The sequence below is a fragment of the Telopea speciosissima genome, chromosome 8 (genome assembly GCF_018873765.1).
Source record: "Telopea speciosissima isolate NSW1024214 ecotype Mountain lineage chromosome 8, Tspe_v1, whole genome shotgun sequence".
Classification (NCBI taxonomy): Eukaryota; Viridiplantae; Streptophyta; class Magnoliopsida; order Proteales; family Proteaceae; genus Telopea; species Telopea speciosissima.
Genome location: NC_057923.1, coordinates 3,779,070 through 3,841,357, shown reverse-complemented (window position 1 = coordinate 3,841,357; position 62,288 = coordinate 3,779,070). Strand labels below are relative to the sequence as shown.

The 62,288-nt window shown below is 38.5% G+C and overlaps 5 protein-coding genes and 1 long non-coding RNA gene across 7 annotated transcripts; 4 read left to right on the top strand and 2 right to left on the bottom strand.

Moving 5' to 3' along the window:
• The first annotated feature begins 11,919 nt into the window (after positions 1 to 11,919).
• Positions 11,920 to 18,076, top strand: LOC122672001 (agamous-like MADS-box protein MADS1). 2 transcript variants are annotated; one of them, XM_043869507.1, is made up of 7 exons: positions 11,920 to 12,137; positions 12,253 to 12,334; positions 12,581 to 12,642; positions 12,721 to 12,820; positions 13,227 to 13,268; positions 15,078 to 15,119; positions 17,958 to 18,076. In XM_043869507.1, exons 1-7 carry the CDS (start codon positions 11,956 to 11,958, stop codon positions 18,015 to 18,017), a joined length of 570 nt encoding a protein of 189 aa, XP_043725442.1. In that variant the 5' UTR covers positions 11,920 to 11,955; the 3' UTR covers positions 18,018 to 18,076. The 2 variants fall into 2 exon arrangements, with proteins under 2 accessions (XP_043725442.1, XP_043725444.1); XM_043869509.1 differs by lacking the exon at positions 13,227 to 13,268.
• Positions 18,077 to 27,857: 9,781 nt separating this feature from the next.
• Positions 27,858 to 39,746, top strand: LOC122672884 (gamma carbonic anhydrase-like 1, mitochondrial). The gene is made up of 2 exons (XM_043870389.1): positions 27,858 to 28,330; positions 39,264 to 39,746. The coding sequence occupies exons 1-2, from the start codon at positions 27,955 to 27,957 to the stop codon at positions 39,638 to 39,640; spliced, it is 753 nt and encodes a 250-aa protein (XP_043726324.1). The 5' UTR covers positions 27,858 to 27,954; the 3' UTR covers positions 39,641 to 39,746.
• LOC122672885 lies at positions 39,657 to 40,101 on the bottom strand. Its single transcript, XR_006334502.1, has 2 exons — positions 39,959 to 40,101; positions 39,657 to 39,819 (listed from the first exon to the last, which is right to left on the bottom strand). It is a non-coding gene; the product is annotated as an uncharacterized LOC122672885 (long non-coding RNA).
• A 2,515-nt stretch (positions 40,102 to 42,616) lies between these two features.
• Positions 42,617 to 43,807, top strand: LOC122671146 (fasciclin-like arabinogalactan protein 17). Its single transcript, XM_043868252.1, has 4 exons — positions 42,617 to 42,881; positions 42,975 to 43,328; positions 43,379 to 43,464; positions 43,667 to 43,807. Exons 1-4 carry the CDS (start codon positions 42,617 to 42,619, stop codon positions 43,805 to 43,807), a joined length of 846 nt encoding a protein of 281 aa, XP_043724187.1.
• A 1,397-nt stretch (positions 43,808 to 45,204) lies between these two features.
• On the top strand, positions 45,205 to 50,237 carry LOC122671812. The gene is made up of 3 exons (XM_043869259.1): positions 45,205 to 45,427; positions 49,801 to 49,888; positions 50,056 to 50,237. Exons 1-2 carry the CDS (start codon positions 45,276 to 45,278, stop codon positions 49,877 to 49,879), a joined length of 231 nt encoding a protein of 76 aa, XP_043725194.1. The 5' UTR covers positions 45,205 to 45,275; the 3' UTR covers positions 49,880 to 49,888; positions 50,056 to 50,237.
• Positions 50,238 to 51,914: 1,677 nt separating this feature from the next.
• On the bottom strand, positions 51,915 to 56,482 carry LOC122672785 (squamosa promoter-binding-like protein 16). Its single transcript, XM_043870276.1, has 3 exons — positions 55,932 to 56,482; positions 53,585 to 53,721; positions 51,915 to 52,692 (listed from the first exon to the last, which is right to left on the bottom strand). Exons 1-3 carry the CDS (start codon positions 56,345 to 56,347, stop codon positions 52,040 to 52,042), a joined length of 1,206 nt encoding a protein of 401 aa, XP_043726211.1. The 5' UTR covers positions 56,348 to 56,482; the 3' UTR covers positions 51,915 to 52,039.
• Between the last annotated feature and the right edge of the window lie 5,806 nt (positions 56,483 to 62,288).

The following is a 62,288-nucleotide window of genomic DNA, read 5'->3' as shown; positions in this document are numbered from 1 at the left end:
AGTTACACTGTACCAACTGAGCTATTTCGTACGAGCCAAGTGGAGCATGCATGAAGGAGGTCAGATGCTTCATCTATTCTTTTCCTTGGTATAGTTGGGCCCACGGTTTGTCATCTTGGTATCGGGATCGATGAATCGGATCGGCCAAATAAGACGCATTTACCTTTATTCTTTTGTTAAAAAAATGTTTTATTACCATTTTACCCTTGTCCGTGCAGGAGGATGGAATCGGTATTAGGATCAGTCTCAGCCGATACTGATCCAATCCAGGCGGTTTTTTGGATCCAAGACCGATATTACGAGCCTTGGTTGGGCCATCCTAGACTTGAGCAGTTGAACCAAAGAATTGTATTTATCATCTGATAACCGCGATTACAATTAATTGCATTTTGTTTTACTAATCTTTTCCCCCTCACATTCTTAATTTTCGATTATGAAGTGTTCGCTACATCCACTGCAGGCCGGAAAGGTTTTCAATGCAGAAGATCCGAAGAAATGCACCTCAATGTACGGTTAGCAGTCCGGTCCATTGCAAGTATGAAGAGCCACTGTGGAGAGAACCGTACCTATGAATAGACTTAAGAGTTTCTTTTAGTTTTTGTGAACCTTGATTTTTTTTATTTCAGTAAACCTTTGCACTAGAACCTCTAGTTTTCATCTGTAGATCAAATGTCAATCTCTCTTGACCCTCCGCCATTGAACCTTAACACCATTCTACTTAAACCTTCAGTTTTCAAAAGCCCTTTAGGGTAATTAACTCTAGGGGGTCTGCATCAATGTGCATTAGACTTATGTAACGATAACCTCGAAAAGATATATTTCAAGAATTCAATACAATTTTTTTTTCAACAAAGAAATATCCATAGTTGTGCAAAAAAACCAAGAGCCCTCCAACAACAACAACAAACTTAGCCTTATCCCAAAACTTAATGGGGTCAACTACATGGATCCAAACAAAACAAAGTAGAGATCATAGAGATCAACACAAAAAGGGGATGAAAAAGAGATGACAAATGACAAATGAAATATGAAATATTAAAAAAAAAAGATTAAGAGATGAAAGATGTAACGATGAAAAAAGAGGCACAGTCCAATAAGTCAGGAGAATCTTAGCTAAATGGGGTCTGCTATGTGGATCGTTGCCCTCCAATAGGCTATATCCAAGGTCATACTTGGTACAAGACTTAGACTGTTACGCCCGTATTCCAGACAAGGAATATAATATAATATAAAAGGTGACTAGGACGACGCGTGTCATCCTACTAAACCGCCCGGATCACTGACACAGTGTCCCAACGCACAGTCATAACCAATATTAAAATAAGATAATATTAGAATGCGGAAAAGGAGTATTTCATTCCAAGGATCAGTAGTATTGCGGAAGCGTATAGAATCAAATAGTTACAAGATGTTCAAAGGCTAGATGATAAATACAATAGTTAATTACATTCCCAATGACCATCTAATAACTATCAAAAGGTATAACGGTAAAGGTTTATACATGGGCCTAAGCCCCAAAAGTAAATCAAAAGGGACCAAGTCTCGAATATCCTTACGGCCCGTAGGCGCAATCATCACAAGGACACCCGTCGCCATGTTCCTCTAACACAGCTTCCGGCTCCTTCGTACCAATGTCATCATAACCCGACGACTGGACCTCGAGTCCCGCGAGATACCCGTCATCTGCATTATAATCTAAAAAGTGTGCGCACGAGGGGGTTAGCTCCACCAAGTTAGCGAGGGGATGGGGATGCACAAACACGCAATTCACATAGTCCAATGATGCATGCACATGTTAATTCCATTTTTATTCCACCTATCACACAACTAAGTCAGAGGTATATGCTACTGTGACAACTCGGAAGACATTGTGGGTCACTTATCTTATCACCACAATGAATTCTCAATTGTCACCAGGGAGCCTATGCCGATCGAAGCCTCCAAGATCGCTCAGTGGCAGACCCCGATAACCAATACTGCCATGACTGGCCTCTCTCCCCTCCATAGAATCCGGTGTACTGATTACCCATCACCTAAACCCCTGTTGGTAAGGGTCGTAGCATAAGGGTGCAAAAATCCTAGCCGCAGATATACTACATGCAAGTCCTATCGTCCCGAGAGGTAATCCGAGCGCATCAACTTTTCATCTGGTTTAGTGCCCGGTTACCAACACGGCACGACGCATACAGTTCAATATGACATTCAACAAAATTACTTCATAAATATATAATATTCAGGGTTTTGGCACCGGCACTCACTGGCACCGTGACCCATTAAAATGTAATAACAACCACAATCATAATCATGTTCATCATTTAATAAAATATGCAAATGCACAAATCATGCCAAATTAATTATACTAATAGCATGGTAAAATTATGCAAGTAATAGTAGCAAGCCCAAACAAACCAAACCCACTCACCCTAGGTGTTATATCCCGAAGCTAGAAGATGTCGCCACGATTAAGTAGCACGTTGCAAAAATGGGAGATTTAACCTAGTGAAAGAGTGAGAATATGATTAATTATGTCAAAGGGGAGGATCCCCAAAAAGGTCCCCCACAAATTACCTAAGTTGTAGACTTTAAAGGTAGGATGGTTTTATGGGTGGTTTCATGCCCAAACTTAAAACCACATGTAAATCCAACCTTAACAATGGCTTAGGAAGGGTTCTGCTAGGTGCGATTTTACGTGTGATTTCTCAGGGTATATGAAACTGCAGGTAAAACCGACTTTAACAGAGAGCATCTTAAGAGGATGGCCTTAGGGTGGTTGCAGGGGCGGTTTCTCGTAGGTCTTGAAACCTCAGGTAAAATCGTGTGTCTCCAAACCCCAAAATTAAAGGGTTATTAACCAAGGCTTCCATTCCCAAGTGGATTGAAGGAAAGGGAACACCAAGGGAGCTTCCTCTTTGGTCCATTAAGATCCAAAGACCTCATTAGGTCTATGTATTCCAAGGATTCAAGAGGGGGAAAGCAAGAGAACTTCATTTAAAGCATAATAGGATAGAAACCCTATGTCTATCGATCGAGATGGGATTGGAAGCTTTGAGGTTAGCCAATGGAGTCAAATAGCTCCACAAAATCAAGGCCATGAGTTCCCATCGATTTTTTTTGGGTTTCAAAGTAAACCCTAGATCAATTCTCTCCCATCTCCCAACCCCAAAACCCAAAATAAAAGAAGGGAGAGGGCCATAATGGCTTACCTACCTCAAGGAAGTGATACTCCATGTTGAGGCTCCAAGAAACAAGATCCTCAAGCCCTCTTTCAAACTCCTCCACACCTCTTCTCCTTTCTCTCATCCACGTTTTAGGTTAGGTGAGAATAGTAATGAGAAATAAATATCTTTAGTCTATTTAAGGTAAGTGATGCTTTAGGGTCCATTTGGTTGGGTACTAATAGAATAAAACCCATTTTTGATCCAACAAGTCAAATGAGTCAAATAGGTTGAATGGGTCAATCCAAGTTAAATGGGTCATTAAGCCAAATGGGTACTTTAAGTTTAATGGGTCACCCAAGTTAAATAAGTACTTTAACTTAAATGGGTCACCCAAGCTAAATGAATACTTTAAGTTAAATGGGTCACCCATTAGTTCTAAATAGGAAAGAAGTCTATCAAAGGGGTCTATTAAAGGGTGGGATCCACGTAATAATGGAACACAAGTCCCTCCAACGTTTCTCGAGGTAAGTGGGACCCACAAATAAAATATTTTCAACTCAATTAAAATAATCCGGGCGGTCCAAATCTCGACTTGCACTTCGAGGGCACCAAAGAAAAGGATAAATAAATAAGTCAAGGCTAGAACTTACTTCTCCATTGCCATGGTGCGTCACCTATGACCCCGAATAGTTTCCTCCACAGGCAAATCCGTATCATGATCAAGAACAGGTCACCAGCATACATGGCAGCGGTATCTACACGTCATGAGGGAGAAATAATAATTAATTATGATCCGGGGTGCGGGTATGACATAGACTATGCATACCCTTCATTACAACTTCTCCTATAGTCATTTTAGGCCTGCCTCTAACTCTTTTACCTCATTCAATCGAGATCATATCACTCCTCCTTACTGGGGCATCATTAGGCCTCCGTTGAACATGACCAAGAACCCTCCCTAACCCCCCCCCCCAAAAAAAAAAAAAGAAAAGAAAAGAAGAGAATCTTATATCAAGAATAAGATCTTTAACTTAATTCATTCCAGGTAATTCGAATGATGTTCTGCTCCATCTTTGTTCATGTAAACTTGGGATTAGTCATGATGCATGCATGTGTGTGTGTGGGTGTGTGTGTGTGTGTTTTTGGAACAAGGTTCTAGCATAAAATTCAATTCAAGGATAGAAAAAACTGAGTTAGTGTTTATTTTTTTGGGTAAATTACACGTCATCCCCTGGTTTTCAAACAAAACTTAGATCACCCCCTGGTTTAGACCCAATATGATAAATTAGTCCCTACCGTTAGTTTTATGTTGTTAAGTGATGATGTCAGCTAGTTAAATAAATTTAAATCCCTAAACTACCCTTGACATCCAAACATAGATTGTGAAGGGCAGTATTGTAAATTTAATTCTAATGTTTTAGTACAAGGGTAAAATAATCATGCACAATAATAACTAACAGCAGACTAACACTGTTACTGTAGAGGGGATGATTTGAGCTTTTTTCAAAAACCAAAAGGTGATCTGAGTTTCGTTTAAAAATCAGGGGGGGTGATGTGTAATTTACCCCTTCTTTTTTTTTTTGTTGAAGCAGAACATTTTTTGATGTTGAAGAAATGCTTGGAGGGTTTTTTATTCAACTTATGCAAAGGATGTGTTCACTTTGAACATATGAGTAACTTGTAACGTGGATTATCGAATGGGCCAGTGAATCCTGTTAAATGTAATTCAACTCAAGACAGACTTATCTTTATCTACTTGGATCCGCAGTGAATCCTGTTTCACAACTCCCCTCAATCTCGGGCCATATCTTCCATAAAATCAGAAGTTATGTCGAATTGTCCTCATTTTTGTCACTTATTATTTCTATTGATTGGAATCTTTTTGTTTCCTTTTTTTTTTTTTTTTTTTGTGGTGGGGGGGGTTGGAGGTGGGGGTTTAAGGCGGCCATTTATCGCCTTATTATGTCTTGGCAGTAGGGTCCTACCAGACAGCTCGGCAGTAGAAGATTCAAATTAAGCTAAACTTAACTAAGTTTTTTCTTAATTAAATGGTGTTTGCTACATGGGCCTATTTCACCATTCGGATCTATTTAAAGTCATGTTTGTCCAATGTCATCTTGTTCTACCATGTCATATTATATAATGCTCATAAGCACACTTCAATCTTCCCACGTATAAACTTTAGTAGGGCTGATTACTTTTGTGTTTATGTTAGGGTCTTCATTTGTCTATTGCTATCAGTTTGTTTGTTGGACTATGTATCAGAGATTAGGGTTTCTAGGGTTAGTTTGGGTTTCTGATCTGCAATTGCAAGAAAGGCACTCTCTGTCTACTACTAGTCTCGGAAAGATTTTTGTCTAGAGCTCATTTCTTTTTCGGGATCCAGGTCGATCGATGTGTGTTGAATCAGTCGATTTTACCAATTCTGATCAGATTTTTAAACTTTGGCAATGATTTAGAAAGAATATTAGAATGTGCCATGGACGTCTACATGGGTTAGATTGGGGTCATGACGATATTCATGTTAAATAAATGAGAGAGAAATAGGCAAGCTGCCAGTGTGGAGTAAACTAGCCGGTGACATCAATGGGGGGCATGGGATGGGGTATCAATGAATCATACAAGAGGGGTAGAGCCATTTCAAAGGAGGATGAGAGCGATAGACACAGTAGGTGCTAACTTATCATACACTAGCGATGCGCCCAACCTTTTCCCTTAATATATTTGGAAAAAGAAATTGACATAAATGCTCCTGTTACATGTGCGATTGCCAATGGGTAGAGTAGGGTTGGGTAATGGATTTAGCTTTACCCTTTGAGGGATGTAGAGGGGTTTTACTCTAACCCTATAGATTACAAGTAATAATTCCCATCATTCTAGGGGAATGGTGGGTAGTCAAAAGGGGGGAGGCGGAGGACCGGAAATTGAGTAAAGCATCAAATGGTATGATTAAGTTTTCCTGTGGATAAGAGAGAATTCCTCTCCACAGGTGTTGGGAGCAGTGATTGGACTCTTATATTATCATTAATTCTCACCTCCCATTGTACAGCTCGAAAATACCATTCGCAATGCTAATCAAAGGTTTGAGTCTTCATGGTGAGGGGATTCTCTCTTCACCATGGGTGATCATTTTTTTTAGTGGATGAAAAATATATTAAAAGAAGAAAAACAATGCAGGTAAACAGCCAAACAGGCTAATTAACCAAGTTAATTCTGATTCAGCCATCGGCCTAAACCTTAGAAATCTCGTATGGATTAGCTAATCGGGATCAATAGGATTCAAGATCAAACTCGACCGATTTCGATTCGAATTGGCCCATTCAATGGATCTGATTCCAATTTTTAAAACTTGATAAATATGGCATACTGATCCTGAGTCATACGCACTAATACTCGCCAGACAATTCATGCATGTACAGTTCACATCTTTCTGGTTGTTCAAAAGAATAACTATGGTGGTTTTTCATCAGTTGAATCCCAACCCAATGATGTTAATGTAATTGATAAATAAGTGGGTCCATGATCTTAAGATTCTTCCCATGAGTACCAAAATTACAACTCTTTTCTAACTCCTCAGGATTGCCAAAGGTTATTAGATGGGGTTTTTTTGTATCTTCATTTATGATGGTAGTTATGAGTCAAGTATGGGTTATCACATGATATGCTTCTTGTCCAAGTCCCAGTTTGTGGTGGTCTTTATGAATCATAGTTTTGTAGGGAGTCTTCAAGAATCAGAAGTACTGGTACTATATTAACTAAGGCTTACAAGAAGCGAAAAAGCAAGGTGGACATGGATAGCGGTATAAATGGATTGTCACGGATCGAGTGAAGGATGGTTGTGAAAATATTTCACTTTACTATATGATATTTCTCATTTCATGAAAACTTTTATCTCATTCATTATAACGAAGAAGAATACATAATTGGTATCTATTGCCCAAGTATCTATTGTAAAGGCCGATGTTCAAAACTTTTTATTTTGTTAATATATAGTTTTCTATTTCATAAAAAACCTCCCACTATAATTACTTTTTAAGGGTTAATCGTGGTGTAACTATTTCTAGAAAAGGAAAAATAGTATCATAGAAAAGACAAAACGATATTATGATGCTAATAGGAGACTAACATAAGCCAGACATCATGATTACCCAAAATACCCCGTTCCTTATTGAATGGAGGTTGAGCCGAAAGTTTTGCCTAAATGGCAAAATCATCATGGTTATTGTTTTTGGATAAAACCGTCATGTTGATTTTTCGGTGACAATTCTATGTAACCAACTACATGCAATCAGTGCTTGATTATACTGTGCATGGTCCAAAAGTTAAAAAAGAAAACTCCTTTCAATTTTTTTTTTAAGTAAAAAATAAAATTATTCATTCATGCGTACCTAACACCAAACGAAGGAAAAAGCGAGACTAGATTGAGTTGAGCCCAATAGAATTGAGTCTAGGCTATGATATTCTAGCCCAACCTTAGGCTGAGCTAGACCTAGGTTGAGCTAAGAGGATATAAGGTTGTGTTGGGGTTCTAGAAAAACCTGGCCCACCCCTATTGTCAGTATATTCCTCTTTCTCGACATGGTGTTTGGTTGTTTGCCATTACTATATCAATACTCTTCCATTACATGAGATTCCAAAATGATGGGTCTTCAGAAAGGTCTATGGTATTGGCTGTGGACCCATCATTTATACATAATTCGGATATTCCCAATCCTTCCCAAGCCAAGTAAAGCTGAAAAACACTGGCTTCACTTAGGATATTTTCAGCATAGCATGTTCAATGGAAATGAAAGGAGAGATTGACACCTGTCCCCAATGTCCCCAAAGAATGAAATAGAAGTGAAAGGAGAGGTTGACACCTGTCCTAAACACAGTCACCCCAGACCCCATGAGTCATTTCTGAGGTGAAATAAAGATTCGGAAGTTGACTTTACTTTCAACTAGATTATGATGATTGATAGACAATGGTGGTGTCTGCTATACAGATACAGACTACCTGAATTCACTTCATCTTCTTAAAACATGTAATTTCAATTTCAGAAAACAGCCATGAAAATTGATAAAGAAAAAGAAGGTAAAGAAAAGCTAAGGTTGCATCAATCAGATTAAAGAACACAATAACCAGCAGTAACTCAAACACACTAGACACGTTTCAATCACCTAATGGTCTTATTTCCATGAGAATATGCTGCTCATATCAGTAAGTCTTGCGCGTGCTCTGTCTTGCCCTTTTTTCTCCACTCTTCATAATAATCAGTATTCTTAAGTATTGGTATTGTATCAAACCACAGATATGTATAAAAATCATCGAAGCCCAATACCGATACAAAACTGCATGTGTCAGCTGATACGGCCTGATATAGTTGATCCGTACTGATATTAATATTGGTATTATTGATTAAGGGTGTCAGTCGATTGGATTGAATAGGTTTCGATTTGTTATTTTGGCCAACCCGAAGGGTTCGGTTTGGTCTAAATTGACCATTTAGGTTGGTCAGGCCGGTTTTGGAATATACATGATACATGATACATGAAATCTTTGAAAACACGATCCATGGATTCTCCATAAAAGGGAATTATATTGAAAAGTAGGGAAGAAAAATATCTGATATTTATAAAAGAGGCAAAGTTTCCCCACATGATCCGAAAAAGAGAGTTTATAATTCTTTTTGGGTCAAACAAAGTTTATTGTGTCAAATGACTGTTTCTTTATGGATCGTTATCCTTTGCTGTCCGAAGCCCGAACAACACCTACTGTCCCCTCACATGGGGGCAAAATGACGATTTAATCTTTCTGTCAGAATACACTACCCGAGGGAGGTTAATTCATCATTTCGCGCCCCATGTGAGAGGATAGCACTATGCTATTCGGGCAGCTAACAATAGAGGATAAAAATCCCTAGAAAAGTAGCTTTACATGTAATAGTTTTCTCTTGTGCTCATTTTGGAAAACAATTTGTAATTTGGGAAGAAGTTTTCTATTCGGGAGTGTGACCTACGTCAGCACTCCCATGTGTCTATATCTCTCATCTTCAAAACAAGGGGGCAGAGGTGTCTTTTCATATGGGGAGGAGAGCAATAGACTCATGGGAGTGCTAGCGTAGGCCACACTCCCAGACAAAGTTCTTTTTCCTTTGTAATTTGGGCTAATTTTATTCTTGCTCATTTGCAATACAACTTGCAGGGTTTATGCTAGACATAGTTGTCCTGCATCTAGTAGAAACCTCGTAAACATTTCTCAGTGTGCTGCAGGGTGAGTATAGGAAAGACTTTAAAAAAATGTATTATGATTAGGTAGGTTTTATTGCATTACTTCATGTCAAACCCATCTCAACTACATAGTCCATACCTTACATTAGATGCCAAAATATTTTCTACCACTGAGTGGGAGTGTGGCTTATGTCAATACTTACTCTCTCTCTCTCTCTCTCTCTCTCTCTCTCTCTCCAAGTGAAATACATTTCAACCCCTTGTTTAGGGAGGAGAGAGATAGACACAGGGAGTGGTAGCATAGGTCATGCTCCTAGACATTAAACCACTTCTATACTTTTGACAAATAGCTAGGCCTCGTTTATTTTATTGTAAAAAAATTTCTTTGTAAATGATGTTTTACTTAGGCAAAAGTTTTCATGCATGCATGTGCACGACCAGCATTAAATGCGGTCATATTGACCTAAATGTCCATATGGAATGATATAAACACCTTTGCCCTCCTGTTTGACGTAATCGATGGGAATCTCCCATGTATGAATAACTCACCCCCCCCCCTCTTTATTTCAAAATTTTCTCATATTTTACATCAAAACAAATGGAGTTGAAATTAACTTTTGATTACAATAGAGTGGACAATAGTTCCTCTAATTTTGGTGTCAACAAACAATAAAACATGGCATAAAAAGTAGGGATGTAAACGGATTGGATTCGGCTCGGCTACGGATCGGATCCAGATATACCCTACCCAAATACAGATACCTCTAAATGGATTCGGGTGGATCGAATACGGATTTTTGACTATCCGTGTACATCTTTGCCTTGTGTAACCTGGACCTTCCCCCCCCCCCCATAGAGGATACCATTCGCTCTCAATCCATATCTCTTAGATCATGATTCTCTTTTCCTCATATTCTAGAACCCGTTGAATCTTCAAAAACCCTCAAGATCATTATTTGTTTAATTTTTTATTATTAAGTATTCGGATATTTTTTTTAACGAATTTTTATTGGACTATTTGGATTTTTTTTTTCCGGATATCTCTAAACGAATATGAATGTCCCAAAACAAATTCGGATCGAATTCAAATTTTCGATTATCCATTTGCAGCGCTAATAAAAGCCCCTTAAAATTGAAGTATATAAGTTCTATATTGTAGCCTGGATTGTTTCTATTTTATTTTTTTTTGGTAAAAAATAAATTTATTGGTCATAGGCCCTGGATTGTTTCTATTAGAAGTATTGTCCAACTACAAGAAAGAGTTAGTATTTTTATTAAGATCAGTAACGGCATTCTCTTCATGTCACAAAAGATAGCCACATAAATTTTCATTTTTTTTTATTTTTTTTTGAGAATATTAAATTTTTTTATGAACCCTAGACTTGTTCATAACTTGGAGCATAGTTTTAAAGACTGGACTTTATTGGTGCTGGAGCCAGAAAAAACTGGAACTGCGCCCTTTGCGGTCCAATTCCCACTCAAGACCACCATGTTGAATAATTGGGTAACAATTGGTGGTGCCATTACATTGAAAACCGTTGGATTTGTCAGGTTTTAATCTATTATTATTAATTTTATTAACGTTTAATTTTTATTTATTATTTTCAAATTTGATCAAAATTAAGGGTTGTTCAATTAAAATCAGATTAAACCAAACCAAATTGGAATCAAGCAGCTTTACTTTTTGATTTCTTATTAGGTTTTGAAAATTATGGCATATAATGAAGAGAAAGATCAATAAATTGTTAACACGAAGGCAAATGGTTCAGCGGATGAACCCACCAAGAGACTTGATGGACATACACAATTTTTATTATTTTCTTTAAACTGTGCAGAAGTTCAATGATGTGACAAATTTGACAATTGGATATCAAAAAATAATCTAAATTGACCACGTATCAAATTTTAATTATAAAATCAATCATTTTCTATTCATGTAATGGCAGTAATGGCATACCCTTCTATTTATGTCCATGCATTCTCATGGAAGATGGTGATTATAGATTTCCAGTTGCTTTATTTTTTTCACTTTAACTTTTGATGTTTTTGTATTTTTGTCACCCAGAGTCAGTGAATGACGTAATTATTGTTGGTCTGTTAAATTCTAAATAATTTATCTTAGAATTTATGTGTCACACCTTAATTAAAATTTTTTTATATGTTTTTGGGATTAAGAGCTTGAATAGTAGGGAGGGGGGGATTAGGGGATGGGGATTGGCCTCTTATTGTTTTCTTTCTAATCACGGTGAAGGAATAGAGACGACTCAGAAAAAGTGATTTTCTCTCAAAAAGAAAGTAAATTTACTGGAATGAGAGAAGCTTTTTTAAGGTTTCAAATGTAGATACTCTATATAAAATGTTGAGCATAGAGGTATCTTTTCACATGGGAGAGAAGAGAGAATGAGAGATAGATTCATGGGAGTGCTAGCGTAGACAACATTCTAAGATAGAGATTTTTTTTCCTATATTATAATCATCAGTGGTTCATTTTAATCTGTTCCGACTTCCGATCCCTCTACTTTTCTTGTGGAGATCGAGTGCTTTGGTTGTTACAGATGAGAAAAGGGGAATATTAATTAATTGGAAGATGGGAAGAGGGAAAGTTGAACTGAAGAGGATCGAGAATACGACGAGTCGGCAAGTCACCTTCTCCAAACGTCGAAATGGGCTTCTAAAGAAAGCTTTCGAGTTATCCATTCTTTGCGATGCCGAAGTTGCTGTCATCACCTTCTCACCTTCTGGTAAAGCTTACCAGTTCGCTAGTCACGAGTAAGTAATTAGAAGAAATTAAGCTTAATCGATCCTTATAATTTGCTCTGCTACTTCTTCTTCGATCTTCTTCTATACGTTTTTTTAAATATTATGTAATCTGTTCTTCTCTCAGCATGGACAGGACAATCGAGCGGTATCGAAAAGAAGTTGGTCTCCCCAGCTCTACTAATAATCATCGTTCAAAAACAACCCAGGTGTTGTTATTTCTGATCTTATATCGTTCAAGTATTTTGATAAATTTCTTGTATAGGATTTCACTATATAGTTGTAGCAAGGATGCTTTCTCTATATGCAATTTAAGATAAGAGTGAAGATAGTGCTTGTAACCCTATTATTCATTGATAGTGAAGCATATCTCATCTCACCGTGAACCTCATTAATTATAGGTTTCGTTTTCTACAAGAGACAGATAATGATGGAGTTTATTTTGGTATTCACAGTTTTGGAAGACTGAAATTAACGATCTGAGGAAATTGGTGGAGTCCTTGGAGACAAGACTGAAGTAATTATTAATCTCTAATCTCTTCTACTTAGTTAATGGGTTATCGATCTCTAATCAATTTTGGTACATGGGAAGAAGGCATCTGGCCGGAGAGGAACTGTTATCGTTGGGCATGAAAGATTTGAAGCAACTGGAGCGACAGATTAAAACAGGAGTGGAACGCATTCGATCAAGAAAGGCAATTCTGTTTCTGATTCTTAATTTCTTTATTGGCACACGCACATGGCATACTTATCCTTTGGTTTTTAGGCTTTTAGCTCACTGTGCATGTTGTGAGATATTGATACAAATTAAACGCATAAGCAGCCATAGATTACGGGGAGAGGGAGATTAATGACAGACGCCATAAGGGTACGTTCAACTTGGGCCGGATCAGGCCAGGCCAGTCTGAAGCCATCTCTCCCTTGAATAGCTTGATTCGGACCTGATATGGCCCAATCCGTATCCGTATCCTATATGATACCACAGACTAAAACCCTAGTATCACCATCATTTACAAAGATTAATTTATATATCGCTTTATTGTAACCAAACCCATTCCCTTCTGAATAGCTAGCTAATTTTTGACTTTCTTTGTTGAACAGAGGCGTCTGATCTCAGAGCATATCAACTTGTTGAAGATGAGGGTATGTTCCACCAAGTGTTGCGGTCTGTTTTGAACATTTCACTGTTGAATCATTTTCTTTTCTCCACAAATATTACAACTGAATTATCTTATGGAGTGTCAGAAAAACAAAAATTTTATTTTTGGGGGAAAGGGAAGGTCCTTAAGCAAAAGGTATAGAGGAGCACACCAATGAACTGCAACAGAATAGGTTTGTATATAGGAGGGCAGTGATGTTATTTCATGTGAGAAAGAGAGAAGGCTGAGGGTAGTGAGATCATTTCATGTGAAAAGAGAGAGAAGAGACTCCAGGGTAACCTGAGCCTATTAAATTACATGCAAGATTATATAGAAATGGAAAAGGTATACCCCTGAGCACTCAAGGGAGAACGAAATTTTGCTGCTACTTGGGTAGCAGGAATGTTCCTGCTACCCCTGCTGGCAGCCAAGAAAATGGGATCTTAAAGGGTATTTGGGCAAATACCAAAACCTAGTAGAGTATTTATGAACCCAACAGAAAAATGAATTATTCTATTTCTTAAAGGGTATTTGGGTAAATACCAAAACCTAGTTGGGTATTTATGAACCTAAAGGGAATGTGAATTATTCTATTTCTTTGGCTGCCAGCAGGGGTAGCAGGAATGTGGTAGCACCAAAAAAATTTCCCTCAAGAGAATGTACCCTTGCAATCTCTCGAGTAGGGATGTAAACGGACCGGACTCAGCTCGGATATTGCTATATCCACATCCGCATCCGATTAGCTTTCAGAAGGATTCGGATAGTGCTAAACGGATATGGACACGGATACAGATTGGATATTTTATCCATTTACATGTAAATATAGCTTTTCAGATAGCTATAGCCTATCCGTATCCGTATAACTTTCGGATGGATTCAGATTGTGCTAAACAGATACGGAAACGGATTTCCACTATTCATTTACATCCCTACTCTCGAGAAAATATCCTCTTCAATGACATTTAACCACAATATCTATCTCTCTCTCTCTCTCATATGAAATGTCCTCCTTGTCCACTTATGTATAAAACAGTTCTGTCGCACCTCTTTGGTGCACTTTTCTATACAACTTGCTCAGGAAAACCCACTCCCTATAAGAGTATATATCAATTGCTATATTGATTGAATATAAAAAATATATTCATATTTTTCCATCTAACTTTTTTTACACCCAGAATAGATTATTTTCCTGGTGCTAGCATTGACAATCTCATACTATAATTAGACTCAATCCTCTTCTACTTGATGGCTGTGATTGTGACAAACACATAATTTATGAATTAGTAGAGCCTTTAGTTGTTTGATTTATTTCATTTGTATTATTCATATCATTTTTCTAGCTTTGAATTTTAATTTGCCAAAATAGTTAATTAGGATGTAAATTAACTTAGACATTAATCTTTATGGTAAATTAATGATTTCTTCTTCCCCTGGTGGACTGCAGGTTACAAATATAGGAAGGAGGGAAAAATTTTATTCACAATACTAGAAGCATTACTCAATTTCTTAAAACTTAAAATACCTTTGATCATCCTTGAGGATTCAGAAATCATAAGAGTGTTTTTAGAAATTAGATCCACTTTTTTGGGTTGTGAGTATCCAGTGGTGTCTATATAAATTTCTGTTTCTTAAAAAAAAAAAAATAGAAAGAAGGGTGTCAAGTACAAGTATCTAAACTTGATTAATTTCAGTTTCTACAATTGTTTGAGTCATGAAAGACTTTTTAATTTTAGTGGTTTCTTATTAATGGATTTGTTAGTAAGGGTTTTTATCTGTTTGAGTTTCACTAACTTGCACTTTCATGTTAATGCAGCAAAAAGCTTTGCAAGATGAAAACGCTCATCTCCAAAAAATGGTGAGATTGTAATAATTATAAAATATATACTACTTATTAACTAGTTAGCTTAGATGGTATGAAAAATGTTCCTTGTCTAAGGTTATTAAAATTTAATCTAAAATCTTGTCTGTGATTAAAGCTTTCAAATAGGTTCTCATATTTCTATATTCAATTCCAAGTAATGTTGTTGAAAAAAACAAAGAAATTTTACTCACTATGTTTTGTAAGCTTAATTTGCATTACACAATCGTTGTTAGTAAATGAACAGAAGAGTTTTCATTTTTCTCCTTTTCTTTTAATTTATAAGAATGTTTTTGGTATGCATTCTTGATATAGATTCTTGGTCTAGAATGTATTTTGAAGTGAAAAAAAAAACCGCAACACATCAGTTGGAGAGCAATGGAGGTGGTAACTTCTTGTTCATATTAATTAGTAGGTTGAATGAGAATACAAACCATTGGTTAGCGTATATAATGATAGGTCTAGATTATGGGTGTCAATGGGCCAGGTTGTGCCAGGTATTTTAAAACCCTAGCCCAACCCTAAGTTTTCTTAACGAACTTAACCCAGCCCTGGTTGGGCAAAGATATCTCAGCCAAAGCTCAGTCCAATCCAGCCCAGCCCTGATTGACCTTAATTGGACTAGGTTGGGTCAGGCTGGCTCTAATTGACCCTGTCAGCCTCTAATTTTTGCCAGGGCCGGGCTGTGCTTGATTGACCCTAGTTCTTTGGGGTTTAGGGTGGCTTGGCTTCTTCTTTCTTAAGAAGAATTAAAAAGGGAAAAATGAGTTAGTAAATGAGAGAGGTGGGTCGAAAAATAAACAGTGTGTGTGGTGTGGATTGATTAAAAATAAGGAGTGTGGATGGTGTGTATACATCTATAACTTATTTATGGAAAAAGAATGATATTTAGTCGTGTGGCTTCTATGACATAGAAGCACGTGAAAGTATTTCCTGACCCCATGAAATCAAAGTTTGCATATATGTTGATGTCCTTACATGCGCTTTCATTAGCCCCCGTGCTGGTGCAAGCACTACTGGACCAAATAGCAATCTCTTGCCCTTTACTTATACACAATAAACATAGGGTCGAGTTGGGCGGGCCGGATTGGAATGTGCTCAGCCTGGCCCGGCCTTGAGCCTGAAAACCCCAGGCCCTTGCTGCTGGCTGAAAAGCTCAACGCAAGCCTGTCCAGGCTAAGGGTAGGATCGGGAACTGGGAGTGGTTCAGGTTTGCCGGGCCAAATTGACACCCCTTGACTCTAGATTTTACCACGTACATACCTCCCAAAAAGAAGAGAAGATAGATCAAGGATATACCAAATAAAACCTTAATGTGGCTGTCAAGCCCATGGGAGGCCCATCTTGGAAAGGGAGTAATCGGCCCATGAAATCTTTCATTAGAAGGACCCAAGTGCCCAACCAAGTGAAAGAACTCCCCGCGGGTGACCCAAACCCAATCACCAGTCTTACCCCAAGTGCCCAACCAAGTGAAAGGACTCCCGGCGGCCCACGGGTCACTCAAACCCAATCACAAGTCTTAATAAATTAATTTTTGGCGGCCATCTGTTTACATGTAAAGTGTATTAGGAAACTGCATAACTTGTTTAATCAATTTGCTGAATGAAGGAGAATTAGATGGTCAGCTTCTCCATCTCAGGTTTGGATTAGCCACGTGTCTTCAGCCTTGACTTGGATCCAATACCGGTCAATGTATGTCTATGCATCTCCCTATGTATGTTTTACTATGGTCTAGATTATACAAATTTTCGTGTTCCTCTTGGTAAACTCTATATGGACTAAAATTTGACATGTTAATAAGAAACCTTAAAATTTGGGCACCATCTGATTTGTCATGTGGAGAAATTTTAAGACCATTTAAAAAAGACTTTCATATACGGATTATATAAGAAATGAAAAAGTGTTCTCTGTCCAGGAGAATCCCCCTTCACCCAGACATCTGGGCATACAAACGACCACGGCACCCCTCTTGGTTGCCATGCGTCGGGACATGACTTATGTCCTCCTATAGCCCATACTTCTCTAACCCTCTTTTAAAATGGGTTTGTGAATATTGATGTTAGGGTGCGTAGAGCCTACGTCCAGACACAGAAAGGACAAAATGATCACCCCTGCCCCCATAAAATGAAAAATCTCGCATATATTGTATCCCCCTCTACGCATTCTCATTGATCTCCTTGCTGTTGCAAGGTCCACACTCCTTAATTAAAATGGTAGAAGTACCATAACTCTAGAGTGGGAAAATGAGAGGGTGTGAGATAGATTAGTCCAATAAAGGACTAACATTTTATCCAAGGAGAGAAATTGTCAGTATGGATCAATCTCATGGCTCATTAAGTGAGGGGACGTCGAAAGGGATCCCCCCTACAATGTCGTTGGCATTTTTTTCCCTAATTAAAATACGAAAAAAAAAAAAAATTTGTTGAGCCCTTTTCATTGGCCAACTAAACTGCCAAGTGTGTAAGATTTCAAGCTAATCTATGTTTCTTTCCCACATGGCACAACTACCAAATAGGTTATAAAAGTCGTCCATGTCAGCCCTATTTAGCATTTGGGAAAAGGTTCTCTGTTCCGCCAGGGTAGGGCACTCTACCGTCTCTATGTCTATCTCTCTCTTTCTTACATGAAATGACTTTGCTGTTCTACTATGTACAATGCCATTTTATTGCCCAGCCTCATTGATGCACTCCACTATACGGTCTCTCTAAACATTTACTACTCTCTTGCCTTCTTGTTGGTGAACTTGTTACTTTAGTCCATCATCAGTTAATCAAAACAACTTTTATATTTGAGATTGAAATATATTTTGTTTGTCATCCTTGCGAGGTTATAAAGCTGGAAGATGCTAGCGCAAGTTGCAGAGTTTGGGGAGACGTCACAAGCAATGCAGTTTAAAACTTAGGCTCCTCTTCACTGGTTGAGCTGATTCAACTCTCAAGTCATATATAGTGTTACTCCCACTTACTTGTTGAACGTTTTGGCTGCATTTCTAACACAAAAGGTTTATATTTTCAGAGTTTAAAGCTTTTTCTAGCTTGTATTAGTTATGGATGTAAAATTCATATATTGGAGGAATGAATTGGCTATTTTGATATTGATAGTTGGTTAATATTGAAATTAAAAGGAGATCGTGACAAATTATAATAAAAGCGAACAAATATTCTCTTGTGAATTTTTTTTTTTTTTTAGTAGATCTTCAAGTGTCATTATTCTTTATTGAAATGCATTTGACACTGTTCCAGGAGTCTCATTCATAAGATACCATACAAATGTCCGAATTATCTTTTTCATTATTTCAAGAGTTTCATCCAACCGCCAAAACACATGAGTGAAGAAGTTCTCTTTTCATTGTGGATAACAGAAAAGAAAGAAAAAGAACTACAAAGCCAACTTGGGTCTCACTTTTATTCAACTTTAAGATGAAATATTGCAAATAGATCCTTTTTCTTGGGGTGGAGGGATATCCATTGCGTGAATGGCCTAGGACTTAAAAGGAAAGGTGGTAGTCTAATATTACTAGGGGTTTAGCACGATATTTAAGGGTATAGGCTATCACATGGCAATTAATGAAGCACCTAAGTTGTAATTTACTAGTAGACCCCACTCTAATCTGTCCATATTTAAAGCTTTACCATTTGATAGAAACGAAGCTTGAGAAAGAAAGTCCAAAAATCAAAAGTATCGAAAAAAGGCCTAAAAAGAAGAACTTGAAAGTGAGGTGGATAAAAGGTAATATATACAAGGGCATCCTATGTAAATAAGTATTCATTCCAAAAGTTTGAATTATTGAGTGGAAAGGATTCACAGATTTTAGATGGAAGCTATTCTATGAGAATATTTCATTTGAACAATTCACCCCCCCCCCTCTAAATGAGAGGATGAAAGGTCTAGCGTAGCCAATGTAAGATTATTCTTCCAACACTTTCCCTTATGTGTAGACGTGATGGAACTCTTTACATGTGTACAAATGAACAAAGGTAGGTCAGGAGATACCTGTTGGAGTACTAGAGAAAACTTGTTTTGATACCAAGAAAATATCTATCTCAAAAGCTCAAACTATTGAGGGGGAGGGGGGAAGAAAGGCCTAAAGAGTATTTGATCTGAAACTATTCTCCCAACACCCTATGTATCCTATGATTTAGATCAACCACATCATCGCTCCAGGTGATTAGATGACCACGTGTAGGAAAGCAGTGCACTAGAGAACCGGCCTAAGTCCAGAGAGAGGTCACATGTTCGATTCTTCCCTTTCCCCTATTGGATGTGTACATCCTTTATTCCCCTGCCGTCTCCTCCCTCCAATAGCCCCCCTTAACCGCCCCTTCTTGAATTGGGATGCCAACCTCTAATGGCCTATGGGCCCTCGATAGGAGAAGCCCAAAACAAAACAAAAAAAAGGGTGAGACCGTGAGACCAGATTAGCTCCCCATACATGAAGGGTAACGACTCTTCATGTACAGTTTCGTTACAACATAAGTGTATTTTTCTTTGTCGCACTCTGCCCTTAATTATAAAGATCGTTAGTTTGCTAACTCTTTCTTTTAGTCATCATAAACATCTTAACTGAGTTTAATTAATTGGCAAATTAAGATCTAATTAATTACTTGAAATATCAATATATATATACATAGAGAGGTTGCAAAAACAGAACCTAAAACATAGAGTGGACCCAAGTCCCACGATACCACTAATTACTCTACACAAATTAAAACAATAATAGATTCAGTTTTATGAACTCAGGAAAGAAAAAGAAGAGAGAAAGTGATCTGCACGCTAAAACTATATAAGCTAGCTTGGGTGATATGATCATGAAGAGTACTGAGTCTCTTGACACTTCCTCCAATCTTTATCAGCATGTTCATGCCGAAAACGTTCTTGAACACAAGTGATGTAGCTTGTAGCCTTCATGTCAACATTTTCATCACCTCCACCGCTGCCGCTGCCGCTGCCGCCGCCGTAAAGGTTGTTTATGCGGCCATTAATGGAGTACTCACGAACACTTTCTGGGTGGTTAGTAAATGATGACTTCTGCTTCGGTGCAGGAATGGAGAAGTCTTGATCCACAAGGAAACCTACCGACGCAGAAGATGGGGTAGGTTTAACCTTGCTACTATATTGAACAGCATTGGAAGAAGGCTTGGCTGCTCTATACAAAGACACAACCATCTTACCTTTCATGAAACCTTTGCGCTTACGGTTTGCCTCCATTTTCTTCCAAACTATTTTGAAACACCTTCGATTGATCAGATTTACTGGGTTCTTCAAACTGGAGAGGTCTATATATAGCAGTTCACTTGTTGGTGTGGTCAAGGACTCAAGTGTGTAGATATATTATAAAATTATATAATGGGTTTTGAGATAGACTGGACAACTATGCAGGGTACGTGAGTGGTCCCTTAATATCTGGAGCATGGATCTTTCCAAATCCTAGATAAAATATCTAACATAAATATAGATGTATATCCTTTGAGCGCACGTTCTCTGTCGGGCAGTGCATCTGAGCATAGGCTGCTCCGAGACACATGGGAAGGGATAGGGGTGGGGTTTGGGTCATTAGGGGGGCGGGTCGATCATTTCTTTCATCCCCATGTGTTTGGGCGCACTCTGCACCCCCAGTGCAGAGACCTTTATCGCATATTTTTAAAAAAAATTCTAAACAAAGGCTATCTGGTAGCACAGTTAAATTTAGATATAGTCCCCCTCCCCCCCCTTATTTCTGTTTTAATTATTTTTATTTTAAATTTTTTTATGAAAGTCCCACCTAAGTGCCAGTAGCTTTAGACGATTTGGAAGATATGGAGAACCTGATGTGGATGCTTTCATGGCCAAAAGATGTCTACTTGCACTATACAAGCAAAGTATATGAGCTTTTTCCTTTTTGTGATGGATCATCATGTTGCTTAATGTACATACCATTAGATAAGAAATGGAACCATCTTACTAATGAAATGAGTGTAGCTCATGTCAGTCGAGTAGTGCGTAATTGTTCAATTTGGATCCTCTACTGCCGAGCTGCCCGGCAGGACCCTACTGACAAGATACAGTAAGGCGGTAACCCCCACTCGAGCAAGGCGCTTGGATAGGGGTAAGACGGTAATTTACCACCTTACTGTGTCTTGGTAGAAGAGTCCTGCCAGACAGCTCGGCAGTAGAGGATCAGGGTCCACAATTGTTGATCGTGATCCTCTACTGCCGAGCTATCCGGTAGGACCGTGCAGCCTAGACACAGTGAGGCACGCAATGACCACCTTACCCCCACTCGGACAAGGCGTTTGGGTAAGGGTAAGGCAATCACTGCATGCCTCACTGCCGGGCAGCTCGGCAGTAGAGGATCTGGATTGCCACAATTGTTGGGCTTTTTAACCTAAAAGGACCTCTCCGTCTTGACGGTCAGGTTTTTGAGTTAGAATTTGTTAAATGATATTAAAGCCGGTTGTCTTTGCACTGATCATGTAAGAGCTCATGACCTAAAACTAAGGGGATTGATACATTGAGTGTAGCTCCATAGCCAAGAATGAAGGACTTTAGTCCTAATGATGACCTAAGGAAGGGTCTCTCCACCCTAAGCTCCGGGCTTTTGAGTTTGACGCCGTCACTTCTTTGTTATCTGATCAGGATAGGATCAAGACCAGACACCCGGCCTGCATGTTTTGGCAACGATCATCGGTCAATGATTCAACGCATCAAAGATCGTTGTTAAAGGATTCAAAGATGGTCAATCATAATCTGGACCTTCTGATTTGAGGACCAAATGGATAGTAGAGGTGTAGAAGTGATCAATAATTAAGCAAGAAAATATAAGCTTGAATAATTTAAACTTCTATTACACGCAAGAAGAATTAGTTTGAAAACCTGCCGTTCAAAAAATTCCAATACCTTTTTAGTGGTACGAAAGCGAAAACTCAAGAACATGTACTAAAGTCTAAAGGGAGGCCGGGGGGGGGGTATCAAAGGGAACGAGAAGATAAGAATAGTGTCTCTTTCAGAACCAAACACTGTAGACCCTAGCTGAAAGTGATTACTGTCTTCCACCATAGTTGTTGCTGTATCCACCAAATGAGCCATTTGAAGTTCTCTTCACTTATTGGTTTTAAGGTTTTTTTGGTAAAACCCTCCAACACTGGCGAATTGTCCATCCTTTTTCATACTAGAACTACACAATTCTGAGCTAAATCCTTGCATATATCCAAACACAAACCCTTTTTTTATGCTCCAGCTGATCTGTCAAGCACTTGATCTACTTTTGTTTGATGGAGCATATTACGGTCAAGGATACTGCACTGGTCGTCCTTGTTCAAGTTGCAACTTGGGTTGGTGTTGCTTTACTCAGACATATTATATCTATGTACAATTACTAGTAGAGGACTCCAACAAGAATTTCCATTATTTCAGGGAGTTCTGTATAACATATTATACGTAGATAAGAGATTCTATCTGGTCACAAGGTAAGACTCACAATTGAATTGATCGCCGAAAAGCAAGTGGGCTCTGTGCTTGGATTCCTTTTTCAATTTTTCTCATGGGTCCTTATCATAGTTTGTAATGCAAATATTATAGAATCACGGAACCACGGAATAGTATCACATCACTGAGGATGCATCATGAAATGCGTATATTTGTTGTGGTTTTCTTATTTGAAATGATCCGTTTAAGACTGTATGGGCTTTGGCCCAAAGCGGATAATATCGTGTTATATGTGGGGTCGGATACTCATTGGTCTCAGAGCCAGGGATGGGCCGTAGTGGAAGCGTGAACCACTGAATAATCCCACATTATGCGGGCCTCAGCCCAAAACGGACAATATCGTGCCATATGTGGGGCTGAATACGTGGTAAGGAGTTGTAGCGTGATAAACTCGTTGTATGGACGGTAACAATCATAGCGCTTCTCTTCACTTGCTTTCTGAACCCGACAGGAGTGTACCGTATTTTTTCTTTTCAGTCGAGTGGGCCTTCAAATATATGAATATCTACAATGATATGAAAACTATATGAATAGCAAGATCAGTAGTGAATAAGCCATCTTGGGTCCCTCTTGTTTTCCTGCATTTCTAAATGTAAAGTGAGAAATCTCATCCATGGTGTGGTCTTATGAGTTGTCTTCACTTTGCTTCCTGATATACATAAAAATATATCCATACAGGTGGTAGTACGATGGAAAGGTCTTTGATGACCGTGTGGGTCCCCCATCATTAATACACCCTAAATATCATGTCTTATAAGTTCTCCCTGGATGATTCAACACGATCGACTTAATCCAGTCAGTCGTAACAGCTCACCATCCACTCAGTCGGATCGTAATACAAACCGACTCGAACTATATAAGGATCACGATACAGAGGTAGGCAGACACATGATTACTCTTATCATCTCTCTCTCTCTCTCTCTCTCTCTCTCTCTCTCTCTCTCTCTCTCTCATATTTACAGTTGCCCGGTTCTAACTTAATCATCGGAGTTACCCGATCATTCTCCATCTTTCTTACAGGTCGTCCACCTCAGCCCGGTCAGAATATAGCGGCAACATTTCCTATATGGTGGGGCTAACTTTTGGGTTAGTGATCACTTTGTTTGTTTAGGGTCATGGCTTAATTAGTTTATTTGGCTCATTCTCTTTCTAATAACAGATGAGAGGGAACCTTCCTTACAAGGGTTTGCTAGCTAGCTAGTAATCTTAAGGGAATCACATACCCATCACTTTATGTTTTTTTTTCTGTTTCTTTATCCAAACTCTTTCATTAATTTCATGGGGCCAAAGCGTATCCATTTTGCTTCCTAAATCTTGGGTTTAGGGTTAGGGCATCCAGACTGCAGTGCTTAATACCTGTTTGTTTATGATTGATTAAGAGATTCTAACCTATGAGGTTTGGATCAAGCTTTTTAGGATTTGATATTATTCTTCAGGGAATTGATCCCATATCTTGGGGTGTCTTTCTCTCTTGAATTTAGTTATTTATGATCTAACCTAACCTTTAGGAACCCAGTTTTAGGGATCTCTCTCTCCTCCTCTCCCCTAAGCTTGGTACTAATAGCTAGGGAATCATGGTGGCATCAATACCATGAGTCTCTCTCTCACTCTAATAACTTGGGGTGCAATGGTCATTTCGTATGCCCCTGTGTCAGATACAGGGGTGGCATGTTTGGCGTGACCAGGTGGCATTCTTTCTTTTAAAAATAAAATAATATACTTAATAAAAAGATAGAAGGGATCCACATATTTGATGAAAAGATAGAGAAGAGAGTATGTGAGTGGAAAGTACACACCTACAATGTGTTTCTTCTTTTCTCTTTTCCTAATTAGATTGTCTAGCTGAGCACCGCCTCGACTCCCTTTTCTACATTGGAGGGAAGTTGGGTCTTGTGAAGCAATTCAGCTCTCTTCCAGCCGTGGCGGGAGCTAGAGGATTCAGCTAGCCCAGCAAAACAAGGGGTGTTTGGGTCATTTCACAGGTGGCCCCCTTCCTTTGAAATGGCCAAATCCCCCTGTTTTTTGCTGGGTTGGATCCTCTAGCTCCCGCCACGGTTGGAGGAGAGTCAGGTCCCTTTTGAAACATCCCCTATCTTACAAAAGTTGTAATTGTTTGTGCATTAATATATATGCTGAATAAAAATAACCCAAAATGGAAAAAAAAAAAAAAAATTTGTATCAAATAATTTGCCCCATATCCCAAGACAAAAATATGGAAATTTGTGTATCAGAGAGCACCAGATCCATTGTATTAGTTAAGGGAGAAAAAACACTAATCCGTGTTGTGTCTTAGCGTGTGCCTGCGTCCAAACACAACCCATTGCGAAAAGATCGACGCACCCCTGGTCCTTTTCGACTTTTAAGGGAAGTGTGTCGGTCTTTTCGTGCTGGACTGTGTCTGGATGCAGGTACACACTGTGCCCCAGTGACCGGTTAGCGTTCCTTTTCCCATTAGTTAAATTAAATATTCATGTACAACCATTCCTACACTTCTCAGCGTCTTTCTGCCATGAACTTGGGCTTGAGAAGTGGGCGCAGGTTAATTGCTGAGTATACCATATTAGTGGGCCATTTAGATATACTAAAAAGTTGGCATCTGCTCATAAAGCCCATAATGGATCGGCCCATGATGTTACAAAATAAATCCACTTTTATCCAAAGTCAGTATGGTCATTTGTAGTGGACACAATTATGTAGCCCAACTAGTAGTCCTGAGAATACAATATTTGACTCATAACACTCCAAGATTATGGTTAAAAACTCATTCCCAATGCAGGAAACCATCATCTTCAATATTTATAATTGTAAGAAGATTTCAATAAAGGCTTTGTTTGTTCCATCCTAAATTTGTAGGAAGTGAAATACATTTTATGGGCCTGGAGGAAAAACCAGAATCAATTCGTGTTGGGAATAATTATTAGAGACTTTAAAAGAGACATTCCGCTTCTGGCGAAATCGGAGAAAGCTCAATTCAATTCTATTTTGGAAGAAAGGCCCTTGCCATTCGTGCTGGTATGCTGGAGGCTATTGCTAACTGCCATGATCAGATTGTTATTGAATCTGATTGCCAAGAGCTTGTGAGGTTCATTAACGCATTAGTTCTAGCCCCACCCTATACATCCAGCCGATTATCTCTGATATTCTATGTCTTTCTTCTTGTTTTCTGGATTGTAAAGTCATTCACATTTTTAGGGAATCCAACAATATAGCAGATTCTATAGCTCAGGAGGGCCCTGTTGATGGTGTGTTTGACGGTCTAGCCAAATTCCACTCCATGGTTCACAGAGAACTGTTATTCGAGCACCATGTGTCCATCATGTGATGAATAGAATCTTATTTACCAAAAAAAAAAAAGAAAAAAGAAATGAAAGATGGTTTCGTTCAGTAGGATGGCCCCCAAGCCCCAAGGTGTTTGAAGCGAGTGTTAGTGGAAGGCCCACAAATCATTACATGAGAGCACATAGGAAAGAATCTCCATGCCGTCAGTATGGGGATCTTTTTTTTTTTTAATATTTCATAGTTTAAGTTAGGGAAAATGTTTTTTGCCCAAGAACGTGGTCTATGTCAATGCCCCTGTGTTTATTTTTCCCCCCTCTCATGAAATGATATATCTGCCCCTATTGATAAGGAGAGGGATAGACTCAATGAGCGCTAGTGTAGGCAACGCTCCCAGATAGAAAACATCATCCCTTTAATTTATGATTTGCGTAGAAGTTTCCCAAGATGTGAAAATGGGAAATCACACCAATGAGAGACAGTGAGTATAATATGTTCAATAAAAGACCCTTTTATTGATTAAGGGAAAAGTTTGCATGTGCCAATGAGCAAATTCTTATGCATGCCCTCTCACATCCAATGTGAATTCCACACACTCATTAAAACCGTCTACTAGAATTGCACTTTATGGTTGAAGTGATCCCTCCCCCATTAATTAAGGAGAGTGTAGAGTTTTCCTCGTATTTTGGCATCATGGCATTTTTTCCCATATTTTTAATGAGAAAATGTTCTCTATGTCAAGGGCCCAGGTTGTGCCTAGACACATGGGAGGTGGGTGAAATGACTACCCCACCCCCTAAATGGTGGAAATACCGCCCCCATGTGTTTGGGCTCAGCCTGCGTTGTGGCACAGAGAACATCGATCCAATTTTAAGACATGAAATAGTGAACTCTACAAGTAAACAATTTTAGGGAAAAGGTTCTCTTCTTCTTTTGTTTTTTTGGTAACGGCGGATCTTATTGAAGGGGGGGATAGGGAAAAGGTTCTCAGAGCAACCATGGAGTGTACGCTGGCACCCTCTCTCTCTTCTTCTTCTTACATAATATTACCTTCACGAAACCATTTTGTCACATCTCATTGGTACCCTCCTATAAACCGCTTGTTCATGAAACCTAGGTCAGGGTATGCTAGCACCTCTATGTCTATTGTTTGTCTTTCTCGTATGAATTGACTTTGCTGCCCCTCCTATTTACAATAATGTTTTTTTTTATGAAACTATTTACAATGATGTTGTCGCATCTCATTTTTGTGTTGGCCTTCATCATATGCTCTCCCCTTTTATTTTCTTAAGTTCAAAGAAATATTTTTTTTGGGTAGGTATCCATATAACAATGGAAGGTGATGTTTTTGAAAATCATAATAAAAAATTAAGTCATTTATTTTATGATTTTTTAACTTAAATTGTTTGTTCCTCCGCTCGGAGTTAAGAAAGTGCACAATAATGTCTAGAATACTAATATATATGAATGGACATACAGAGGATGTCTATCAATACAAAAGGGGTATTTGATTGAAGGAGCAAAGTCACTCTGGGGGAGTGTACTGCCCATGCCCAGGTATAGAGGGGGGAAATGACCGTTCCACCCCATAAAAGGCAAAAATCCTGTCCCCATGATGTCAACGCGTTGGTCCTAGCATCCACAGGGGCCACGCTCCCCCATAGAGAACACTGACCTTTGATTGAATTAGATCTTTAAATTTGACATATAACTAATCTAAATTATTTCCTCTTTTTTTTTTGGATTGGAAAAAACTATTTCCTCTTTATTCAACGGTGTGAAGGGAATATCCATGGCAAAATAAATGTCTTGTGACATTTGAAAACATACAATAATATAATTCGCTTTTATTTTGGAGTAGAAACTCAACACCAGTTCGAAGGAAACGCATCAGCACCGTTGGTGGAGAGTGGAGGGGTATCGACGGTGTGGAGTGTAGACACCAAGGGCTTAGATTCCGAATTCCGACTCACAGATTCCGGACTCTCGTACAGCTCTTCGGTTCTGCTGCCTGTGTCTTCTCGTTTATGGTATACAGTGCTCTATCAAAGGGGGGAGGAAACCCAGGAAAGGAAAGAAAAATTAAGAAAAAATGGCAGCTCTAGCTCGTCTATCTCGAAAGGTTTTATGCAGCAGTCTCTCATCTCCATCTCGATCTCTTTCAGCCTTTCGTGGTCTTTCCACTGAAGCGGCGAAAGTGTCAGCGACTGCAATATCGACTGATAGAGTAAAATGGGACTATAGAGGGCAAAGGAAAATAATCCCGTTAGGGCAATGGCTTCCCAAGATTGCCGTCGATGCGTACGTCGCCCCAAATGTTGTTCTCGCTGGCCAAGTCACGGTTGGCGACGGATCTTCCGTTTGGAACGGATCGGTTCTTCGTGGTGATCTCAACAAAATTACTATTGGGTTCTGCTCCAATGTGCAGGAGCGCTGCGTTCTCCACGCCGCTTGGTCGTCTCCCACAGGTTCCAATTGGTCTCGCTCCAATTCTCCTACTTTCTGGTTCTTAGGGTTTTGGAATTTTATTATTTTGGGGGTGGTTCCTTTGGTTCGCTTTGTGTTTAGAAGATAATTGAATGAGCTTGGTTTCTCCGTTTATTTTCCTCGCATTTGGTTCTGGGTTAGCAGTGCGCTCCTAGAATCCTCTTTAATCTCAAATTAAGGGTGGAAGGAGGGAAATTGAGAAGTATTTAAGCATCACTCTGATAATTGTGTTCCAGGTACAAACTGAATGAGACCAAATACAATGAATTCCTATAAATATGTTTAAGGAATGCACACTTTAAAGCCATATGTCATGGGGTGGATTTACTATGGAATTTTGAGATTCCAAACCTGATCCCTTGGTGAGATTGTGTTTACTTATTAGGATGTGCCAAATATAAAGGTTTACTTGTACATGTTCGCTTTGTCACTAACCACCAAAATAGTTACATGAACCAAACATCATAATGTTGGGGTCATAGTCGCCGAATTCGCTCTGCACTATTTTACTGGACTATGCTGCCAATCAGCAGTTTTCCCTGAGAGTCACAGATTTCTTGTCATGTTTTGTATCACATCAAGAACTGAACTAGGAGCTACATGACAATGGTTGGAAGTTGGAACTATGGAAAGAAATTTTTTTTTTTGCAAGAATCAGGTGAAAAACAATGTGGAAGGTCTTAAAAATAGGGAGCCCAGATGGAAATAAGTAATGTCAGAGATGTGCATCTTTTATGTGTCATCTATGCTAGGAATGTATTAACACAGATGGTTAGCTTGTATGTTAGTATTACTAGTCTTATTTGGCTACAAGTGTGAGAGCTATTAGTTGCAGAACTTGTACCCTGTCTGTGTGTATCCTCACCCTCCCCCCACACACCGCACAAAAAGGGACAATGCTGAAGTAGCTAGACCAATTATTTGAAAAAGGTCAAGGCATCAGGGTCAAGCTTTTCATAAAATAAATTTTTTTTTTTCATTTTAGTTGAGAAGAGAAGTGACAAAGAATGATTTGGCTTATTAGAGATGACAGAGGCTGTTATTGTTTATAATGAGGATAAAAGTTACAAATAAGGTATGTCTAGCTAGGGCTGAATCATAGCACAGTCACAGAATTCGGCTCCTTTGTAGATCAGGGGTGTGCTACAGATCTTGTAGTGCGGCACCAGAGTTTGCCACATGGACGAACTCCCATTTGGACGACGCGGATCGAGCTGAAAATCTGGATTTCAAAAGTAAGAAATTCTCCAGTCCATCGCATGTGCATCACGCTCTTTGATGAAGTGCCAATCAAGCTCAATGTGTCATGTTGTACTGGATTATGTGCTATATCAATTGCAGCCTTATTGTCACAGTAGAGCCTCAGATGTCACTCCTAGATCACTTAGTAGAATTTTCAGTGAGATGAGTTCACATACCCTTTGTGCCATTTCCCAATATTCTGCCTCTACACTAGACCTGGATACAACCGATTGCTTCTTGCTTCGCCATGTAACCAGATTTCCTCCCAGAAAAGTACAATATCTGGAGTGGAGCGCCAATCGTCAATGGAACCTGCCCAGTCAACACCGGTGAAGGGATTCCAACTTTAGGTTGCTATTGTAGGAACATAGAAGACCTTTCCTTGGTGCTGATTTTGGGTACCTTAGGTCTAGTATATTGCCTCGAGATGAGCGGACTTTGGATCATGTAGAAACCGACTAATAACTCCTACAACATAAGCAATATCTGGCCGGGTATGAGAGAGGTATATCAATTGTCCCACAAGACATTGATATCTTTCCTTATCTACCAAATTACACCCTGTACAACTAAGTTGGTGATTGACTTCAATAGGAGAGTCGGTAGGCTTACATCCAAGCATACCTTTCTAAACAAGAAGGTCCAAAATATACTTTATTTGGGAATTGAATATAACCTTGCTAGATCAAGCTACTTCAATCCTTAGGAAGTACCTGAGTTGTCCCAGATCCTTAGTTTCAAACTCTGCTGCCAACTGAGCCTTTAACAAGTAGTTCTCTACAACACCATTGCATATTATCACTATATCATCAACATAGACTATAAGTGCAATGACTTTATCATCCTTGTGTTTGACAAACAAGATATGATCTGCTTGACTTTGCTTATATCCAAACTTCTGCATAGCTTTTTGGAAACGACCAAACCAAGCTTGAGGAGGCTGTTTAAGATCATAAAGAGATTTCTGTAGTCTACACACCTTTCCAGTATGGTTGATGATGCAAAACCTGGAGGGATGTCCATGTAAACCTCTTCTTTGAGATCACCATTAAGGAAGGTATTTTTAACGTCTAGTTGCTGAAGATTCCATCCAATATTTGTAGCACAAGATAGCAAAGCTCGAACAGAATTCATTTTGGAAACAGGAGCAAATGTGTCCTGATAATCAATGTCGTAAGTCTGGGTAAATCCCTTGGCAACCAATCTTGCCTTGTACCTCTCAATAATACCATCTTCTTTCTGTCTAACAACGAACAATCATTTACACCATACTGGTTTCTTTCCTTCAGGACAAGGAACAAGCTCCCAAGTATGATTCTTCTTCAAGGCCTGCATTTTTTCTACCATTGCATCTTTCCACTTTGGGTCTATAATAGCTTCTTTCCAGCCCTGTGGGATTGATACACAAAGGATAACAAAGATACGATAGGAAGGAGGACAATGATTCATAGGAGACAAAGTTAGAAATAGGGTGTAAGGTACAAGATCACACACCTTTCCTAATAGCCAAGGAAGTAAGTCTCGGACCGTATCGTATTGTCTCGGCCGATACGTCTCGGCATTGGTCGTGGTCGATACGATACAGGTCGAGACATATCTTTTTTTTTTTTAAAATGCAAATGTCTCGACTATATCGAGACGTATCGATACAGAGAAGACTTTTTTAAAACATTATTTTATTATATTTAAAATAGCGATACGTATCGAGTCGTCTCGATATGTATCGACCGATACATATTGAGACGACTCGATACGCCTCAATACATATCGTTAACTTAAAACCCACATGCCCAAGTCATTCTCAGAATAGAAAATCGAGCTCCTAGCAGGCTGGCGGAAAAAACCTGGTTCCAGCTTTGAGAAACCCATCAAAAAACATATCTAAACTTGGTTTTTGGGTAACATTTGTTGAGGGCTTTCATTCCTTTGCCAAAAACGACCCTAAAGGAGCTGAAATCTCATCATTTGGTGCATCTAACAGCCCACATTCGAAATCAAAAGGTGTTCTTGAAGGGAAAGGTAAGTTTTTAAAAAAAAAACTTGATTCTTTTGCTTAAATCTTTGATTTTTGGTATGTTTTTTTGTATGAATCAAAGGGAATATGTTAAACTAACATAGAAATTGCATTCTTTGTATACATTTACAAAGATTTGAGTTCAAAATCCATGTTTCTTTGCATTTTTTACCCAAAACCGAAAATTCCTTCTTTAAAATGATTTTTTTTTTTTATTTTCTTCTAAAATTTAAAACAAATGGTAATGTATATAATATATGTAGTACATTATGTATAGATCTATGACATCCCAATAAGATTATACATTTACCCTAAAATCTGTAATTTTTTTTTATTTTTTGGGTATTTTCTGAATTTATAAAATACTTAAAAAAATGTCAAAAATCATGATTTTTCCATCTATACTCTTTCATTATAGTTTGATCAAATGTATAATTGGCTAAAGACCCTTACAGACATGACTTTGATCCACCCCGACATTCTTCATGGCAATAGAGTGACTCTACATGTAAGAAATTTCATCTTTTAATCTTTTATAACAATTTCAAAGTGCCGCATTTGTCTGGTTATTGATTATTCACAATTCTTAGTATATATGCATGATATATGACACAAATTGCTTGTTTATATTGTTTTTATTGTCCAAAAGTGTATTTCCATGTGTATTTTGATCATTTTCATATGTTTATGCACCGATCGATACGTATCTCCGATATGATATGATACGATATGTCTCGTAAAATCGCCCGACCGATACGATACCCGATACCGATACTTAAATCCTTGCTAATAGCAATAGGAAGCTCATCATTAGATGGAGAAGAGGAATCATTACCTGATGTTTGCTCTGGAGCTAGCTCAAGAAGCATAGATGGACATGAAGAGCTGAGGATAAGGAGATGGTAGGAGAACAAGACAAAAAGCCTTTACCAAAATTGCGGACGAGGAACCATCGGCAACTCGAACCTTATCCTTACCCGAACAAGGGACATAAGTACGAAATAGGTCCGAGGCACTAGTCATATGATTGGAGGCTCTAGAATCAAGGAGCCAATAAGGACTAGAGTGGGAGGAAGCTAAAAATATACCTGATTGGGCTAAGTGAGAAGCAGGTAAGGTGGAAGATGCCATGGTAGGGGATGCAGTACCAAGCTGAGTCATCATATGTTGGAGTGCAACTAGCTGTTCTGAAGAAAACGGAGAGGCACAAGTAGAGAAAGAGCTATCGGTAGTCTCATTCAGATGTGCTTGTGGGTGAGAGGAGTTCTGTTTACTGCCACAACCTCCCCCTTTAGGCGACCATGAAGCTTCCAACAGGTTTCTCTACTATGGTGAGGACATCCACAGTTATCACATTTAACCGGGTCACGTGGAGGAGGACTGGGTTTAGGGACGGTACCAACAGAGTTCGAAGACAGAGAGAGCTGCGGAGTCCTAACAAAGGCCGAACGTGGAAGGACTGTAGAGGACATCATAATAGAGTGGCGCCGATCCTCATGCGATAAGCCTGAAGAAGTGTAGGGAATGTATCTCGGCTAAGGACGTGAATGCGCATCTGATCATAATCCGGATTTAGGCCAGTAAGGAAGTCATAAACCCGTTCCATTTCACGTTCCTTCGTGAACGTGGCAGCATCACTGGTGCAAATCGTGGGAACCGGGTGGTAAAAATCCAATTGCTGCCAAAAAGTAGTGAGGGTAGAATAATAAGCCAAAACAGATTATTCCTGCTGAGTGATCTCACTGATTTGATGACGAATCTCATAGATATGGGCATAGTTGCTTGTCTGACCATATATTTTCTTAACAACATACCATAACTCTTTTGTAGAATTCAACAAAACAAAATTGGGACTGATAGATGGATCCATAGAGTTCAACAGAAATGACATAATCAATGCATCATTAGCCAACCAATTGTCTTTGGTAGGAGTCTCAATAGGCAAGGGGGTGTCACCAGTGAGGTACCCCAAAAAGTGATTACCACAAATGGTAAGGAGGCGCGTGAAAATGCAAGATAGTTCAGCCCATTCTACTTGGTGAGCCCTAGCTAAAGAGAGGGGTGATGATGGGGAGTACTAAGGTGGCTCAAATTCCCAACCCCAGTGCCAAGGGAAGTAATAGAAGCTTCCGTCATCGAACCAAGGGAATAAACACAACAAGCTGCAGGAGAAATACCTCATAAGGAGTAATTAAAACATATCAATAGTGGCTCAAAGATGCAATGGTAAAGTGTAGCATGAGGCGGGCAGCAGGCAAGGATCGGCTAAGCGAGCTGAAGGGTCCACGAAGGTGATATGAGCCAGACGGAGTGCCAACCAGGTCGGCAGGGGCCAAGCGAAGGGTCTGGAAGGGGCGGTAGGGGGCCAGGCGGAGGGCCTGGGAGGGCCGGTGGTGGCGGCAAGTGGAGGGCCCTAGGCAGAGTCGAAAAGGCCGCGGGGGATTGCAGCTACAATCAGTGGAGTGACGGTGGTGTCCCTGGGACGGTGGGTAGTCTCCATGGAAGCGGCTAGCGAAGGTGGTCAGCAATTAGCAATGTTTTGTGTGGGGCGACATGTAGTAACGCATGTTCAATCGACCATACAAAACCAAGAGGGGAGGCCAAAGCCTCGGCGGCGGTGGTTGAAAGAAAAACTTCGGTGGAAAAAAAATATTTAAACCCAAAAAAGGATTGGGCTCTGATACCAAGTTGAGAAGAGAAGTGATAGAGAATGATTTGGCTTTTCAGAGAGGACAGAGCCCGTTCTTATTTATAATAAGGACAATGGTTACAAATAAGGTGTGTCTAGCTAGGGCTGAGTCATAGCACATTCACAGCCCTTAGCCTACATACAATGGTTCTGGGCGGTTACATAATCCTTATCCTTAACAATTTTCATCATCTTGGGTTTGTTATTCTTCATATTCAGGTGAAACTTACTATGTTCTTATATAGGCCCTACACAGTTACTAGTATAAACTCTGATTGTTCCCCTTGAGTGTCAAACTTTGCCAACAACCAACTTTAAGAAATATGTTCAGTTTCAAGGCTTATTTTGCAGGCTCCTAAGTTATAGAAATTGTTATGAAGAGGTGACCTCATAACCATTATTTTATGTAGATGTACTTTTGTTGTTTTGTGATTCATCTTTCTGCTGGAAAAGAATGGGTAACATTTTAATTGACTGAAAAAAAGAAGTCCTAACTTAAGATTGGAAGTGATTAGTAATGTTGGTGCTGTTTGTGGTGGAGGTCATGTCAATTTTACAGCAGGGAATTTCTGAGTGTTAAGTTTGGAAATCATCCCACATTTTTGTCTCTTTCAGCATGTTTGAAGTCCTCATTCTTGTTAAAATCAGTTTATATTATGAATGTGGGACTAGGGTTAAGAAAACCCCTAATAAGCTTGCTAAGCTGGCCCCAAAATATGATCCTCTAATATTACAGAAAATTCTCAAACTATTTTTTGGTATAAGGAACTCTCAAGTTTTGATATTTTGTTAACTATTGACTGGTTTGTTGTGATTCTTGGTGATACTGTAGTATCATTTTTTCCTGCCACTCTTCATCCCCGTTGACCATACAGTCACTGTTATCCCCTACTAGCATATCTTTGTCCTTGAGAATGGTATCAACATTTTGATCCAATAGTCTGTTCATCCATAGGAGGGGGTTACTCTCTGTCCATCTGATAGCCAGTTAGGAAGAGTTAGGGGTCAGAGGAGGAAATTGAATGAAAGTATAGAAATCTCACTGTACCTTGAAACTATAATTCTCATTTAATGTGCACCTTATGTCGCAGAAAAATTGTAATGGAATGGGAGGTAATAAGGCGAGAGGGGCAGGGGTCCCCAAAGCTCTCGCAACTAGCACATAATTATAGAGGATTACAAGAAGTCAATATTGTGCACTGCTTTGATTTGTGTTTCATGTAAGCTTTACACATCACATGGCAAAAGCCATGGGATAATGGCTGTCAATGGTGGCATCATAATTGAAACCCAATCTCTGACTGAAGCAGATACTAGTATACCTTGATCCGCTAGAGTGGTATACAACACTAATATTATTATCTTGAAGGAAAAGATTTTCAGAACGGCCATCTTGCTAGTTTAGCAGGACACATGGCATAAGTTGAATCTGAATTGGATAGGTTACCTTCCGATTGGCCTATTGTCGTCTCAACTATATGGTCCGCAATATAATGGATATCTTGCCTTTATATTTTCAGCCATCCAGTTGTTCTCAGAAACTTTTATAATCTAGTCGTGTTTTTTTTCCCTGAGACGAAATCTTTCTGGCTGAAATTAACCCATGGAAGGAAGTTATGAGTCCTCCCTTTACACCAAATTGAGTATCAGTGAAGCAAATTTCCAGCGGAGGAAAGAAGAGGAAGAGAGGATCCAGCGATAGCATGAAGACAGTACATTTCTGCCCTTTGGTTCATGGTTTGAACCAACTTTCTAGTTCAACTGAACCTGTGGTACAGTTTCTGGTTCAATCTAGTCATGGGTTAAAGTCAGGGAGTTTTAATATGATTGTTTTAGTGTTCAGAGTTGGCTGGATTAGGGACTTTATGAGTCCAGCCTCGGTTACTTATTATAGTCTTTGGGTCTGTTTAGGATACCTATCCTTAGCCTGCAGCTGGGAGAAGTTCCTTGATGCAGATAAAAGTAAAACACAGATCTGGGTTTATTTTATTGGAGATAATCCTTGGGTTGGGTTATATATGTGTTGGGCCTTTAGTTCAGTGGGTTTTCTTTGTAATAGGCCACCTTAATGGGCCTAAATTATGGGTAGGAGGTAGGAATAAGGGATTTACTTTTGTTTGATTATTTTATTTGGTCAAGTTATTGTTATTTCCTTGGTTGTTAAGGACAGGGTTGAGTCTTGTCTAATTAGAACTCCTATTCCTACATTGGATAGAGTTTTAATCTAGTGGGACACCTATTCTAACTATTTAAGACTTGAGAAAGAGTTTTAGTTATAAGGGACGTCTATTCCAATTATAGATAGAGTTTCCTATTTCTTTCTTTCCAATTTCAAGTATACTTTCCTATTGTAAGTTCAGTTTTAGTTTTTATATATTAATGTCAAAGCCATAGAGCTCCATATGATTTTGTTATTGAATAAAATTGGGTTTTGCTGCCTCAAATGTTCTGTGGGATTCAAAATCTCTGTTGTGGGATGCAACTTTCAGTTTTTTATGTCACACTTCAGATTTGACAATCGTAGTATTTTAAATACCGCCATGGTTTCAAATTTTGATTTTTGTGCTGTTTTCTTAGGTTCCTACTTCAAGTTGGATTTCTAGTTCTACTCTATTTTAAGATCAGATTTGATTCTGTTTCAGCTTAATATTCTTATATTATTGCTGAAATCTATTGGTGTTTTAATATTCTTAAGCCACTTTGGAAATCCTGTTTTAAAGAATCCTATTCCTAGTAGGATACCCTTATAACTCGGATCAGACCATTGGATTAGGCTTATCTTTTGAGGAGTTATTCTTGGCCATACTTTTGACCTTCGATCAGAATCCTAAGCCCATATGAGTTTCTGATTCTTACTTATCGAATTTCTCTTGAAATCTAGGTTTCTAAACCTGCCACTGTGATTCTGGTTTGACCGAGTTGCTGAAACCTAATCGCTTAGGCTTCTAGAAACCCGTCATTTCCCTTTTCTATTTGGGTTCTGTTTTTATTACATGGGGAAAAGAACGCTACCTGGTTGCATAGCCTGCATGGCTCCTGTGCCTAGACACAGAAGCGTGCGGAAATACCGCGCTGCCCCCATGGAAAGGTGGAAATCCTGCCCAGGGCGATGCTTGCACGCACGCGTGTGCAGGCTCTAGAGGCCCAGGTACCAATCTCTTGCCCTTATTATATTATCTTAGTGGTTGAGTCTGTGAAGGAATCCCAACTGTTGGTCCATTGTAGTAAATTCCTTTGTTGTTTTTGTTTCTTTTTACAGTCTATATAAATGTATGTAAGGCTATTCCAGCCCCCACGATTTATTGAGTTGAATAAACTTCTGGCTTTTGCCTTGGCTCTGTGGTGATTCAGTAGATGATGACGCCAGATTCAATTGTTGATGATTCAAGTCTGAGAATCTTGTGGTGATTCCAGGTTCTGTGGTGATTCTTATTCTCTGTTTTATTCTTCTTTCCATCAACTATACAGATTAGTTAGACCCTGTGCATGCTTTTCCTTTCAGTTTCAGTTTCTGTTTGCTGTCATTAGTCTATCTCTATTCTGTTTAGCTTCATAGTTTCTGTTCTAGTTCTAGTCTTATTGTGTTCAAGTTTCCATCTTCCCATCAATTTCAAGAGTCCTGTTGCAACTCAACTTCTTCAAAACCTGATATTTTTGGAATTTCAATGTGATTTTGGTTAACATTATTCTGGACTTGCTGAAGTTTTATATAACCTAAACCCATAGGTGATTTGAATACCCCATTCTAGAATTATTTCTATTATTATATGTGCATTGATATTTCCTTATGGACATCTTTAGATTTATGATGCTAATTATCCCCCCCCTCCTATTAGCTTAATTGGTTTTATATGTATGAATGGTGGTTGTGTTTAAACAAACCATGGTATTTTCATTCCTCTGAATCAAGGGTAGACATTTGATTGAATTTGGTTGGATTTGAACTTGAATCTGGTAACATTGGATCTCGTGCATCTCAGATTCAGTTTGGTCTCTGTTGCCCAGACATTTAGGTTACCCTGAAATTACCCATCTTGACATGACAGGACACGGATAGGGGTCTGGGATATGTGTTGGTTATGGCTGAGTAGGAGGGCAAAAGAAATAGAAGAGTTACTTGCATCCTGCAATTACCACCTGGTTGCCACTGCTACCGACATGGAAACATTGAAGTTTATCCATTCCATGCAGGTCTGAAGCTTGGGTTTGAGGTTGTTAATGAAATGACATCTAGAACCCCTAAAACACTTAGCCCAAGCTACATCTGGAATAAAGAAGTAATATCAGGGTAGATGCCTGCCTTCTGTATTTATCCTTTTTCCCTCTTTGGTTGTGCTTCTTGAGCAAGCTTTGAGTTAGTTTTCCATGGTAACTCTGCTGAACGGGTCATTCGTGTAGGTTACTTTAATGTTATTAAAGATGGATGATATTTGAATGTCCATTTCTAACCATTTGGTGAATTGACTCTGTGTTTTACAATCTCACTTCAATCATGGATCCATAACCCTTGGTTTTTTTTTGGTCTCTCATCATGCATCTTGTGTCCATCTGTTTATTCGCTCCAGTTAACCTATGGTTCTATGGTTCTGTACCAACTCCCATCGTCATTGTAAATGGGAGGAGGGGTCAACTCCCTTGAGATATGGGAATTACCTTTTGCAATTGACCTAAAATGCCAGCTAACAACATAAGTATATTCTCAATCTTTCAAGCATCTATCCTATAATCACAGGAGCTGAAACTTCAACCGTCTGAGTTGACACTGAAGAGTTTTGTGGTTTATTCAAATGCAAAGTTTTGAGGCCATTGTGGTGCTTTTTGGTGGATTGGATTGAGTTAAATCTCTCTTTCTTTTGGGGTGTAGCATGACAGTTCTAAAATTGACTGGTCATATATTTGTTTCATCATGATTTATAACTTGCACCAATTACTTTGGTGTTCTTACTAGCAAATTGTTCCCATTCACCAGGACTGCCAGCAGAAACAACTATTGAAAGATTTGTGACAATTGGAGCTTATAGTCTTTTACGGTCCTGCACAATTGAGCCAGAGTGTATCATCGGGCAGCACTCCATACTCATGGAAGGCTCATTGGTGGAGACACATTCTATCCTTGAAGCTGGTTCCGTACTTCCCCCAGGCAGGAGAATTCCAACTGGTGAACTGTGGGCTGGGAACCCTGCTAGGTTTGTTAGAAGTCTGACCCATGAAGAGACCTTGGAGATTCCTAAACTCGCAGTCGCAATCAATGATCTGAGCAAAAGCCACTTTTCAGAGTTCCTTCCTTATTCTACAGCGTATTTAGAAGTTGAGAAGCTAAAGAAGTCTTTTGGGATCTCTATCTGAAGGTTTTTTTTGTTTGGCTTTGTGTAGACTTGAGTTAGAGGTGCCTTTCGAGGAAATAAAGGTCTTCAAGACTTGCTATTCAAACTTTTGAATTTTTTTACTTTTGGTTGGATTGGTTGATCAGATAACTAGTTCTGATTGTAGATATAAATCGAATGGGTTAATGGGTGACAGAGGAGCTGCCCTGGAACTCCATTCCCCTATTTTTCTTTGGAATCATTGAGCCATTGTGGAGCATACATAGACAACATTGAGCCATTGAGAGTTGGCTTTGGTTCTTGTACTAGTTAATGGAGGTGGGGTTAAGCAAGTGAAAACACCCAAAATTTCCCACACAATAGATCTTTTGCCTATAGAATCCTGATTGAATGCTGTTCATAGTAATTTGTTATCTATCATTGATGGCTGAAGTTTGCTAGTTTCCCTTGTTTAACACTTTAATTACGGTTATGGTTTGCTTCAAATATGCATATGCACATCCCTGGTTTGCTTCAAATATGCATATATACATCCCTAAACCATTATGTGAAGTTTCAGAGGGGGCACTGGCCTTCTTTTATTCATTTTATTTGATTTAAAAAAATAAAATGCCGATTTAAAAATCAGAAATGTAGTATTAACTATTAGGATGATTCACACTTTTCCTTATGGCCAGAACTTTTGAGTGCAATACCTGTTTATCATAACTAATGACCCGTTTGGATCAACCACCCTCACTCGCTAGTTTAATGTACAACACTACAACTACACTTTGAGATATAACCATTAATGCTTAGAGTTTAATTAGGATAAAAAGTTGAGATTTAGGGTTCAACATCCCTACGTATAGGCTTTAGTATTAAAAGTACAACCAAGCTTGCGTGTCTCTTACTAGATTAGATTCCATTGGAGGCCATGGTTAAGTAAGGTATGGTACTAGAAAATTTTTTTGGCCACATCTAGAGTTGGCTCCAAATGTACCCAACTTTGATAGATCAACATTTACCTGCTCAAGCTACGTGACTCTTGATGCAATTACACGATTTTTTTTTAAATTTTTTAACAGATTTATGTTACAAGCAAGGTTTTAGTTCACGGTATTGGCCCCACCCCAATATCAATACCGATACCAATATGACTCGGTCGCATCGGTCCAAATCAGGCCAATCTCAATATAAAAATCCTTTTTTTTGACCGTGTCAGTCGATATACTCGATAGCATTATCACTCAACACCTAAATCCATTGTTACAACTTATAAGGTTCATTTTATTGCTCAAAGGGCTAAGTTATCCATTTAAACCTACCTACATCTATCCCATATATTTTACATAACTAGTATATATTTAGGTCCCCTTCCCATGTTGTTGTGGCAAGATAAAGATCATCTCCACGTATGAGCCATTACTGATTCTTGCTAATCCTTCTCTTTTCCTACATCTCAATCTACAATTCTTTCAATTAGTGACTCTACTTCTTGTTATTGATATCCATTAAGAGGAGCTTGGTTCAGGTTCAAACTCCTGAATCTATGACATCCATAACTCCGTGCAAGTATAAATCAGAACCATATGAGGCAAGTGATCATATTCTTCATCTTCCATTCTTCTTGTATCAGTCATATTCATCATCGTATCGTTGTGGGTGAAAGTGGGATGTTGGCATGGTTCAATCAAATCAAAACTCCTGAGAATTAATGGATTCTTTGATCTGATTGAGCCGTGCCAATATCATGTTTACTCAATTCACTATCAGCTTCCTTGTTGAGCTATTTGAGCAGAAGATTTATTTCAATATTTTGGAATGACTTGTTCAGCAGATGAAACTATATATATAACCCAGTGACCTTCTCTAGCATCATTTGAGTTTTATCTTCTTTTTTCTTCTTTTGCTTCTTGCCCCTCCCCTGTGTTTTCAACCTTCACGGCTTCATGGCACTCACAATCTCACATTTAGAAGATGCACTAAGGTCTTAGAGAGAGAGAAGAGTTCATGGCCAAATAGATTTGGGGGTGGGTTGGGAATCTCCATTGAACCAGCAGTTCGACCCAAAATTTATGGCTGAATAGGGTTTCAGATCCATTAGATGTCAACAGATGAAACAAATATATAACCCACGAACCTGTAAATGGAATTTCTGTCTGAGGATATACTTTTTGGGAGAAAGAACGTTACATGGTTGCGTGCAGCCCTACACTCAGACATAGGACCACTGTGCCCCCATGAAAAGGCGAAAATCCCTAGGGTTGTAGCGGTCATTTCTTATGGCCCTGTGTCTAGTTGCAAGGGCGCGCACCGCACATAACTAGATAACGTTTTGTTTCCCATATGTTTTAAAATCTCATATGACTATTTCCTCAATTATCTAATTGCAAGTTAGATTTGAAAAGAAAAATAAAGATTTAATGACTTTTGAACCTCAAGATGTTATTTACATCGAATTTTTTTTCTGTCCGATTCTTCTCATTGGGAGGTAGAAATGACAACTTAACCACACCTAGGTAGTGTGTTCAGACAGAGGATTAGGTCGTCATTTCTGCCCCACTATGAGAGGAACCGCACAACTATACCAGGCAGGAACCTGAGAGGATAATGATCTTATTTACATCGATCATTCCTCTTTATTTGCAATCAAATAGAACCTTAAAACTCTTAACAAAAAGAAATGGAACCTTAAAACTAAAAAAAATTACATACCCCTCCTATGTATTATGGCATAATTACATTTCTACCTCCTTTGCTTTACAAAAAATTATTATCATACCCCCTACCGTTAACATCCGTCTGTTAAGTATTGACATGATTTAGTAACCCTGGGTCTTTGTGACATGACTCATTTACCTTTTTGATTTAATCCCCAAATTAACCCTGGGTCTATTTAAATAGACCCTTTTACCCTTCTTCTTCTTCAACCTCCTCCAAAAACCCTTTCCTGCAACTGCGCCTTTTTTCTTTGTAAATTCAACTGGCCACTTCATTACTGGTAATCTACGATGCAATGGCTCCAGGGCCATCACTAGCTCCGGCACCGGCACCAGACCTCGGAGGTACTCACCACAAGTTCGATGGCGAATCCCAAGTGAAGGACTTCATCCACACCCTCCTGCATTACGGCGGATACAACGAACTCGTCGACATTCTTGTCAACCTGACTTCCTTACCGTCAGAAATGGGGAACTTAGTGTCTGAAGGCTACGTTTTAATAGTTTTAGCTCCGAACGATAATTATTCCCCAGAGACTTTTCTGTCCATCAACCTTGTTAGTTATTATGTGAGGGACTCCGTTGAGTAAAATAATTATCTCCATTTCGTAAAACTGATATCTTTCTTAGGGTTTGTTACATTTTTTTTGGCAGAATGCCCACTAACCCATCCTGATAATAGTTCATTTCTTTTCCGTTTTCCTTTTCTCATTCCGGAGTATCAGACGGAGGAGAGTATGTACAATGCGGTAAGGAAATTTGGTAAGATCCGGCACGATACGTTACGGGTACCCCACAAGGTTGTGGCGGAAGAGGCAGATGGGTCTGTGAAATTTGGACAGGGCGACGAATCGGCGTATCTGATGGATCCTGACATCTACACCGATGGCCGGATTTCGGTACAGGGTAGCGATGGCGTGCTGTTCCCCACTGAGGAGAAGCCGAAATCCGAAACGAAATTGGTCCAGCACAGTTCTACCACCAAGTCTACTGTGAAACCCAGGAGAGGTGCGTGTTAGTTTTACTTTCCCTTTCTCTCTGTTGTAGTTGTGTGTAAGAGATTGTGAGATTCCGGCGAAGGGATTCCGGTGCCGGTGGTGATCATTTATTAGTCTTTAGATTTGTTGATGAGTCATGGTCATGGGTATGTTTGTGGTAGTTGTCGGTGAGTTATAATTAGTGGGTCACATGTACGTCTTTTTGCATTTGCCTCATTTTTGGTTGGTTTGAGCTCAATTGATGTTTGATTTGGATTAATCAGCATTACATTACAAGTTTACAACACCAGACACACAGACGGACACCATTTTTTCCTGTGAGATTTCAGTTTCATAACTATTTTCCAGAACAGAGGCGGTGGTGGAGGAGAAGGAAGCGGCGGCGACGGTGGTGGTGGTGGTGCTGTCGGTGGTGGTGGAGGAGGCGGCGACGGCGGTGGTGGCGGTGGTGGTGTTGGCGGTTGGGGAGGAAAGATATGGGTGTTTTAGGTTGAAGATGATGAAAAGGGTATCACTGTAATTTTATTTGTGGTGTCTAAGAACAAGGGTAAAATAGTCTATTTTAATCAATAACTAACAGCAGTTAACATCCTCCGTCAGAAAGGGTCTAGGTGTAATTAAGGAAAATGAAGAGGATGAAAGTGTAATTAGACTATAGTACAGCATAGGAGATGTAATTTTCACTAAAATGAATGCTAGCTATTAAATTCCGTAAAGAGTTGTTGAAAGTTGATTCCTTATTACCAAAAAAAATAAAAATCGTACCTGGAAATTTCTTGCTGTATCAAAGATTTCTTCCAAAAATCTGAAGGAAAGAGGTTTCTTTAGGCTCTTTTTTTTTTTTTCCTCCCTACGTGTAAAAGTGATGTGATAATTTTGATTATTCGATGGCTGGGGCATTACGTGGATTAGCCAGATATTAAATATCATAATGGAATTCAATATTAGCGGTGTCAAAGCTGGTCCACATTGGCAAGCCCGATTGAAACCAACGGATTAGTAAATGATCTGGTACCAGGCCTATACAGATTATTATTCGAGCGTTCATGGAAATTGCTGGTAACCCGATGGAGTCTGATCGAAACCGATCATTTATAACCTGTTGATAGCGTGATTAACCCAATTATGCCATTTAGAGATCTAAGCCAGATTAACTTGACCCGTATTACAGGTGGGTAATCAACCGATTGAATAAACAGCATATGCCTGGCCTATGAGGCCCGATCAACTAATTGATGACCAATTAGACTCGACCAAAAGAGATCAGAACGGAGCGGTTGACATCCCTAAACAGATCAATCATGATCTATAGTCTTCTTTTATTTATTTTTAGAGACCGGTAGAGTCTAGACGAGTTGGGATCAACTACCCACATGGGGAGCAGTGGGGACAGATCCCAACCCTCCATGGGTTGTGGGACCCACGCCCCATGGAGGGTTCAGATCTATCCCCATCGTTCCCAAGTGGGGAGCAGATATGGACTCACTCTAGACAGGGTTTTAAAACGCTTAATCGATGAAGAAATCGATTAATGTCAATTTTGATCTGAATCTGAATCGGCTTGAATTGATCTGAAAAAGCCTTAGAAATTAGAATCGGCATATTCAAGCAATATTTCAACGATTCTGGTATTTTATCCAAGAATTAGAATCGTTGATCGCCGTCCGATTTGAATCGGTCGATTCCTGAACCGATTTGACGATTCTGAAACCCTGGCCCTAGATTTAGCTAGACTATACAAGCTTGAAGAGAATCACAGATATATAGTGGACGTGGCCAAGACGAGCAAAGCGTATTCACGTCTCTACCAGGCGCAAGCGACTTCTTGGATTGGATCACTCAACAGTCAACTCCTCAATTACAAATTTAGTAAGGTGGGTTTTAATCTTCAATTTTCGATTTCGCTATAGCGAGTGCAATCGTGATCTGTGTGGTAAGGAAAGGATCTGTGGTGGTGATGGCCTTGACCAACTTCATTCTCACGGTGGCGGGTGTGAGCGCCGTTGTACTACTGCTCAGGAGCGATGTCAAACACTCTGCTACAATCTTCAGACGCAACGTTCGCCAGATTCGCCAATGGCTTGAAGAAGAATCCGCTTCTGCTTCCAAGTAAGCCTATCTTCATCATTTCTGGTTTGCGGATCACCAAACCTAGACCACTTGCGACTTCGCCCGGGAGGGGTTTGCTCTTCCCTCTCCTTAAAAGTTAAAACGAAACGCTTGCATAGTAATCCTAAGAAGGGAATTAGGTTATTGAGTCTTCTCCCTTTCCAGAGGTACTTTTTATCTATTTTATCTATTGGCCAGAGATATATTGCACATAGTCGTCCCTGTTTTGATACTCGTAATCACGTCGATGTTAATTGTGTGGCTTCAACCCTTGGACGTCATCAAATAAAAAAAAATAAAAAAAGGAGGGGAGAGGGGGGGGGGGGGGTTGTTTAACCCGGAATGGGGCATTGCTTAATTGGGTTACATACCCAAATTGGTGGCTCGCGCAGGTCTGCAAACACTAGAGTAGAGAGGGTGTGTTTCAATGTTCTGCTCCTGTTTCTCCGTCCCTTCCCTTCTTAACAAAGCTGAAGTTCATGCTGTATTTCTGTTCTTTGATTTGGTTTACCAGCTGTAGGAAATATGTAATATTAAGGGTTTGAGTTTAAATTTCATTTGGTTTTAATTCCATTGTTATTTGATAAGAGTATTAATGAATATTTGATGTCTGAAATGCATATGAAATGGGAATATATGTTGTCAACGGTAATAGAAGCTTTCTGTTCGGAAGCTTGAAATTCAGAACCTGGTGACACTGTAATTTCATGTATTAGGCTATTCAAAAGACGAACAAAACGAAAGTCTTTGTTTTTTTTTTTAATGGGAATTCAGTCATTTAACTGATATAGAGAAACTCTTGAGGGACATAGTTTGTTTTAGGTTACACGAGCTTTGAGTTTAGAAGCCTAACATATAAATTGAGTGTTGCACTCAGTAACCATGTGAAATTAGATTGCTACTTTAGTGGGCATTGGAAAGACCATTAATACACTTATAACTGCGTCTTTTTTTTTTTTGGTGACTTTTGGTTACAAGTTGTCTCACTTTAAGAGGTTGAAATTTAACCTAAAGAGTTCTACCAAAACCGGTAAGAAGTTGGAAATAACAGATGTGCACTTAAATTTGGGGAATGATGTAAGTAAATTCCCTGACACTTGTTGGTTTCAGATACAGGAAGAGCTCCCTCTGAAGTTTTCTTATCCATTTGTCCTTGGTTACTACCAGTGTGTTCAATGGTTTAATCCTTGATAAGTAAGTTATTTAAATGTCACCAATTTAGGAATGAGGGGATTCAGGTGCTTTAAGGAATGGATGAAAATGAATTTAGAGGTGTGTACTAATTGTTTTGAAATGTTGAGTTTTTTTTTTTTTTTTGGTTGGGGGGGGGGGGGGGGATAAAGGTTTGTATGAGACATAAACTAAGGGTGTGATTATTGTATCCAGGTCGTTTACTCTTTTTAATAGACTTAAAATCAACCAGATTGGGTCCTTCACCATACAACCTACCAACTGATATAGCATTTGGTAATCTCCTTTGAACCCCCCCCCTCATCCATCCTATTGATCTTGGCACTGAGAATTGAACCCTGTTGACCTTTCGTGAATCACAATCTTTCTTCCTGTATGCTGTGGCTAAATCAGCAAAGCAGTCTCTTATCTCACGATTTTTCAGATTCTCAGCTCAATTATTCAGCCCCATTTCCTCCTTCCACTGATGCAGATTTATCACCAAACTGGGCTTCTTTGCTTAGGAATAAGTTTAGGTTTGGGTTGTGTACATGTTGGGCCTTTGATCCCATGGGTTTTCAACGTAATAGGCCACTTTTATGGGCCTAAACTATGGGTAATTAGGTTGCATACGGGATTAGTTGTTTTAGTTCCATACTTAGTTTTATTTTGGTGTTTTTGTTTATAAATTGAACCGGTTCAACCAATGGTTCAATTTAAATGATTTTAGTGGTTTTCTTTTAAGTATTTAAGTTGGGCTGGATTTGGACTCTGTTTTGAGTCTATTTCAGTTTTCTAGTCAATTTAAGTTACCTAATAGGTTAAGGATTGGGTTAGGTCGTTCCTTTTTAGTGTAGGAGTCTATTTTTGAGTCTTTTATTCTTTTATATAAGGTTGTAAGGGGGGCAAACATTGAACACAAATTTTGATATTAATGAAAGCTTTTCCTGCTCTTCTTCTCCATTGAAGATTTTTGTCTTGTGTTTGATCAAGGCTGGTGGGATCGGTGTTTGATCCAATTGACACCTTGCGGTGGGAAGCCTGGGTGGTTTGTTAGTGGGATTGGTGTTTGATCCAATCGACACCTTGCGGTGTGAAGACTCAAGAATTATTCAAGATCCTCTAACCAACTAAGCTGCCCTTGCAACAACAGTAAGTTAGAATCATCCCATCAATACCCATTCTTCTCCTAATCCTCCAAACCACCCCAAATCCCTAATTTTCCCACCCAACTCTTGAAACCATCCCATCTCCTAAAATTCTTAACAAACCATTCAACTATTAACACCTTCATATAATTGGATCGAGTATTCTCCTGCCCAATTGGAATACTCGAAACAAGCTGTTTTCCCATTACCCCATTCAAACCACAACATCCCTCCATCACTGAACAACATTCCCATAACCTAAATTCTACCCAGACCAAACCAGCCAGAAAAATCCCTCCATTTTTAGTTCAAACTCTCCTTACATGCCCCTATAGCATTTGATCCAAATCCTAACCCTAATTTCACCAAAAAACCCTATTTTGACCTAGCCAATTCACCTGTTCATAACAGATCCTGGTTTGCTGGCTCTTAGTTGGTCTCCTACCAATCTAGGGCTACATTATCCACCACCATGCAACATAAAGTAAGAGTTGTCATTTATTAAATGTGTAAGGATTCATATAAAAGAAAATTAGTATTTAAATCTTGATTGCTCTAGCTCATCCTCCCTATAAACCGCCTCTTTTCTCTGCTTTCCGTTGCCACTGGCCTGACCTTGAGCATCTGTCATATTGCTCTGCTGGCATCAATCATTCTGGTTTGTAGAGGGGGGGGGTGGCATATGATTATCCACCCTCTTCACCTACTTCCACTAATCTCAAATCAAATCAATTACCATGAATATTGATTCGCTTTGTTGGCACGAACTCTGCAAAGTAGTAGTACATTAACAGGGAAATATGATTATCCACCCTCTTCACCTACTTCCACTAATCTCAAATCAAATCGATTACCATGAATATTGATTCTCACCTTTGTTGGCACGAACTCTGGAAAGTAGTAGTACATTAACAGGGAATCATTTGCACCATAAAGTCCTTATTTCTGGAGTTGACATTTCCTGTAAAAATTCATTGCATCAAAGTGCTGTCGCAGTCGATACTCATTCAACCCTACTCTTCAAGCTTCCAAGCATCTGATTCTGTTTAGCAGAGGTTCTACCTTTGGAATCTAGATCAACTCCTATGTGTTGAAAGCATCCAATGCACAGGAAGTCCTCAGCTTATAGCCTTATACCATGGATGATAAGTGGAATCTGAAAAGATCTTCCTCTTTGCTGACTATGAAGTGATTCTGTTTTTCTTGATTTCAGCCACAATGTGATCTCCTGTATCCATCCTGATCAGGCCATCATCATAGATACTGTTGCCGCCTTCCCTTGATCAGGCCATCATCGTAGAAACTGCAGCCCCCTTCCTTGATCAAGCTTTCTTGTCATGCCTAACAGAATTCTTTCAGATTGGTTACCCTTGATGCTGAAACATCGTGCCTCTCTCTCTTATGGAATGTCTGTGCCACACCTGTAATACCAGATCTATTCCTTGAACCATCTCACTATTGTTGCTGCTTCAAGCTCAAGTGAAATGCTGCTGTGATCTTTGGCGACCTCCCAATATGGTGCTTCCACTAGTATTCTTTGTGTACATTATATTCGTGAATTATAGGAGATCCAGGTTTATACTAGTTTTGTAATGTATATCATGTCAATGAAAAATTAGTGATTGGCAATTGACAGGATGAATTTGGCTGGGTCTAGCGTTGATTGGGATGCTATATAATGTCTGCTGCTATTATTTGGTCCTAGTGCATGGTTGGGATAACAACTGTTACACATATTGCATAGCATTTCCTTTGTTGAGTTTGGGAATCCACATGGTTACAGGATCTGAATAAAATTTTTTTTTTTTCAGTTTAGTTTTCATCTAATACTTTTATTTTGAAGCTAGATAATTTCTTTGGTGAGACTTCTTGAATTGTGTGCTTTACTTTTACACGTCCCCAAAGCCTGCATAGGTGGGAAGGATTTTTATCATGTCCTCGTCTCTTAGGATGCAAGTTTTCCTCTTCTTCCTTGTTGTGTCCCCTTGTTATTTTGAGGATTACCTTTTTTCTTCTGTAACTTGCCTAAACAGCATATATATGCCTTTGGTTCAGGGCAGCAGAAAAGGCAAAGCCAAAGGAATTGGAATCTCAAGTTCCTCAAAAAGATGTGCCCAAGGAGGACAAGCACTAGTAATTTGAGGTAAGAGTTATTTGAATCCAAAATTCTTATTTACACAGTTCTTCATATGGGTTTATTTATTCATTCTTAACTTGTTCAATATCAGGGTAGACATGCTCAGAGATATATGTCTTTGCTCTTACCTTCTCTAAACCTTTTTTTTTACTTTTCTACATGTGATTATTCAGGGTAAAGAAATGAATAATGGGAAGGAAGAAAGCTTACAGTCCTGAATCTCGGACATCAACTCTTCTTGTTACTCTGTTGGCCAACCCTTCAAAGTTTTTATCCTTCACTTTTTATTTGGGTGGGTGGATTCGAAAATCACAGTTGTATAGATCCCAAGTACTCGAGATTTATTTTTTTTTCTTCTTAAAACCTTTCCAATTTTGTAGTAATTTAGTTTTTTTTTATTTTTTTATTCAGTAGTCATATTTCCTTTGCTGCCTTCCAAAATAAGAATCCATATGGGAGGGGGAGTGTCATGCCCCGGTTCAGTTGTAGGTTTATGAGTGCTCAATCATAAGCAATCTTCTGCACACTTCATAGTTCATACCTAATTGTTACTTATTAATGAATAGGTGGAATTTAGGTGCATTCTCTGTTCTTCCAATTAAATGTTCTACTCTGATTGAGTTACTACTGGGTTTTGATTGTTTTGAATGACGCGATATATACAGAGCCCGACGGAAGCGCACGAAAAACCGACCAAAGTTTGGAACCTGGTCGTGTGGGACAGGAGCACATGAAAGTACCGTCTTGGCCCCAAGAAATTTTTTAAAAAAAATGCTTCTATATTAATGTCCCTATGTGCACTTTCAATGGCCCTGCTGGTGCAACCGTGCAAGTGCTACACAACTAGACAGCGGTCTCTTGCCCAAGTTTACTATTTTAACGTTGGAAGTCTTTCCCTGTTTCCCAGCACATCGGCTATGAACCACATCAGATTTAATGCCCCAACCAACTGGTTCAGCTCATGGATGTATTGGTTGCCAGTGATATCGATGCCATATAAGGCAAATACTGGATCACAAAACCTTTTTTTCAACTAAAATTTAGGGTTCAAGTTGATTCACTGATACTGTATCAGTCAAATATCTATATCAAACAGGCAGGGCCGATCCGATATGGATCGATCAATACATCTGATACAGTACCGATTCCTCAAACAGCAGTTCTGCTTGACCACTAAGTTGCACCAAGAGACCAAAGTTTAGTTCCCTTAAGAATTCATATTAAGGACAACATGTCCACTTAGTTAAGAACTAAATTGCCACATCACAATGTAACTAACATGTCGAAATAACTTCTGTTATCGCACCGATTTATTTTGGCAACGATTATAAGTTTTAATGGTTGGACAGATCTATTAGTAGATTTGTCTAACTCTATATCAGAAAACTCTTATTTCAGAAATTTGAACATCAAGTTGCCTTCCCACTAACTCGAAAGTAGAACACATGAGTGCGATATTCAATTAGAGTACATGGATGATATTTAACCATAGCAATTGCTAAAAACTAAAACAATCTTAATTCACAAAGAACAAAATAACTGAAGGAATTAATAAAGATAAGGTACCTTCCATGAGAAAGTTATGGTATTTCCTTTTCTTTAACAGTGGTTTCAACATTCTAATAGTCACCAAATTTCTTAAAACCATGAACATGGCTTCAAAAACCAGCAGTTTGATCAATAAAACCCTGAGAAGACCCTGCCAAAGTTTGACACCTGAACTGGTGAGGTCAACAGTCAACCAATACATAACAATGTACCCCTAACATACCAAGGCATTACTGCCAGCATGAAAGGAACTTCTTGTTCCCCTGCTAAAAATCATTGAAGCAATACTGACTTCCAAAAATAATGGACCAAACCAAGGCGACATCCCTATTTACAGTTCTGATCTACAGCAAGAGATTACAATTAATGCATAACTAAGTGAGAACAACTCAACAAATTGAACCCTTTTGATTATACCAATCATATAAAATTAAGGTTGAACAGGTCCCCTCATTCACACAAACATGTACCAAGAGAAAAGGGATGATGCTAAAATCCAAGAAGAAAACGAGTATGTATATTATGGCAGAAACATCTTAAACAACCAACCATGGAAAGGAAAAAGAATTCTAACTAATTGAATGCTTGAACAATTCACAATAGGAACAATCACCGGAGTTTAGCCCACTCCCAAGCGAAAGGAAGTGTCTGTTGGCCCACAGTTTGGGAAGAACCATCAGATCCGACATGAAAGATCCCCTCGCAATGGAGGTCAGCGTCACTTGTTTCAGTAACCAATACCGAACCCACCTGCTCATCCTCCATTACCCGTGAGGAAGGATACCGACCTAGGCCACTGTACTGCAGACCTGGAATTAGAGGATGAGCCATGGGAATGGATTCTGGATGCACCACGTGATTCAAATTGTTCAAACTGATCCCTGAAGTCTGTGTTGACGGTGATGACAGAAGAGAGAGAGCACAATCCGAGTCATGGACTCTAGATAACCCATTGGAGAAAATATTCCTACCACTCTCACTTTGAGATGAGGTAATGGTATTAAGAAGCGGCTGGCACACAGAAGCTTCTGGGGCTGTTTGATTTGCTAGTGTGGTGGCATTACTTGCCACGAAGGGAAATTGCTTCCCTCCTCCTTTGTAGTCGTGAGAGAAGGATCCAGTAAATGGATTTTGTCTGTTGATGAAGTGACGGTTATAAAGTGTCGCATCTTCCTCAGTTTTGACCACTCCAGTCCAGGTTGCACTCAACATAGAAGCTGGGGAAAATATTTGTGGACTGGTATATGGCAACAACCTGGAACCTGTAGGAAGAAGAAGATATATTAAATCCAAAGAGACCGATACATGTCAACTACACATAAACAACAAAGCAATTTTTTGGAAAATGGCAGATATGAAAAATTTAGCAAGAAATGATCCATGTTTTCAGTGAAGGAGATAACTTGGACCAAGACAGATTAGCTAGATGATCCAACATTCTGAAGTCCCTTCCTTAGGGATCATAAGTATAAGTATCTTACTTAAGAATGGTCATTAGAAATAGCAGAATGTTCAAAAGTTTTACATAGAACATGTGATTACAAATGCCAATCAGTTCCATTTATTGGGAGGATCTCCAAAATAGGCACTAGTAAATTGTGGTCCTGGCATCTTACGATTTTGACAACAAAGGGGAAAGAGGAGCAAAAAAAGAGAGAGGGGGGGGGGGGGGGGGCGGCTTCAAGTAGGAAAGTGAAAAATAAATAAACATATAAAATCCAATATCTGACTCTTCATGACCAATTTTCTAATCAATACAATGTTGTCTGTACAAGAATATCATTTCTATAACATCGCAACATCCAGGTTCAAGTGTTCAACTGGAACCGAGCAAGAGTATAAATATGCAACTTGAGTAGGACAACCTAAGAACTTAATAGCTGGAAGATAACAACAGTAACATGTCAGAAAGCCTGAGAAAACTATCCACAAAAGCTGGACAAGTTAATGATAACTTGGAACAGATTGCCAACCAATTCAGGTACTTAATGGAATGCTCATTTAAGTTGATTTGGAAAAAAATTTCCTGCTTCAAGCGAAAATCAGTCAACATCAACAAGCAGACAAATTGATCAAATTGAACATATTTTGAACTATGAATAGCAAATAGAACATTTTACAAACATTGGACTTCTCTAGAACAAGAATACAAACCTTGGTGATTGGAGAAGAAGCTTCCAGAATTCATGGATAGGGATTCTGGCTGAGGCTTTCTTCGGCGCCGGTTATGCCCATCCAGACGTTTCCTACAGCTTCTCTTCACCTCATCAAACTCCATTAGCAAGTGGAACCTATAAGTGATCAAACAGTTCTAGACAAGATTATGAACAGAAGAAATTAATAAAGAGAAAGGAAACTCCTAGTAATTTTAAGTATCATGAATAAATTTAGAAAGCAAAAAGATTCCTGCTTGCAAGGAAAAATGAATTAAGTAAAATAAGCAATCCTTGAGGAGTAACGCAGATAATGTTTATCAAAAACAACATTGGAATTCCAAACAGATTATAGAAGAAAGTTATAGACATAAAAGGTGATCTAGGGTTCCCATCAATGGAAGATCTAGATGCAAGCATGAATCAGAAAACCAACTAGGAAATAGCCTGCCAGATATGGACTTCAACAAAATAAAATAAATGTGCAAGGGAGGGAAGGAGAAAAAAAGGGTGGTGGTGTTAGCATGATGCTCTAACCAATTGAGCTAAACACTACAAGAGATGGTTAAAACATCAGAAGCAGGAAAAAAAAAAAAAAAAACAATATCACAAAGAACACCAGGGATAGGACAAATAAATGCCTAAGTCTGTGTTTGAGGGTGTGTTTATATGTGTAATCGTGTACCTAGAATGATTAAGGAAAAAAAATACAATAGACACAATCATTGCAGCAGGAGATTAACGCTGAATACATAAAAGGAGGATCACTTCCCAACATGCAGACAGTATTATGTAGTAATTTGTAAACCATGTCTACTGGCTATCACTGAGGTGCCTCAGAGTAGCACTGAAAAACACCTATTTAAAAATGTTACGAGGAAAAAACACAAATAACATCCAAGATGAAGCAGTCACTAAGAGCCTCAACCACTCGATCCTCCCTTACTCCATCCAAACAACACTTCTTACCCACTTACCCACTCTTCTTGAAGACATAAAAACATTTGACAAGTGAGCAGCTTCTGAAGTGTATACCGACAAGGGAAATCCAAAGAACCAAACTGAAATGTATTCTGCAAACCTTTCCTTATGATTATTTTGAATATTTACATAATAGACATAACTGCATTTTCTCCTTATTGAGGTTACTAATCGAATAAACCATGATGCATTCACCATAAAATACGTGAAATGCTGAGGAGAAAAATAATTTTGTTCCTGATAAGAAATAAGACGAAGGGACAACCTACATTTGAAACCAGCAAAGCTCACATTGGAATTAGAAGAAAAAACTCATGTTCCAGGTGGATAAAACCTTACCGCAAAATGACACGAATTGTATGGTTAACATAAATTGAGACAACTTAGTGGGGTTGTGTTGTATGTAAATTGGGAGCAAACAATCCTAAAACTTGATTGTAGAAAGAACGAAGAGAAGATACTATCATAAACAAGAAGAGACGGGAGGACCAAACATCCGTCCTAAGTGAAGATAAAGTGGCGTGGTCATATATGATGCTAATGTGCATAGATAGAAAATCTGCTTTGGCTAATACGGTTGTAAATTTTGCAATAAATCTCGAATTTGAAAATTTTACTGAAAATCTTGATCATGATCATTATCACTATAACTCATTCAATGTATCAAAATAAAACAAAATCATTTTAAAATAAGAAATAATACAAGCAATTCAAATCCCTTACATTCTAGAGTAAGCAATAAGGGGGGGAAAAGGACCTTAGAACAAGAAGTAAAGTTTTGAGTAAAAAGAAATTAAATGAAACATAATAGTACAAATTCAGTAATGCATAAGGTTGTGAGTAACAGGGAAAGAGAGAGTCTACCACCCAAAGGGGATGTTGAAAGGGCTAAGGAAATGGCTAACTGGATATCACAAATTAGCATCCATGGAAATTAACACATATTACATACCATAGACAATTTTGTCCACTGCAAACCCTATTTTTGAAAGTCATAATGTGAAAGATCTACAAACATACAGAAACCCAAAATGGTTATAGAATCAAGCATTTGAAAGAAATAGGATTTCCAGTGTGAAAAAGAAAACAATTTCAATTCTATTTTATTGTTTTTCGAGACAAACGGTGAGAGCAGTAAAAATGCAAGCACTCGCATTGCAATTCGCCAACCAAAAGCTTCTAATCTAAAAGGGGGATTTCTTGCATTGCTCAACAAGCATCCTTGGTAACAATAGTGTCAAAAAGCATAGAAAATTAGAAACATCAACTGAATAAAAGATTAATTGTATCCAGAAAGCTTGAAACATTTGGAGATAATGGAACCAGTCACCCAAACATAGTTGTCTGCTTCCAATATTAATTCATACCTGCTGCACTGCTGACAGAAGCGCTGCGCCTGGCCTCCTATCATCACCGTTGGTGTCTTAGAATGGACCTCACAGACTTTATGACGTCTGTGATAATCTTTGCAGTTACTGAGGTCGGAGGTGCACCCATCAACCAAACACGACGCCGCCTGGTTTGCATTACTAGGCGCCCGAGCCCTCTTCGAAGAACTTGATGGAGATGCTGACACCATTGTCGAGATCCTCTGGTCCTTCAACTTGTCCACAGACCCATCTCCGAAATCACCCAGCCTTCCCAGCTTCAAATCAACCGAGAAATCCCCTATAGACTTCTGGCCTCCTAAGTCACTAGACCCAATACGTGGGGTCAAGTTGGGGATGGTTTCCCTCTCCAATTCCGCTAAATCCCACAAAGGCGTCTTCAAATCCCAGTCCATATAACCTCTTCCCGACTCTTCTCCTACTATTTCTTCTTTCCCCCTCTTTCCCCTCCTTGTAATCTCCCCCACTCTTAAGTCGAGAGGCGTTTTCACTACTTACCTCACCAGTCCATTATAATCCTTCAGACTTTCGAGGCAGAGAGAGAGAGAGAGAGAGAGAGAGCAAGAACCAAGCAAGAAAAACAGTGGTCAAAGAAACCAAACCAAGGGGGGAAAAAATAGAGGAAGAAGAAGAAAAGAACAGCGACCCGGGTGACGCATCAAACACTCTACAGTGAAATTGGATAGAACCCGGAAATAAAATCTGAAGTGATGAATGTCTGAAAAATCAAAGATGGGTACCTGAAACAAACATAAAAATCAAGAACCCAATTCACAAAATCCCATCACCGTAACTCCACGCAGTCGAATTGCAGAGGAACTCCAAAGAAATGGGAATAAGCTACAGAGTGTGTGTGTGTGTGTGAGAGACAGAGAGAGAGAGAGAGAGAGAGAGGCAGGAGGGGGTGGAGGGACAGACAAGGAAGAAGAAATGAGAGTACTTACAGACAAGCGAAACATAAGAAGACTGATTTGGGCTTGCCAGCCATTCATTCTCTGACAAGGATTCCATTAAAAATCAATAAGCTGGGAAAGGAGAAGAGGCGGAAAATAAAAACCAGGGGTGTAGGTTTAGAAGAATCACCCTTTCCGTTCTCCATAGCAAAAGAGTTACTCGGAGGATTTATATGGCAATTATTGGGAGGTCAGAGGAGCAATATACAGAGATTAATGCATTAAAGTGTATCGACAGACCATTTTGTCATATAAATAATAAAAATAGAAATACAGATAATACATACAGCTAAGTAAAATAAATGTCGAGCATTTACCAAAAATAAATAAATGTGGGCCAACACCGGCCGAGCCGGTTGATTCAGATTGATTCAATCCCGATCGGTCGGATTGGCATCGATCGAAGCTGATCTCGATTCCCTTCGTACAAAAAAATGCCTTAGATACCTAGAATTGGATCGAGATTGGCCTAGACTGATGTAAATGTTTCTTACACCATTATGATGAAGACTCTCTGGAGAGGATTATACATCTATGCGAGTGAATGGGGTTGGAATTAGATCAAAACTAGTGAGGATTAATCTGAATCTTGAATTTGGGTTCTTAAACTTTGCGTGAGGCATTGCCAAGGATTTTAAACTAGGAATCGAGGATCGAATCGATCTCAAAATCAAAATCAAAAGATCTTAAAATTGGTCGATCCAAAACAGTCAAAATCAAAATCAATCAGGATCGAATTCAATCCAAATCATTGGATTCGACCGAGCCGATTCGAATTTATAAAACGTTGGTCTAAGAGAGTGAAGAAAGCGTAAATTAACCTAAAGAGCCATGAGCGATGCCGTGGTGGAAAAGCAAAACACACAACTTCAAGGAATGCTCTTTTTTTTTCTCTTTTTGTCGTTTCTTCTGTTTTTAATTTTTTGGTTTTTTTTTTTTTTGTTTTGGATTGTTTGGTTTTCCAAATTTAAAAAGACAAAAAAAGAGTTAGAAAAACAAGTGGCAAGGAAAGGGACAGGGTGAGGGTGTTGGTGTTGTTGTTCCTTTCAACTTTACAAGTGAAGGGGAAAAAAAAAAGTACAAATGCATGTGATTTTGTGTTTCACATTTGATGACATGTTTTAAAAAAAAAAAATTTTATTTCCACTTTCTTTCACCTTTCCCTTTTATATAGCTATTTTTTTGTTACATATTGTCGTTTTAAATAAATTTTTTTGACAGATAAACTTACCCTTTTGAACATAGTTGACTGCTTAGTCGATGTTTTTATTTATATGTTTTGATTTTTTAACAAATACGACAAAGTAATATGCCCGCACCTCTATTGACTTAAAAGTGGAGCTAAAATCTCAGTCAATTAGATGCTTTTGGATGGGCTCTTATTGGCAGAGCCCATGTATTGGTGCAGGTGTTATATGATCAGACAGCGATCTCTTGTCCTTTTTTATTTAAATAATCTAATTTTTTAATTTGTATCGATATGTATCGTACTTCGTTGATATCAAGTGATATATACCAATACTTAAACATTGATGCCCACACATATGCAGTTAAGGGCGTCAACCCAATGGTCTTCGGTTTTTGTATCACTATTGAACTATTTAGTTAATTGGGACTCATAGTCTAGACATGAATACGTTTATTTTCATTCAAACAGTTACTGATCTATAGTTGAGCTTAGACAATAATTAGACTGTAAACTAGGTACTCAAGCTATAATCAAGCCATAAACAAACTATAAATGATTAGTTACCAGTGTCGATCGATGTGTCTATCAAGCTACAATCAAACACTGAGAATAACTAAATAATAATCAATCTACACTTGACACTGAACCATTTACTAACCAGTTATCAGGCTTATTGATGCGGGATAGCTTATGACATCCCTATTACATAACCCTATAAAAAGGGTCGAGTTGTTAATTCCAAGTGTTTAATTTTGTCAATGTGACCATTGGATGATAAAGAACCCTTCTGAATTAACCACATGTCAAATTTCCTGCTCCATATCCTTTGTGAAAATATCTTACACTTTTTCTGATAACGGTTTACTTATGTAAAAAATATTGATTGTAAAATAGTTTTCAGGAAACTTGTTTCCCCACATGATTAAACCATGTCAAGAGTCTTTGGGCATGGGTAGACAATGATGTAGGCAATAAGTCCACCAATTTTAAATGCAAATTAAGCCATTAAATGGAAAATTTAAAGGATGGGTTGTTGATGAGAACATCTTCCTCGCATCCAAAAAGTTCAAGGTATATATCACATGCTACCTTTATTCTTATTTCATTGGTGTTTTCAGTCAAAATATGAAGGGATCGGAATAAAATTCCGAGTAGGATCTAGGTTTTCTTTTATCCATGGTAAAGAGAGAATTTCTTAAATCCATGGGTTTGATGACTGAATGTAACTCTAAGAATAATACCAAAGTATTTTGGACTTCATATAATAAGAGGTAGAGAGAATAATGAAACTCCAATGGTTAGATTCTCTTAATTTCATGATGAAGAAAGACCTTCGCTTTCAAATATTATCTAAACTATAGTTCTAGAATATAGCAAAATAATAGGCTCCACATATATTTAACACTTGGTAGAAGAAAATTGTTTCAAAAACTTCTATTTTGGAAGTATAAAAGTGGGCCTCAAAAGGCCAATCAACCACCCCTCTCCATTTTACTTTATGTAATGGTAAGGCCAATAGGAGCGATTTCCCCCTAACCCAACCCAAACAAAAAAAGATACCCCACCTCAATTTCCTTTATTCCTTTTCTAAAAAATGATATACACACTGCTCTATTGGCCTTTTTCTCCCTAACCCCAAACCCAAAAAAAATCCCACCTCCATTTCCTTAATTCTTTTTCAAAAAAATGATATACACATTGAAGGTAGTACACATCTTTTCATATTCTTCTTCTTCTCATTGATCATGTAGGTCCTTTATATATGAATCGGGAAGTAATCTGCTCATTGGCCATGTGGACCCCACACAGGTGGTATATAAAGTTATCTTTCTTTTTTTCCATATTTGATAAATACCTATTTCAATTATATCGAACCTTTATCCGCTGCTGTAACTGGAGTGCTACTGTGCGTATCATGTGGCGCAGCAATGGCCATGTGCGCATAATAGGGCCCGCTGTACACACATGGCCACTATTGCACCGTATGATGCGCACAGTAACACTCCAATTACAGCAACGGATAAAAATTCAACTATATCGGTACATTTGTTGTAGGAACCTTTTGCCCACAACTCTCTTTATCTAACAATACCTACTAGGTGTGGTAGCTTAAAAAGTGTCAAATCTTGATTGATACGTTTCCCACATCCTATCCTTATGTGATAAAATTTCAAACTAATCTGATTTTTTGATACATTGATGTGCTAAAGTTTCAAGTTTTTTTTTTTTTTTTTAATCCAATTATGAGAGAAAAAGTTTTAAAAAAAAGTGACTATTCCAAAAACATTGGAAAAAAATCCCTTGCATTGTGATCACCAAATTTGAGGCACATGGAGAACATAGGGATGACATGTCCAATCTAAAGAACCCATCAAATTGGAGATCTATATCTTTAATATTTTTGATCAGTTTAGCTAAGCTATAAATGGCTTTTGATGGGTTGGCATGAGTTGGTTATTTAAGTTTACCAAAAAAAAACCAAGATTTGTTTAAAGAAAAATATCTAGATAATCTCTCTCCAGCCCCTCCTCTCTTCCTTATTTAGCCTCACAAGTTTCCAGCCTAGTTATCTTATAAAAGTTTAGTGACAAAATTGTGTGCATCAAAGGGTGGCTAGGCAAGTTCAGGTTGATTATGCACTAAATCCCCCCCCCCCCTAGTTTAAGAAGGATAATTCCCTAATATGGTTAAGTTTGGAATTAGGCAAACCCGACCCAATGCCAATTTTAAGCCCAATGAACCCCCTCCCCCTTTTTTGTCATGACGTTCTCTTTTTATGTGAGTCTCAAACATATAACAATTAACAGTATGTTTGATAGAAAATAGTTAGTCTTTTTTATTTTTGTATTATTTTTTTTACAGTTGCTTATTTGGAATTTGAATCTTCGCGTAGCACATAATGATTATCTAGATTTTCTTTGAAGTGAAATTAATAATAGAACATATCAAAGACTTAATGACCAAGCTTTCTTTCACCCACAGTGAAGAAAGAATGTTTTAATCCGCAAATTCTAATAGTTTGATGACATTCTTAGAATGATGTTAAAATTATTTCACTTCGTGCAATAAGATGACAGAGAGAATATTGACACCCAAATGGTTAGATTCTAAAAACTCGCACCCTTTAATAATCTCATGGAAACGGGGTGTTGACATTGTCATAGTGTCATCATGAGAGTATAACAAATTTTGATTTTTTTTTTCTTCAAAATAATACATTTTCAAGTTTACAATAAAATGGTCACTTACAAATTTTTTAGGAGGGTTTTACCTTCAAATAATTGTTTGATATTGAGCAACATGATTACAATTTAATGTTACAGTTGAGGGAAGTTCGGCATAATTACAAATAGACATGACATGGTTGTATTAGGGTTGAAGGATGTAATATGTAACTCTTTTTATAATATTTTTTTTTAAATAAATGCATTATATACCCTATTCTTTTGGGATACGTCTATAGTTCTATTTAGATATTGACACCTTCTTTTAATTGTCCCATTGTCTTTGTCCCAAAAGACCTTTGAAGTAAGAGTATAAAAAGGTTTTAAGAAATAAGTTGAAAGTGACACATCATTATATTATTATAAAATATGTCATTGTCATACATATTTTTCGAGTACACATATGAAATGATACTATTATCTTTATTAAAAAATTTGTGTGTTATAAGAATGAAAAATAAAGTTACAAATTATTTGACACTATAAGAAACTCCCTATCTCAAAGTGTCAAGAAGAAAACCCCTATTGTAAAATATTGACAAAGTGTGATATGGTGGTTTGTCTTGTCATGCCATGCAATAAGGTAAGAGATTAGCCCTTTTATCGTCGTAACAAATTGTATGATGTGAATCCAACATCTCCGGTTGACATCATAAGGTCACATGTCATAACAATCAATACAACATTAACACGGATCTTTGGTAGTTTGATATGAAGAGATGGTTGAACTATTAGAAGGTTGCCAAAACAAGTACAATTGGAGTCATTCCAACTGAAATACATAGTTTGTTATAAAGACAATTCATGGATCATTCTGATTGTTTGACGGATTTACTTGAATAAGTCATATTAATTTGATGGCTCGTCTCAACTACATAGCTCATCATGTATTTATAGAAATTTACTATATGTTTTTTCAATGATTACATATTTAATTTTTTTGGTAGAATCAATGATTACATATTAAGGT

Excerpts from the sequence above, each read along its gene's own strand:
- LOC122672001 (XM_043869507.1), top strand. The coding sequence starts at position 11,956 with ATGGGAAGAGGGAAAGTTGAACTGAAGAGGATCGAGAATACGACGAGT. Across the intron at positions 12,643-12,720 it reads TCCTTGGAGACAAGACTGAA|GCATCTGGCCGGAGAGGAAC; the intron begins GTAATTATTAAT and ends CATGGGAAGAAG. Across the intron at positions 15,120-17,957 it reads ACGCTCATCTCCAAAAAATG|CTGGAAGATGCTAGCGCAAG; the intron begins GTGAGATTGTAA and ends GAGGTTATAAAG.
- LOC122672884 (XM_043870389.1), top strand. The coding sequence starts at position 27,955 with ATGGCAGCTCTAGCTCGTCTATCTCGAAAGGTTTTATGCAGCAGTCTC. Across the intron at positions 28,331-39,263 it reads CGCTTGGTCGTCTCCCACAG|GACTGCCAGCAGAAACAACT; the intron begins GTTCCAATTGGT and ends CCCATTCACCAG.
- LOC122671146 (XM_043868252.1), top strand. The coding sequence starts at position 42,617 with ATGGCTCCAGGGCCATCACTAGCTCCGGCACCGGCACCAGACCTCGGA. Across the intron at positions 43,329-43,378 it reads TACTGTGAAACCCAGGAGAG|AGATTGTGAGATTCCGGCGA; the intron begins GTGCGTGTTAGT and ends GTTGTGTGTAAG. Across the intron at positions 43,465-43,666 it reads TTGATGAGTCATGGTCATGG|AACAGAGGCGGTGGTGGAGG; the intron begins GTATGTTTGTGG and ends ACTATTTTCCAG.
- LOC122671812 (XM_043869259.1), top strand. The coding sequence starts at position 45,276 with ATGGCCTTGACCAACTTCATTCTCACGGTGGCGGGTGTGAGCGCCGTT. Across the intron at positions 45,428-49,800 it reads GAATCCGCTTCTGCTTCCAA|GGCAGCAGAAAAGGCAAAGC; the intron begins GTAAGCCTATCT and ends CCTTTGGTTCAG.
- LOC122672785 (XM_043870276.1), bottom strand. The coding sequence starts at position 56,347 with ATGGACTGGGATTTGAAGACGCCTTTGTGGGATTTAGCGGAATTGGAG. Across the intron at positions 53,722-55,931 it reads TTCTGTCAGCAGTGCAGCAG|GTTCCACTTGCTAATGGAGT; the intron begins GTATGAATTAAT and ends GATCACTTATAG. Across the intron at positions 52,693-53,584 it reads CTTCTTCTCCAATCACCAAG|GTTCCAGGTTGTTGCCATAT; the intron begins GTTTGTATTCTT and ends TTCTTCCTACAG.